Source organism: Oncorhynchus masou, chromosome 22, assembly GCF_036934945.1.
Source record: "Oncorhynchus masou masou isolate Uvic2021 chromosome 22, UVic_Omas_1.1, whole genome shotgun sequence".
NCBI classification, from domain to species: Eukaryota; Metazoa; Chordata; class Actinopteri; order Salmoniformes; family Salmonidae; genus Oncorhynchus; species Oncorhynchus masou.
In genome coordinates this window covers 46649580-46721668 of record NC_088233.1, presented here as the reverse complement: position 1 = coordinate 46721668, position 72089 = coordinate 46649580, and the positions used below count along the sequence as shown (strand labels likewise).

At 42.6% G+C, this 72089-nt stretch overlaps 1 protein-coding gene, 1 long non-coding RNA gene and 1 pseudogene across 4 annotated transcripts; 1 reads left to right on the top strand and 2 right to left on the bottom strand.

Moving 5' to 3' along the window:
- The window catches only part of LOC135508746 (plasma membrane calcium-transporting ATPase 1-like), a 19064-nt pseudogene extending 18093 nt beyond the window's left edge, over window positions 1–971 (bottom strand).
- Window positions 972–25823: 24852 nt separating this feature from the next.
- LOC135509574 (GRAM domain-containing protein 4-like) lies at window positions 25824–69102 on the top strand. Of its 3 annotated transcripts, none has more exons than XM_064930339.1 (19): window positions 25825–25929; window positions 35197–35404; window positions 37982–38105; window positions 45296–45419; window positions 45689–45747; window positions 51972–52104; window positions 54212–54237; window positions 54434–54525; window positions 55088–55179; window positions 55290–55338; window positions 55763–55834; window positions 55975–56018; window positions 57584–57693; window positions 57893–58047; window positions 62397–62544; window positions 62778–62871; window positions 63852–63942; window positions 64470–64538; window positions 65460–69102. In XM_064930339.1, exons 2-19 carry the CDS (start codon window positions 35240–35242, stop codon window positions 65565–65567), a joined length of 1755 nt encoding a protein of 584 aa, XP_064786411.1. In that variant the 5' UTR covers window positions 25825–25929; window positions 35197–35239; the 3' UTR covers window positions 65568–69102. The 3 variants fall into 3 exon arrangements, 2 of the variants coding, with proteins under 2 accessions (XP_064786411.1, XP_064786412.1); XM_064930340.1 differs by lacking the exon at window positions 25825–25929 and adding an exon at window positions 34926–35042; XR_010450949.1 differs by lacking the exon at window positions 62778–62871 and having other exon boundaries at window positions 25824–25929; window positions 65460–65490.
- LOC135509575 (uncharacterized) lies at window positions 31523–36599 on the bottom strand. The gene is made up of 3 exons (XR_010450950.1): window positions 36449–36599; window positions 35763–35847; window positions 31523–31655 (listed from the first exon to the last, which is right to left on the bottom strand). It is a non-coding gene; the product is annotated as an uncharacterized LOC135509575 (long non-coding RNA).
- Window positions 69103–72089: the final 2987 nt, after the last annotated feature.

The window sequence follows — 72089 nt, the reverse complement described above, 5'->3', positions numbered from 1 at the left end:
TGTGCAGAGAAGTGACAGCCGGGCCCTGCAGAGTGCCTTCCACTCAGAGCCCAAACCGTAGCCCACACCAGTTCCCCTCAATAAACTCAACAAGACATTGTGCTAAAAGGCTTGAGATTGGTGTAGGAGGAGCAACTCATGACAACTCCAATGGTATCAATGCAGTATCTAGAATCATTCTGCATGGCAGTTGTAGATTCTATTTTGAATTGTTATTGTATTCAAAATGTAACCACAAACTTGTAATTGGGGGTCGGGTTGACGTCAATTTAATTTCAGCCACCAGATGAATCCGCAATCAACTCATAAATTGAATACGTCCATTACTTCAATTAGGGGTTTTCAATTAGTAAATTATTACAATTCGCTGCAGGGGGGCCCAACCAAATCTCACTTAGGGCCCCCAAAAGGCGTTTGGCCCCCAAAAGGCTGATTGGAGTTAAGCCTATCCCCAATGAGTAATAGGAGAATTGGTGTCTGAAGCACCAGACCTGAAAAAAAGAACAAAAATACAAAGCAAGATGCTCAGCAGCATATTTACCATGAATAGGGGATGTTCTTAGTCTGGTACATAGTCCTTCGACATCTCCGTAACATTCCTGGATTCTAGCTATTCCCTCAGGTCCCCTGAGTTCCATGAGAGACCGCAGCTCCTTGAGAGAGCAGTTGAAGTCTCCAACATCATGATTGGCCTGTGCATGACGACCACGCTTTGACCCACGGAACGAGTTGCTGGCCATGTCTCCTCTACAGCGCACCACTCAAGGGTGGTGGAGAGAGGCCTTCCCAAAAAGGCAAGTAAAATCCTCAGAGGCAAAATACGGTATTTCCCATAAACTGCTGTTATTTCTCAGGGGTGTACGTCGCTTGACTCCTTGGAGCATGACTTGGACATGTAGAAAGCCATTTTAATTTGATTCCTGTAAGCCCACTCTCTCATCTTGGCTGTTGATGTTGGCTTAAGTCCTCACAAGGCTACATCTGAAAAGACAAAAAAAAAAATATTGAGTAAAGGTTTTTCCGTTTATCTCTGAAGTCATTCATGTTGACATGAGGAACCTGATCCCGCATATGGCTGAAATGCTATCTAGTAATGTCACACTAATAAAGAATTACATTGAACCCTAAATCATTTCGGTACACTGATACGCCCATCAGCATACTACTGATCAATACATTTGCAGTAAATATTTTACATTGCATTTTCATGTCAGTCATTTAGCAGATGCTCTTATCCAGAGCAACTTACAGTAGTGAGTGCATACATTTTCATATTTGTTTTATACTGGTCCCCCGTGGGAATCAAACCCACAACCCTGCCGTTGCAAGTGCCATGGTCTAGCAACTGAGCCACACAGGATCTCCCAGCTGCATATGGAATCTACCATTTGAAACACACGTCTGTCAAAGCAATGTTAGCAATGTTTATGCCAAGCTTCTGCACAGCCTCTGTATAGAAAAGCTATTTGAGGAAGAATTCACCCAAAATTCTACGATGACATGACCATCAAATCATTCCCCTTCTCCTGAAATGATGACATTTTGATAGTCTCTGGTATAGCTCTAGACACCCCATCTCAGTCAGTCAATCAATCAATCATTTTTTTGACTCAATCAACTTGAAGTGAGAGTTCTGTTAGGGGTGAGCCTGTCTGACACTCACACCCACTGGCCAGTACACAAAGTGACAGCCGGCTTTAAACACAAGGCCCTGCGAAGTCTATTTAAGACCGGAAAGGTACAAATTAGTTCAGTTGCATAAAAAAACACTGACACGTTGGCCCTGAAATAATCAGCTTTGGGCAAAGTGTACTTGACTTTATGTACTTGAAATTTGAAGCGAAACGCTGGAAAAAGGACCCAAAGATGTTGAGGACCTATCTGCTCATCCTTACTGACACATCTAAGCCTAGTGGGGCTAATAATAACACACAGGGTGCAACTAATTGTCAGCACGACGGGGTGTGCCTTGCAATGAAAACTCGACGCCTGAAAACATCGATCCTTAGAGTCGATTCGGTGGTCGAGAAAGTCTTGTAATTTACAGCTGATCAGACAGTGTCTGTGACGGAGGGAGACCAGATTAGCAGGCCCAGACTCAAACACCAGACATCAGGCCTCTCTTATTAGTATCCACACGGAGGAATAAGAAGTATAACCCCTTCGAGGAATGACACCGTGCAAGCACGGCTAACAAGTGACACTGGACGACACCTTACAACGGTAGCAGATGGAACCAGTTTGAGCATTATTAAAGAGACATGACACAGTTTCCATTCAACAATTAATACTGACACTCACTATTGATTTTAGAGATTGCCACCTGCGTTGACCAAAAGATTGAGTGTACTTACTAGAAATCCACCCTTTTCCTATCGTTCATAGCAACAGGAGGTATATGACGATAACACCACAGGTCCGATTAGGGAAGGCAGTGTCTTTCACGGAACTCCAGAAACATCCCCATAATCCCCTTAGGAGCATCTACCAGCACTTCTCAGAGGGTATCCAGATAGTTACCCTTCTCAGGGTTACGTCCAAATTGCAACTCTTCCTTTGAAAATCAAGGTTTGACCTTCAGTGCACACGCTCGACCGACGCAGGCTTCATTAGAGGGAAAAAGGCTCGCTCAATGATTATCTCAGGAAAGCTTCTTCCTTAATCTAATTAGACAATCTGTGGCATCGGTGCGCTCTACAGTCACTGCTTGCCTTCCCCGAGAGAGCCACTAACACTGTGATGGGGAGACACTGTGGAAAAGTGAAGACACAGCCACCCCATATTTTCACGAGCGTTTTCACTACCACTGTCCATTCAGCTCTACTTTGCCTGTGGTGAATTACATCTGTCAAAATGCAGACTAGAGAACAATTAAAAGGCACTGAATTAGGATGAATATCTTACAATCACAACCAGGGAATGTACCCTTCCTTGGTTGAAACCTTTACAGGTAGACTGAACTTCCTACTCAAGGGAGGTACACTGGATAGATAAATCAGGCCAGCAGATGTTTTTATTCACTTCTGTTTGACACCGAATGGCCATGGAACACAATCTTCTCTTGACAATTTTGATTATATTCTGAGGTCTACTTTATGCCCTCAAGCACAAACAGGTGAGCGCTTTCCATTTAATTAAGGAAATTGCACCACTAAATACTCTTTCACAGCCTCGTCCGGTGAAAGGTTTGTTTTTGGTGAAACGTTTTGATTATGTAGATCTCACTACAAGACAAACTAGAGCCGTGGAGTTATAACCAAATGGTTTGAGCACATTCCAGCCTAAATAGCCTAGATTAATTGGGCCACAATACAACAACAAACATAACGTCACATGGTCACCTGTAACATACAGTGATGGATTAGTTCCTGCCCGTCTAGATGGGCAGGCGTTGCATTGCGGCAACCAATTGTTGTGTGCCACGTCATCAACTGTGCAGTTAGGCATCAGATTGCTATATGATAAGATGTGGTAAACGTATGTGTTAAATACCTATCCAGGCGTTGTAAGATCTGGCATCGGTCTACAATGTAGTCCTGCGGGATGAGACCCCCTTCCACTTGATCTAGTGACGCTGCAAGTGTAATGATGCGGACCGAAGCTGATTAATTTATATTCATCAACTTCGGGACACGCTACAACTTCAGGGAGCAAGTCATTAGAAAATGTGTGTCGAATCTAGGCAATAATGTGAACAATATAAAATATGAATATTTCTATAAAAATGACTCACAGGATACAGAGCATTGACCTAAGATATATTTTGGCTGGAAGCATTCTGCTTTTTAATGTCAGGACCTTTTATATCAGTTTGGACCTTCCCCCAGGATCTCTGTCTATGGCGTTCTCTGCCTTTGAATTCATACACTGCCCGCAGAAAGAATTCAGCCATAAACATGTGCGGATGTTAGTTGCATTTCAACAGAACGAAAGTAGCCTCATGACCCTGCTGATGAGCATGCATGTTTTTCTCTTCCACCCATTACACGTTTGTCTTTGTGAATCTCAGTTACTATGAAAATGATTGAAAGACCTTGTAAAGGCAAGCACAAAAAAAAACCGACTCTCTCGTCAATTATATTTTTCTGTTGTCTTAATGCTGAATGGAGGCTGGAGAAACACAAATGTGTGTGTGTTTGTGTGTGTGCGATGTGCGTGCCTGGATGCAATGTGTGCGATGTGCATTTGTAGTGTGTGCTCTCGGGTTTGCTTGTGTGTGTGTGTGTGTGTGTGTGTGTGTGTGTGTGTGTGTGTGTGTGTGTGTGTGTGTGTGTGTGTGTGTGTGTGTGTGTGTGTGTGTGTGTGTGTGTGTGTGTGTGTGTGTGTGTGGGCATTAAAGTATGATGAATCGATGACACTTCAAAGGGAAAAGGGATGAAGAAGTAAAGCGCTCCATAACAACAAAGACAACAGGAGAAAATGAGTCAATGGATTTCTGCTGTAAAGGTCAAAGTTGGGGAGGTTAAGTCATTCATTTGGACAGCTTTCCTTCTCGACTGAGGCCATCAATACTACAACAACAGGCATAATCCTGAAGTCTATTTGAAATGATAGTCCTGACTAGGGTCTAATGGCACCGCTAATGACTTCGGATCACACATACACCCCCTTTGGGCAGGGGTTAAATTCTCACTAGAGCCCTTTCTGTCTGCATGCCCTTCGATCTGTAGCTCTCTTCTTTATTTGATGACTTCACTACAATACATTTGTAAAAAAAAAACTTAAAAAGACAACAATTCCCACGTCGATACGTCATCAAATGGAAATGTTTTGATTTTAAATTCCGTAAAAAACAGAGTTAAGGTTCACGGAAACACGTCGATTCAAACAGCTGGTGACATGGCAACATTTTAAGTCATGTCATGTTGCTTCCAGCTACATAGATGCCTCATCTTATTGTGGTGGTACCTGCCTATCCCCCCGTAAATGCATTCTCAGAGAGATTATATATTAATAACGTTGTATGTGTTGCTACGACACAGTGTGAGCATGTGCGTGGGTTGTTAGCGTGACAGAGCAAAATAACATACAACAAAAGGATAAATAAACAATTGGTAAAGCTTTCAAATTCTATTCTAACTCTAAAAAGCTCTCACAACTGGTAATGCAAAATGTCTTATTTTGACCAATAAAAAAAGTGAATCATTTCAGAATTCTACGAAATAACAAGTCATTCTAATGAAATGATCTGCAAATCCAATGAGATCCAAGAAATCACCCAAGAGCCCACAAATGATTGTTTATGTTGGTTTGATGTGATAGTTCATGTCAAGGCGGAGTCACTTACAGGTGAGCCACAGAGGGGGCCCGCCGGTGGGGCAGGGCTCGTGTGCCGAGGTGAAGGGAATCCGCCATGTCAGAAACATCCAGAAGAGCCCTGTCTATCTGCCCATCAACGGCCACACACACGAATGGAGACCCGTCTGCTGCCTAGCTGCATCCTTTGCCAGCCCTCTCCTGCACGACGACAGCACGCCAGCGGCGCTTAACTCCGATTGCTCCGTCTCAGGGACAGTAGAGAGCACGACCTCACCGAAACAGGATTAGCTATAAATAGGCATGCATATCCGTCCAGGGGCTGCTGCGTGGCAGTGGCTCAGTCTTTGCCTGTGTGGTACTCTGTAGCACTAGAACGCTAAACATTTGTGGAGTAAACGACTAAACCTGTGTACCCTCACTCAACCCCACCCTACTTCACCCACCAGTCATTGGGTTAGCTATAGCTCCAAGGGATTTGGGGAGTGATGGGCAGGGGATTATGTTAATCAGACTCCTTTCCCGTCCCCTTTGTTCTACAGAGTCCTGCCTCTCACTATGCCCCCAACTCCCCAATTAAGAGATCAAGCCAAGTATCCCATGATCAAGGCCTCATTTCACCTCACTACTGCTGTGTTTTACACATACTGAAATGCAGTGCCCATGTCGCACATGCATGCACACACCCTCCCGTGCACAGATGCCCACATTCAGAGGAGGATTAAACTACACTGCACCTACGCACATGCACACACAGCCAGATTACAGACGCACATATACACACGGCACTGAAGGATTATACACAAATGCACACACCCACACATACACTGCAGCTAGACAGCAGGATTAGAGGCACACACAAGTACACACACAGAAAGAGACAGATAGAGAGAGAGATTACAATGCAGTTCAGACCCGGTTGCCTCTGCAGAATGTGCAGATCTGATATGTAGGGCAGCAGAGGAAGAGGACATTATTTAATACAATCTCTCCAAATAATACCATACCGTCCCTGCCAGTGAGTGACCCTGTTTGAAAGCTACCCTCTCTTGACATTCGCCCAGGGCAACCACAAAGAGTGATGAGCCATTGAAAAGCATAGCGACCAGGCTGCGTTTCTCTACCATGTCAGCTTCTTTCTGAGAGGATTGCTTGTTGCTTGTGGCTCCTAGGTATTCGATCCTTTAGACAAAGGGCAATTCCACAGTTTCACTTGACAATGCATACCAAACAAAAAACATTGATTTCAAAGTTCAACAAACCATGCAAGTCTATACACAAAAACTAATTTAGTGGGAGAACTGTCCAAATGCAAACTTTGGTCATTTTTATGTGACCACGTTTTCCAAAAACATTAAATACCTGCTCCGAATTCTGATTAGATGATGTCTGCATAAAGAATGGGGTATCAGCTATGACATGGCACCTTGAGTTTGAAAAAAAAATCTCTTTCAGTTATTGAACAACAGCAAGTGAAGTAGATTTACACCTGATAACTGAGTTACGGTAACAGATTTACCTCATGGGCCCCTGATCTCTACTACTTGGATACGAATGTCATTCTCCTCGTGTTTCACGTTTGGACATCAAAGCACAGCACAGTAGAGTACAGTGCAGTACAATACAGCACAGCAGAGTACAGTACAATATATTGTACTCCACTGTGCTCTACACACTGTGCTGTACAGTACTCAGTACTGTATTATACTTGTTTTATACTGTACTCTACTGTGCTCTACTCACTGTATTGTACTGTACTGTACTGTACTGTACTGCGCTACCCAAACTTGTGAAACAAATGTCTGTGATAGGTTCAGATTTGCTAATGGAATTATGAGTTTCAATCACTTCATTATTAATAATCAAAATTGCTATAAATTAAATCCCTATAACAAATTGATACCATTACTCTATTAACTTTCATTATCCTTCCTCCTCATGTGTTTTTTGATAACAGAATTACAAGCAACAAGGCAATATTACTTAAACTTACAATTCATTTCTCCAAAACAACATTTTGATATGTTGGCAGGGGTCTTTATGTCAACATTATTGTGTTTTGATGTATATCTGATACCTTTTAAGACTTTTTCTGGTAGATGTTTTCTAAGATCCCGTTCACCTTAATAATGTTTTCTAAGACATCTGTTCACCTTAATAATTAAATAATAATAAATAATGGTTAAAAAATGTAACTTTATTCAGGGAACAGTAGTTATATTCATAACTGTACGTTTCCTTTCAGTCGGTCACTCAGCATAACATACGATGGGGAAATACAATCCCACCCCAGGCGGGCTCAGACAGTACCAATCTAGGAGGCCCATGGCAGCCCAAGCACACACAGGTTCCACTGGCTCCAAAAACGAGTTACAGAAGCCACCTTTTTCCCCTAATACTTACCGAGAAGCCTGAACTGTCAGACCCCCATATAGGGAACCAGAACCTGCTGCAAATTGGCTATGCGCCCTGACCATAGAGTCCAAGTCCATAGACCCCACAGTTCCAAGAACAATACTTACCTTGAGAGTCTGAAATGTCAGAACTCGTACAAGGAACCCCAAGTCTAAAACGACGGAACACCTGTTGTGACTTAGTAAAGCACGCACGAGCACTGCATAGCATCGATCAGAGTCGGGGAACTGTGGTAGCCCGGGTTAAAAGCGGAGGCTGCACAGTGGTCTAAGGCACTGCATAGCATCGATCAGAGTCGGGGAACTGTGGTAACCCGGGTTAAAAGCGGAGGCTGCACAGTGGTCTAAGGCACTGCATAGCATCGATCAGAGTCGGGGAACTGTGGTAACCCGGGTTAAAAGCGGAGGCTGCACAGTGGTCTAAGGCACTGCATAGCATCGATCAGAGTCGGGGAACTGTGGTAACCCGGGTTAAATGCGGAGGCTGCACAGTGGTCTAAGGCACTGCATAGCATCGATCAGAGTCGGGGAACTGTGGTAACCCGGGTTAAAAGCGGAGGCTGCACAGTGGTCTAAGGAACTGCATAGCATCTATCAGAGTCAGAGAACTGTGGTAACCCGGGTTAAATGCGGAGGCTGCACAGTGGTCTAAGGCACTGCATAGCATCGATCAGAGTCGGGGAACTGTGGTAACCCGGGTTAAATGCGGAGGCTGCACAGTGGTCTAAGGCACTGCATAGCATCGATCAGAGTCGGGGAACTGTGGTAACCCGGGTTAAATGCGGAGGCTGCACAGTGGTCTAAGGCACTGCATAGCATCGATCAGAGTCAGAGAACTGTGGTAACCCGGGTTAAAAGCGGAGGCTGCACAGTGGTCTAAGGCACTGCATAGCATCGATCAGAGTCAGAGAACTGTGGTAACCCGGGTTAAAGCGGAGGCTGCACAGTGGTCTAAGGCACTGCATAGCATCGATCAGAGTCAGAGAACTGTGGTAACCCGATCAGAGTCTAAGGCACTGCATAGCATCGATCAGAGTCTGTGGTAACCCGGGTTAAAGCGGAGGCTGCACAGTGGTCTAAGGCACTGCATAGCATCGATCAGAGTCGGGGAACTGTGGTAACCCGTGTGAAATGCGGAGGCTGCACAGTGGTCTAAGGCACTGCATAGCATCGATCAGAGTCGGGGAACTGTGGTAACCCGGGTTAAATGCGGAGGCTGCACAGTGGTCTAAGGCACTGCATAGCATCGATCAGAGTCGGGGAACTGTGGTAACCCGGGTTAAAAGCGGAGGCTGCACAGTGGTCTAAGGCACTGCATAGCATCGATCAGAGTCGGGGAACTGTGGTAACCCGGGTTAAAAGCGGAGGCTGCACAGTGGTCTAAGGCACTGCATAGCATCGATCAGAGTCGGGGAACTGTGGTAACCCGGGTTAAAAGCGGAAGCTGCACAGTGGTCTAAGGCACTGCATAGCATCGATCAGAGTCGGGGAACTGTGGTAACCCGGGTTAAAAGCGGAGGCTGCACAGTGGTCTAAGGCACTGCATAGCATCGATCAGAGTCAGAGAACTGTGGTAACCCGGGTTAAGAGCGGAGGCTGCACAGTGGTCTAAGGCACTGCATAGCATCGATCAGAGTCGGGGAACTGTGGTAACCCGGGTTAAGAGCGGAGGCTGCACAGTGGTCTAAGGCACTGCATAGCATCGATTAGAGTCGGGGAACTGTGGTAACCCGGGTTAAAAGCGGAGGCTGCACAGTGGTCTAAGGCACTGCATAGCATCGATCAGAGTCGGGGAACTGTGGTAACCCGGGTTAAAAGCGGAGGCTGCACAGTGGTCTAAGGCACTGCATAGCATCGATCAGAGTCGGGGAACTGTGGTAACCCGGGTTAAAAGCGGAGGCTGCACAGTGGTCTAAGGCACTGCATAGCATCGATCAGAGTCGGGGAACTGTGGTAACCCGGGTTAAAGCGGAGGCTGCACAGTGGTCTAAGGCACTGCATAGCATCGATCAGAGTCGGGGAACTGTGGTAACCCGGGTTAAAGCGGAGGCTGCACAGTGGTCTAAGGCACTGCATAGCATGGATCAGAGTCGGGGAACTGTGGTAACCCGGGTTAAAAGCGGAGGCTGCACAGTGGTCTAAGGCACTGCATAGCATCGATCAGAGTCGGGGAACTGTGGTAACCCGGGTTAAAAGCGGAGGTTGCACAGTGGTCTAAGGCACTGCATAGCATTGATCAGAGTTGGGGAACTGTGGTAACCCAGGTTAAATGCGGAGGCTGCACAGTGGTCTAAGGCACTGCATCACAGTACTAGCTGTGCCACTAGAGATTCTGGGTTCGAGTCCAGGCTCTGACGCAGCCAGCCGCGACCGGGAGACCCATGGGGTCCTACCTGGTGGCATCGCTTCTTTGGAGAAACATGTTTAAAATACATTTGATTCATAATTGGCCCAGCGCCGTCCGGGTTAGGGAAGGGCTTGGTCGGCAGGGATGTCCTTGTTCCATCGTGCACTAGCGAATCCTGTGGCGGGCCGGGCGCAGTGCACACCGACATGGTCGCCAGGTGTACTGCGTTTCATCCGACACATTGGTGCGGCTGGCTTCTGGGTTAAGTGGGCATCGTGTCAAGAAGCAGTGCGGCTTGGTTGGGTAATGTTTAGGAGGACGCACAGCTCTCGACCTTCGCCTCTCCTGAGTCCGTGCGGGAGTTGCAGTGATGAGACAAGACTGTAACTACCAATTGGATACCACAAAATTGGGGAGAAAAAGGGGTACCATTTTTTTTTAAATAAATGTGCAACCTGCCGGCTGCCTAACACCCACTCCCGAACCCAGCAATAAAAACACTATGAGGCACCGTGGGAGCAGTTACATCCAAGTGATACAACTGCAGCAAAGATATCACCAATTGTCATACTCCTGCAAAATGCCCAAGCAGCTGCCACAGCCCTAGTGGAGTGAGAACCCTTGTCCTTTGCTTTCATACCCCAGGGAGATAACCTCCACAATCCAATGAGAAACATATTGCTTACTGGAACAAATGGAGTAGGTTAGAAAGGGAACAGCTTGAATGCTAGGGACCTGTAAGACATAGGCATAACCTTGGGAGCAAACGCTGCATTAGGACATAGCATCACCTTGGAGTCGCCAGGTGCAAACTCCAAATAGGAAGGGTGTACTGATAACTCGGAGATCCCCAATGCGTTTGGACGACGCCAAGGCCATGAGTAGCCCAGTCTTGTAGGAAAGGATCTTCAAGTCCACAGACTCCAATGGTTCAAATGGAGGCTCACACAGTGTCCAGGACCAAATCCAAGTTCCTAGGTCAGTAGCATAGGCTTAGACACTGGTCTAAGACGACGCAACCTTTCAGGAACCGCCCCACCAGAAGATGAGACCCCAGGGTATTTTATTTTATTTATTTAACCTTATTTAAATAGGGAAGACAGTTAAGAACAATGTTCTTATTCACAATGACGGCCTACCCCGGCCAAACCCGGAAGACGCTTGGCCAAGTGTGTGCCGCACTACAGGACACCCAATCACGGTCGGTTGTGCTATAGCCTGGAATCAAACCAGGGTACGTGGTGATGCCTCCAGCACTGAGATGCAGTGCCTTAGACCACTGTGCCACTCAGGAGCACCCGAGAGAGCCGTCAATCCCTACATGACACGCCGAGATGGCTGCCATATAAACTTTTAATGTGGAAAAGAAAGGCCCTGCTTAAAAAGCTCTTGCAAGAACATCAAAATCCAAAGAGCTCTGAAAAGGTGAAACTCATTTAACCTGAGAATGCGCATTTTGTCTTATAAAAGTGTTGAATAATGTCACGTATACTCCCTCTCCGGCCTCTAGGTCACCAGGCTGCTAATTATTACGCACACCTGTCACCATCGTCACAGCACCAGCACCACTCTTGATCCCCGGGATCGTGCCTTTGGTCGGCGTCCTATGCCTGGAGTCGGGCATCGCAGAGGGGGTACTGTTTCGTCTGCTCCTTCTTCGGCGCTCTAGGTCACCGGGCTCCCACGCCCCAGCCGGCTCAACAGGTTCCCGCGCTTCAGCAGAGGTGACCAGCCTGCTCCTGATCCCCGGGATTGTCCCTTTTGTCAGTGTCCTGCGGCTGGAGTCACGCATCAGGGAGGGAGTACTGTCAGGTATACTCCCTCTCCGGCCTCTAGGTCACCAGGCTGCTGATTATTACGCACACCTGTCACCATCGCCACACACACCAGCGCTTCATGACACTCACCTGGACTCCTTGATTCACCTCCTTGATTACCTTTCCTATATCTGTCACTCTCCTTGGTTTTTTACTCAGGTGTTAGTAACTGTTCTATGTCAGTGTGTTGTTCATGTTTACGGTTTTATGTTCCGTTTATTTATTAAACACTCACTCCCTGTACTTGCTTCCCGACTCTCGGCACATTTGTTACAAATAAAAAGTGTTGACATTGAGTAATTTTAAAAATTTGAACTCACTCATAAAAACAGCAGCTCTTTGTTGTATTCGTTAACTGTCTCTAGTCATGGTTAAATCTCATAGTATCAATTTTGCTGTAGCTTTCTTTTATGCCTGCTATGCTACTGCAGACACGGTAATCTGAGCCAATCTAGGGCCAACCAAGGAGGCAAAGTTTGTTCAGGTACATTAAATGTTTCCAAATCCGAACACTTCACCTACCTGGTGCAAACGTCAGCTGAATCGGTTGCACCTACCAACAATAGTGCGAGATGATAAAAAAAATTGGAACGCAAGGCTTTATTGGTGGATTTTTACAGAAATGTTTGTTGATTGACTAGAAACGCCTCGCGGCTTTAGGTAATTTATATGCAGCACCCCTTTTCCAAGTAGCCTACAAACAGCACTCCCTATCCCAGTAAGGAAGCATCTGTCATGTTCAACCTGCGGGACACTTCTCAGACCATGAGAACCCCCTGCAACAGCAGTCATTGGTCCTTTCAAGGAGACAACACCTGTCGGCACAACAGGGATATTCTTATTTACAATGACGGCCTACCTTGGCCAAACCCAGATGATGTTGGGCCAATTGTGCGCCGCCCTATGGGACTCCCGAATCACGGCCCATTATGATACAGCCAGGGATCAAACCCAGGTCTGTAGTGACACCTCTAGCACTGCAATGCAGTGCCTTAGACCGCTACGCCACTTAGGAGGACCATTGATGTAATCACGCCACAAAAAGCAGGAAGAGGATGCACAGCGAACTGCAGACCATACACCCTCGTCAGCGTCCTCATCTCCCATGGTGTAACTGCACCCTGAGAACACGCCCACTCTCCCGGCCACTTGCTATGTATGCAAAGGTCTGCTATTTCCCCCGCGGTGCAGGAGAATCAGCTTACACCTTGCACACCTTTGACCCAGCACAAGAAGTGCCCCGCTGCCCAGAAGCACCAAGATGGTAAAGAACTCTCCTTGAAGCAGCTCCCTTGGCCCGGGGCAACCCGCCTCTGGCTTGGACCCTTAACTTCGCACAATAGAAACTGCTGGGCAGCCTCTGCAAAGGTTTTTCATGGGAAAGAGGACCCGTAGAGCTGCGTCCTGTTTTTGTTTCTCCTCGAAACAGGCCTGTAAGGACTTCATAGCTGAGCCAAACAACCTTGCTGGCGAAACTGGCTCATGAGCAAAAGCCTCCTTAGCATGTTTTCACCCTAGACAAACAGGACAGCACTCAACGCCATCTTTCATTTTCCTAAAAATAGGGCACGGTCAGAGGTTCAAACTCTGCTTTTTGAAATTACTCTTACCACTGGTACACACACAGAGCAGAAAGTAGTGTGGTTTTAGCAAACACAAATTGTACCCAAGCAAGGAAGCATTAGCTACACAAGCAGAGCAGAAAGTAGTTAGCTTTTAGCAAACACAAAAACCGATACCAAGACCCAAACTTGCAACATCTAGGGGGACGAGTCCTCTCTCCCCATTAACAGACGCCTAAGTCAGAGACGAATCTCTTAGTCTTCATATGTTTAGTAAATTAGTTAGTGATTTCGTAACACCTACTTCCTTCAGGTGAGCTAAAGAGAGAAGCATTTAGGAAATGGATGCGAGCCCCGGTATTATAGCCAGGAAAGTGTTACTTTCAAGGGCATACAAGGTATTCATTGGCCCATTGGGTGTGGTTTCAGTTTTCTTCAGGTGAATATAATTGGTTGTTGGCTCCCCATATTGTGTTATACCAAGTGACTGACTGAAAGGGGACTATAGATGCATGCTTCGTCATTCATTTTTGTTTTTAGGCATGCAGAATTTATGGCCTGCTGGTCAGTGTGGCCTTTTGTTTTGGATGTCTGTGCAAGCATGTCATTAAATCTAAGACGCACCTCCCTTACCTTGCCAGTCAACCAATCTTTGTCTGTATCGGACATGGAGCTTGTAGAAGCCTAAAGCTGTTGTTAGCTTAAAACTAAGGATTTTTAGCAATTACAAATCTATAACGTGTCTTTAAGTTAAAGTAAATATTCTGGTGTAACGGATGTGAAATGGCTAGCTTAAGTTAGCGGTGTGCGCTAAATATCGTTTCAATCGGTGACGTCACTTACTCTAAGACCTTGAAGTAGTAGTTCCCCTTGCTCTGCAAGGGCCGCGGTATTTGTGGAGCGATGGGTAACGATGCTTTGAGGGTGACTGTTGTTGATGTGTGCAAAGGGTCACTGGTTCGCGCCCATGTATGGGTGAAGGGATGGTCTAAAAGCTATACTGTTACATTGATGCTGTTGACCCGGATCACTGGTTGCTGCGGAAAAGGTGGGTGAGTGTAACGGATGTGAAACGGCTTGCTTAAATTAGCGGTGTGAGCTAAATAGCGTTTCAATCGGTGACGTCGCTTGCTCTGAGACCTTGAAGGGCTGTGATTTTTGTGGAGCGATGGTTCGTGGGTGACTGTTGTTGATGTGTGTACACGAAACATGGTCATATGTGGGTAAGCAAGCATGTCATTAAATCTAAGACGCACCTACCCTACCTTGCCAGTCAACCAATCTTTGTCTGTGTATCGGACATGGAGCTTGTGGAAGCCTAAAGCTGTTAGCTTAAAACTAAGGATTTTTAGCAATTACAAATCTATAACGTGTCTTTAAGTTAAAGTAAATATTCTGGTGTAACGGATGTGAAATGGCTAGCTTAAGTTAGATATCGTTTCAATCGGTGACGTCACTTCAATCGGTGACGTCACTGTGTGCAGATGTGCCCGGGTATGGGCGAGGGGAGCTGCAGCACTCGTCTGCCCCCAGAAGCACGACTAACACACACACACACAAACACTAAGCCATTGAAGAAGATTAATAATTTTAGAGGGAAACAGCATCAGTACTTTTAGGGATATATGCACACAGATTAGCCCCCACACAGCATCGGCAACACACATTGTATGATGGCAACCATGGCATCAAATTAATCCACACCTTACCCACTCAACCTGTCTGCTAATCAAAGGAACTAAACAAAGGAACTGGTCATGGACACATGTTTGCCGTCCAGGTAATGACTAGAGGGTGTGAAAGGCATTAGAAACGTCTCATTAACATTCAGTGAAAGCCGATGTTTCATCAGGTAGCAGGAGAACAGGATCGCGTTTCTGACGTTATTGTACATGTTCAAAGTGTTGCTGTTCAAACTGACAAAATGTGGAGCTCAATAACTAATGTACTGAAGGGAGAGCAAAGAGCAACGGTCAAATGGATTAGATGGTTTATCACCAGGTTTGGGGGGTTCAATTCACTCTAATTCTGTCCATAAAGTAAATGTATTGAAAATCACTCCATCAGGATCTAAATGAGAATTTCCCAATACATTTTAGCCAAGGTAAGTGGACAAATCACGTCTGTTTGTATTTTGAGCGGGAACTGCACCACAGTCTTTAAAGGGATGTTTCACCATTAACAAAAAATAATCTGTGTAGGGCATGGTGATTGCAATGCCAGGGTTGTGGGTTCAGTTCTCATGGGGGACCACTCACTACAGTGTTTTAATGTTTACACCACAGTCTTTAAAGGGACTCTGGATGAGAGAGTCTGCTAAATGACTATTGACGAAGGGTACTTACTGCTTCTGTTTACATAGTACACCGTAGGCTACTTGAGAAGAAGTGTCTGCATCCAATTGTTGCACTGTGTTTTAGGGAGAATATATCGATTTCATTTACTTTCAATCATCCTTTCTCAAATCAAATGAAATGCAATCTGCTTGCAGTGTTGGAAGAAATCAAATACATTGACCTCACAAAATACTGGCAAATATTATGTGATACTGCCTACTTGTGGCCATTGTTGAACACCTGGAATGTTTTCTCTAAAACTGTAAAACATTTTCGCGAGAAGTGCCTAGGCCACAATTTATATTGCAATGGAATACATATGAGGCTCTGAGTATTTCCTAAACCTAGAGGAAAACAGTAACATTCATCACAACAAAGAGAGATCCATTAACTTTACTGGAGTGGTAAATTGTTTCCCTACTTTTTAAACCGAGAATTAGCGGGACTTCAGAGTTTTTTGCCCCCTTTGTGTATGGACTTCTTGCATCGTTTGCCATAAGATAATGTTATTTATTGGGGTTCAGTGGAGGTTGGTGGCGATGGGCAATAGGAGGATGGGCTCATTGTAATGGCTTGAATGGAATTGATGGAACGGAGTCAAACATGCGGTTTCCATATGTTTGATAATGTTCCATTCATTCCATTCCAGCCATTAAAATGAGCCTGTCCTCCTATATCACCTCCCACCAGCCGCCACTGCTGGAGTTCAACGTTAAAGGGAAACTTCACCAATTTTACACTTCATATTAATCATCTCCAAAACCACCCCAACATCAACATATGTGAAAATGTGTTTCTATGTTCTGTAGTAAAAAAAGATAAAGATAAGTGTTTCGATCATCAACCAATTAGTAGACAATTTGCAGCCAATTAGTAGCCAATGCCTACTCACAATTGGTTAAAATAACCAAAATAATACTGATGATGTCAATGGAAAAACTTATATTCCTCAATTGTTTTTACTACAAAACATAGAAATGCACCATTTTCACATACTGTATGTTGATATTGGAGTGGTGCTGGAGATGATGAAGTTGAAAAATTGTGAAGTTTCCCTTTAATACTTGGAATGAGGGTTCCTTTGAAACATGTGTCCTGAACAGCATTATGAGCAGCATTAGTGGACACTTCTCTTGACGGGAGGACGGGAAGGGTCATATAGCCTAGTAACTTTTGTTGTGATATCTAGGGATGAAATGGTTACCGGCCGGTAAGTATTACTGTTTCAAATTTTAATTATCACTGAAACTGTGTTTGATTACCACGGTTTGAAAAACTCACGGTAAATACTGTCCAGCATCAACCACAGTTAGCAACAGTCTGACGCAGGTGTGAAAACATGGGAGATTTTTGCCTACTAAAAGGAATACATCTGAAGTGTGGTCGTATTTGGGTTTTTACAAGAGTGCTGAGAGAATCTTATCGAAGATGGTCACCCTGTCTGCAGAACATGCAAAAAATAAATTGCTGCGAAAGGGGGCAACACTTCAAATCTCTTGAGTCGTGACCACCAACCACTACTTTATAGCGAATGCAAGGTAAGTTCCCTTTTAGCTCAATGCATGATGTGTGGACTTTGGAATGGGTGGAAAACATCATGGTTTGTCTGTCTAACTTCCTAATAGCTTGTCAATAATGTAAACCGAAGCGTTCAGCGTTACCTACTCTTGTAAAAACACGAAGCGTTGTTCTGCTGCTGTATGTGTCGTGTGTGTCTGCAGACTGTATTCGCTCATTGCACACGATAACAGGTTATGTAGTTTAGTCACCCAACCAACATATTTTGTTAATTTAAAATCCGGCAGTCCTCGACTTGGTTGTAAAAGTGTTCCAATAGGAGAAACGCTATAGGGGCGGCAGGGTAGCCTAGTGGTTAGAGTGTTGGACTAGGAACCGGAAGGTTGCAAGTTCAAACCCCTGAGCTGACAAGGTACAAATCTGTCGTTCTTCCCCTCACAGTTAACACACTGTTCCTAGGCTGTCATTGAAAATAAGAATTTGGTCTTAACTGACATGCCTAGTTAAATAAAGCTAAAAAGACTCCTGTATTTATGTCAATTGTTGGGCTCATTTAAATTACTGTTACTGTCTTCTTAAGACTTATTTGTATTTATGTAAATTGTGCATGGGGCCATTGCATATACTCAAATGCAACACAGAAGTGAGTTAATTATAATGGAACAACACTAATAATATTACATTTGCTATTCCCTTGTTTACAGAGGCGTGCAGCAGGCAAACCCAGTGATACTACTGGTCCCTCATCTACAGTTGTGACACAGGTATTCAGCAAGTATTTAATAGGCAGGCTGCTTATGCACCCATATCAAAACATGCTCAAGACCTCACTGCAGCCCTTTCATATTACATTGCAAAGGACATGATGCCATTTCAAATTGTTGAGGCCTGGTCTGCCTATTAAAAGAAAGAAAGACCTGGTCTGCGTTACCACAGACAATGCAACAAACATGTACAAGGCTTTTGAAGAGTTCTCAGATCTGTGGCTTGGGTGTTTTGGCCATCATTTGAACCTGGCCATCTCAAAGGCTCTGAAAATTAAGTCAAGGCCTGCCATCATCTGGTCCAAGGCTTCTTACGGAGCTGGAAGAGAAGGAGGGAACTGAGAGAAAAGCAAGCTGCCCTCAACATGCCACAGAAAGCTCTGATCCATGATGTGGGAACCCGATGGGGGATCTACACACAAGATGCTTGCGCGTTTCCTCAGCCAACAGCAGCCAGTCTGTGCGACACTGGCTGGAGAAAGAGGAACATGGCATCTGATGCCCAAGGATGCTGACATAAGTGTCATGGAGCAACTGTGCCAGCTACTTGAACCTCTAAAGTTTACAGATGCACTTGCCTCAGAGACACGAGTGACACTGTGTTGGGGAATAATCAGAATTGGTTGGTAACATAGGTAAGATGCTTTATATTCATCATATGTTTGTAAGTTACTTCTCATCAGAATGTTATTTTTGTATAATACTGTGGCGGGGTTGCAGTATCTGTTCTATGTCAAGACTAAGTTGCTTGGGCGAGGTCAAGGGGGGAGAGGTCAAGTGTGTATCTCTTGGCTCCACAATGTCTGTGTGCCAGTCAGTGTGTCTCTGTGATCTTGTCAAGATAGGATGGATTTGATATATGCCTGTTGATATGGAGGATTGGTTTATGGTTCTGAGTTTGTGAAAGGAGACAAAGCTGAACAATGAATTATGCCAATGCTGTCTTATCCTGTGTGTCTTTGCTATAAAAGTTCCCAGTTGAAATGTGTAAGGGACTCTCAGAGAATTCATTGATAGACACTGAATTGATCTGAGAGTCACAGGGTTGTGATAGAGCTCATATAATTAAAGATGGACTTTGATAACTAACTCTGACTTGTGTGTGGTTTGCTCTCATGATTTGGTAAACAGAGGAAATTTCCACAACAACTGTCAGCCATCAAGCCTGTCCTGGACCACATCACCCGTGATGTTCTGGTGGAAAAGGATATGGAGCCATCCCTGAACAAGGAGATAAGGGTAATGAGAGAAGACCTTAACAGAGAAGGCAAAGAGTCATGCACATGGCTTGTTTCATTGACCCCTGCGTCAAAAGGAGCTTTTTAGATGAGCCTGAGGCTGCAAAAGTTAACACTGACAGCTGCGTCCAGGAGGCCTTGAAGCTGGCAGCTGCACAAGTCAGGGAAGAACCTCAAAGCACCAGCAGCACCTCCACCACCAACACCCCCACAGCGGCATCGGAAAGGCTGGGTTGCTGAGAAAGATTACCTCACTGGCCATGGCAGAACACTGACATTCCTGTCTTGCAGGAAATCACCCACAGAACGAGCAGTATGGCTGGTGGCATTGTCATGCTGGAGGGTCATGTCAGGATGAGCCTGCATGAAGGGTACCACATGAGGGAGGAGGATGTCTCCCCTGTAACGCACAGCGTTGAGATTACCTGCAATGACAACAAGCTCAGTCCGATGATGCTGTGACACCAGACCATGACGGATCCTCCAAATCAATCCCACTCCAGAGTACAGGCCTTGGTGTAATGCTCATTCCTTCAACGATAAATTTGAATCCGACCATCACCCCTGGTGAGACAAAACCGCGACTCGTGAGTGAAGAGCACTTTTGCCAGTCCTGTCTGGTCCAGCGACGGTGGGTTTATGCCCATAGGCGACATTGTTGCCGGTGATGTCTGGTGTGGACCTGCCTTACAACAGGCCTACAAGCCTTCAGTCCAGCCTCTCTCAGCCTATTGTGGACAGTCTGAGCACTGATGGAGGGATTGTGCATTCCTGGTGTAACTCGGGCAGTTGTTGTTGCCATCCTGTACCTGTCCCGCAGGCAGGTGTGATGTTCAGATGTACCGATCCCGTGCAGGTGTTGTTACACGTGGTCTGCCACTGCGAGGACGATCAGCTGTCCGTCTTGTCTCCCTGTAGCCCTGTCACCGCTGGTGTGTGTGTGTGTGTCATGTATGTGTGTGTCCTGTGTATCCAGTGTGTGTATGTCCGATGTGTGTTTTCCACTGTGTCCTGTTTGTGTCCATACACACACACACACACACACACACTGGACACACCTCTACATACTTGAGTTTCTCCAGTCTACAGTGGGGATTCCCCAGTCCAGCAGAAAGCAGTCTGACTCCTGAATCTTTCAGGTCATTGTTACTCACATCCAGCTCTCTCAAGTGTGAGCGATTTTGACTTCAGAGCTGAGACAAGAGAAGCACAGCCTTCCTCTGTGACTAGACAGCCTGCAAAGAGTAAAATCATATTAAAACCACACTGCTATTCTTTTGGTGGTGAAGAATTGCTTGATGATAGAAACATGTATAGTACAAATATCTGAGTAGACTGACCAGACCAGTTTAAAAAGCAGTATCAGTCAAAAGACAGACAGTGAGGTATCAGATTTAGATTGTATTGAGTATACAGTCCACACCATATCTATTTTGATAGTGAAGCTAACATTTTAAATGTGACTCTGTACTCCAGCATTTTGGATTTCAGATCAACTGTTTCATATGCGGTGACAGTAGATAATGTCACCTTTTATTTGAGGGTATTTCCATACATATCTGTTTCACCGTTTAGAAGTGAAAGCACTTCCTGTATCTAGTCCCCCTATTTGAATAAGTCACACGTATTCTGACCAATTCACTTATAGTGTATTAAACCTGCACTCGGGAAACTTTTACCTCATGGCCACATGGTGTCATCTTTGTTGTTAATGTTATTAATTTAATGTTGATGCACACAAAGTGCATAGTGCTAATAATTTAATTTGATGGTTGTCGATTTTCAATATTAAACTTGACTAAATGATTTCAGTGTGTGTAGCTGTACTTTTTGAACATTCCCAGCACATTTTAACAATACTGCGATAATTATACTGATAACCGTGATATAATCGTGATATGAAATGTTCATACCGTTTCATAACTTTTCCACCTTTTTAGTTAGATGAGAGACGAAGAAGAAAAGGACTGAAAAATGGCTGACGATCTGGTGTCGATTTAAAAATGCCCCTGCTCCTATTCGGATACATTGAGGTCATTTACAAGATTTGCCTGAAGGCAATAACGGCAAAGGAAAGAAATGCATCAAATCTGGGCTCTCACCTCAGGGTACACCACCTTTTTGACCTATGCACTCGCTATGCCTGGGTCCTCATCACTGCCGTCACCAACCCCATCACCAGTGGTGTGTATTCATGGATACCAAGAGAAGTCAGGCTTCCCCCCCCAAAAAATTGACCAATGTTTTTTAGACATCAAATATTTTATCTTTTGCCTCTCTGTTTCATAATTTTCCTTCAATTCGCAAGAGGCTGAATGCATCTCACCGGATAAGGCATCCTAGCGAGCAATACAGCGCCCTCTCTCTACGTGTAGGCCATCTATTTCATACCGTCTGGCCCAAACGGGTATGACATTTTTGCCGCCCATAGCATTGAATGCAATGCAAGGGAAGCACAAGCATTTGGCCTCCCTTGACGAAAAAAGTATCCAAAACAAATAGCCAAAACTGAGCGAACTCAACTGTGAATGGTCCTGGTGCACCCCAAAAAAGGGTCAAGGGAAGCCAGTTTGGATGTCAAATCAAATGTTATTTGTCACATGAGCCGAATACAACAGATGTAGACCATACTTACAAGCCCTTAACCAACATTGCAGTTCATGAAATAGAGTTAAGTTGACCATTTTTGGTGTCACTCCTATTCAACCACATTGAGAGCATACTGTACGTCATTGATAGAAACTTGAATTGTTGCATCTCGTTGTGTTGTTGTCCTCTGGTGGCCTGCCAGCTAGCTAAAATTGGTCCTTTCCTAAATTAGCCATGGAGGAAGATAGAGGTTTGGACTTCTGGTTTTACTTAATTCTCTGTACTAGCCAATGATTATAACAGTGATTCTGATCCAACCATACATTCATACATTGTGCCCCTGGCCTGAGAGGATGGAAGTTCAATATGTACTTTGATGTAAAAGACTAACGTTAACTAGCTAACATTGCTCATGAATGAAAGTTAGGCTAGTGAGCAAGCATTTTAGCCATTTTAACCTATGACAAGAAAAAATACAAGTGTGTACTGTATGACAGAGTGATAGACCGTTTCGTCAACATGAAAGTGAGGAGGATGGCATTGGAATAACTCTACAAGTAGGGTGAGTCAACATATTTTCTACTTGCGCACACACACACACACACATACACGCACACAGAAATCAGAACCATGGACAGGCACATCATATTTAGCTTACGTTGATTGCAGGCCAGGCAGCAGGCCAGGGTGCAGGCCAGGGTGCCAGGGTACAGGCCAGGCAGCCACGGTGCAGGCCAGGCAACAGGCTGTTAGCCAGCCTGACAGCTTAGTGGAGTCTTAGTGGGATCTGCCACTAGCAGTCAGTGTAGTCAGCTCAGCTATCCCCATTGAAACCTTGTCTGTGCCTCGATCTAGGTTGGGCAAAACTAAACATGGCGGTGTTCGCTTTAGCAATCTCACTGGAATGAAGACCTCCATTCCTGTCATTATTGAAAGAGATTGTGATATTTCACATCTCAAAATAATGCTACTTAATGTTAGATCCCTCACTTCCAAGGCAGTTATAGTCAATTAACTAATCACTGATCATAATCTTGATGTGATTGGCCTGACTGAAACATGGCTTAAGCCTAATGAATTTACTGTGTTAAATGAGGCCTCTCCTTGCCCAACATGTCTCCGGACCTACTCACTGCCGCAGTCATACTATGGACCTAGTTTTGTTCCGTGGAATAAATATTGTGAATCTTAATGTTTTTCCTCATAATCCTGGACTATCGGACCACCATTTTATTACGTTTCGAATCACAACAAATAATCTGCTCCGACCCAATCCCAAAGAATCATCAAAAGCCATAATTAAATTCTCGGACAACCCAAAGATTCCTCAATGCCCTCCTAGACTCCCTCCGCCTACCCAAGGACGTCAGAGTACAAAAATCGGTTAACCACCTAACTGAGACACTAAATGTAACCTTGCGTAATACCCTAGATGCAGTCGCACCCCTAAAAACAAAAAACATTTGTCATGAGAAACTAGCTCCCTAGTATACAGAAAATATGCGAGCCCTGAAGCAAGCTTCCAGAAAATTGGAACATAAATAGTGCTACACCAAACTGGAAGTCTTCCGATTGGCTTGGAAAGACAGTACCGTGCAGTATCGAAGAGCCCACACTGCTGCTCAATCATCCTATTTTTCCAACTTAATTGAGGAGAATAAAAACAATCTAACATGTATTTTGATACTGTCGCAAAGCTAACTAAAAAGCAGCATTCCCCAAGAGAGGTTGGTTTTCACTTCAGCAGTGATAAATCCATGAACTTCTTTGAAGAAAAGATCATGATCATTAGAAAGCAAATTACGGACTCCTCTTTAAATCTGCGTATTTCTCCAAAGCTCAGTTGTCCTGGGTCTGCACAACACTACCAGGACCTAGCATCAAGGGAGACACTCAAGGTTTTTAATTAAATATCTTTTTACACAATTCAATATCTTTTGAAAATAGTAATGGCCTCCAAACCTTCAACCTGCATACTGAACCCTATTCCAACGAAACTACTGAAAGAGCTGCTTCCTTTGCTTGGCGCTCCTATGTTGAACATAATAAATGTCTCCCTATCCACCAGATGTGTACCAAATTCACTAAAAGTGGCAGTAATAAAGCCTCTCCTGAAAAAGACAAACCTTGACCAAGAAAAAAAAACTATCGGCCTATATCGAATCTCCCATTCCACTCAATTTTTTTGTTGAAAAATCTGTTGCACAACAACTCACTGCCTTCCTGAAGAAAAACAGTGTATACGAAACGCTTAGACCCCATCATAGCACTGAGACTGCACTCGTGAAGGTGGTAAATTATACCTTTTAATGGTGTCAGACCAAGGCTCTGCATCTGTCCTCGTGCTCCGAGACCTTAGTGCTGCTTTGACTCCATTGATCACCACATTCTTTTGGAGAGATTGGAAACCGAAATTGGTCTACAAGGACAAGTTCTGGCCTGGTTTAGATCTTATCTGTCGGAAAGATATCAGTATGTCTCTGTGGATGGTTTGTCCTCTGACAAATCAACTGTAAGTTTCAGTGTTCCTCAAGGTTCCGTTTTAGGACCACTATTGTTTTCACTCTATATTTTATCTCTTGGTGATGTCATTCGGAAACATAATGTTAACTTTCACTGCTATGCGGACAAAACACAGCTGTACATTTTAATGAAACATGGTGAAGTCCCAAAACTGCCCTACCTGGAAGACTTTTTCAGACATAAGGAAGTGGATTGCGGTAAATGTTTTACTTTTAAGCTCGGACAAAACAGAGATGTTAGACCCAAGAAACAAAAATATTTTCTGTTGGATCTGAACAATTCATCTTGTTGGTTGTACAGTCGTCTCAAATAAAACTGTGAAGGACCTCTGCGTTACTCTGGACCCTGACCATATCAAGACTGTTACAGGGACAGCCTTTTTTTACATTGCAAAAATCTGAAAATTTCGGTCCAAAATTGATGCAGAAAAGTTAATTCATGCTTTTGTCACTTCAAGATTAGACTACTGCAATGCTCTACTTTCCGGCTACCGGATAAAGCACTAAATAGACTTCAGTTAGTGGTAAACACAGCTGCTAGAATCTTGACTAGAACCCCAAAATTTGATCATATTACTCCAGTGCTAGCCTCTCTACACTGGCTTCCTTTAAAGGCAAGGGCTGATTTCAAGGTTTTACTGCTAACCTACACATTACATGGGCTTGCTCCTACCTATCTTTCCGATTTGGTCCTGCCATACATACCTACACGTTCACTACGGTCACAAGACGCAGGCCTCCTTATTGTTCCTAGAATTTCTAAGCAAACAGCTGGAGGCAGGGCTTTCTTCTGTAGATCTCAATTTTTATGGAATGGTCTGCCTACCCATGTGTGAAGGTGAATGCAAAGGCACTGAAGCGATGAACCACGCTTGCTGTCTCTGCCTGGCCGGTTCCCCTCTCTCCACTGGGATTCTCTGCCTCTAAACCTATTATGGAGGCTGAGTCACTGGCTTACTCGTGCTCTTCCATTCGGTCCCTAGGAGGGGTGCGTCACTTGAGTGGGTTGAGTCACTTGAGTGGGTTGAGTCACTGACGTGATCTTTCTGTCCAGGTTTGGCGCCCCCCTCGGGTTCATGCCGTGTGGGAGATCTTCACGGGCTACACTCGAGAATCCGGATTGGGACACCTCCCATAGGCCTACGTTTTCGGAGAGGTGAAAATGCCCCTTTCCACTCCCCTCTACAATATTAATCTAAAGTATACATTTTTTACATAAACGGCCATGTAGTTGACTCTCAGACAAGCATGGCTTCACTCAAACGAGTTTGGCTAGAGTCCTGGTGCTAGCTGGGATTACAATTGATGTTTACTTTGTGTCAAATTAACTAATTGTTTTCTTTTGCTGAATTTATATAACAACAGTCCAACCTTGTTTGGCATCATCTAGTCAAATTGCATCGGTTTGCATCAGTTTCAATGGGTGACTTTTAATTTGAAGGCGAACCGCCGATTCCGCTATTGTTGTCCACAGCACACTGGTCTATGAAACACTGACAGGTGAGAAAGGGCGACCGACGGACTAACAACAGCGTTAATGGAACTTTGTTGCTGATTTCGTAATGGGTAAGAAACTTTCTGACCGGTTCTTATTTATTTAACCTCAGTTCGAAGTTCAACAGGCGCAGTCCTGTGCAATTTCTCGTGGCACCAAAATATATTGGTTTAATTCGATATCAGGCTCTCATAGAGAACATGATATTTTCACAACGTGTCTTCCCCTGATTACATTTAAAGTTTGATATAATTATATAATTTAGCCTAGCATAACCTACTGTTAATGTATTATATGTACCATTGCCTCCGTTTACTTTTGTGTTAGCCACTACTACGACTAAAACTGGCTACTTTTGTCTGCTTTACAATATTTCAACAATCAAACGTTACACTGTAACAATGTTCTTCAATCAAGATTAGCTGGTGACGGCGCAACATCGTATAACGAAATGATGTTTATACATGTGTTTCTACAAACCCTCATCCAAACGTCTTGCACTTGAACGTTCGGATTTTTACATTTAATTTTGCAGTGATATGTGGCGATGAAATCTGCCCAGCAGCTACATAATTCAGTCTGTTGGCCCATTTAAAAACACATAATGACCATTAACAAAGACAGTACAACCTAAAGGACCAAACAACATGTACCATACTGCCTCTCTGTCATTAATATTTATAAGTTTATTGATCTCCTGTTCAGGGAGTGGTTCTTAGTGTGTTGCACCCAATGGTATACATTTACACTAGATCACTTAAAGGGGTGCAGTTTTGAACCCTACGCGCCTCCATCTTGGCACAACCCACTATAAGAAAAAAAAATACCATCAATTCACTAACTTTGTACATTGTAACGCAAAATATGCTGATTTCAAATCTGATTGCCGCCTAAACTTTATTCGTTCACTTAATCGGTCTCTCTCACGTCTCTCCCAAAGATGATCTATTGCCTCAGCGAACTGACTGTGTCTGTGAATAGGGCTTCCACAGGCCACCTCGTGAATGACCACATTACTGGTTAGAGATAGTGGGCACTTTTGAAAAATAAGCTATTTTTTATTTATTTAGATGTTGTTGATCAGTACAATAAAACAAGCTCAATAACTCAATGCATGCACACACACACACACACACCTATTGGCAGGGGAGCCTAGTGGTTAGAGTGTTGGACTAGTAACCGGAAGGTTGCAAGTTCAAATCCCCGAGCTGACAAGGTCGTTCTGCCCCTGAACAGGCAGTTAACTGACTGTTACTAGGCCGTCATTGAAAATAAGAATTTGTTCTTAACTGACTTGCCTAGTTTAATAAAGGTAAAATAAAATTTTGAATATGCATTTAACTGTATTATGAATAGGCCTGGGCTTGATTTACCCAATAGAAATGTACCATTAAAATAAATGATCACTGTTACCAAAGTCAAATTGATTATATGCTTTATTCATTAATGCATACATGGCTGTCACTGAAACATGTTGATGTGTAAAATTGAATGATATTGAACTCAAAATATTCCCAATGATTCAACAGAGCAGAGTTTCTCTCTGGCTCAAGTGCCATTCTGTGATTTTGGTTAATATGCCTTTTTTCCCGTGGTATCGTGATAGTATTGAAAATCGTGATACCAAACACCGGGTTTGTAAACATTTTGGTAATGTGACAACACTATGTCACATAAGACCTTTACCCTTTACATCTTCCATGATAAAGTCATTGGATTTGTGAGAGACTAAAAAAAAGTTGCACTATGCTCCCTTTCCTCCTGATCAGCAACTTGTTGCCAGGACTGAAAATAGGGTAAATCCATTTGAATTCAACCACTTTTTGTCACATTCATTTTGATTTAAGCAACTTTCCATACACATTTGCTCATGGAAGAAGCAGTCGGAAATGTACTTTTTGCACCAGAATGCCAAATCATTCAGTGTGTAAAGGGGCTCAAAGTTGACCCATTTTTCATACCCCACCATACCATGCAACATTCATGTCTTCATCACTGTAAAAGATAAATGGTTGATTGCTTATTATTTAAAAGCTTAGTGTTCTCAAACAATTGTATTATTTCTCTAAAAAAATATTTTAATACATTTTTTTTAAACCTTTAACATCAAATTATCTAAACACACGTATTTTCATATTCACATACAGTTAATTCGGAAAGATACTATGGCCACCGTGCTTCACCGTAGGGATGGTGCCAGGTTTCCTCCAGAAGTGACACTTGGCATTCAGGTGAAAGAGTTCCTTCTGGCCATGATACCATAAAGGCCTGATTGGTGGAGTGCTGCAGAGATGGTTGTCCTTCTGGAAGGTTCATCCATCTCCACAGAGGAACTCTGGACCTCTTTCAGTGACCATCGGGTCAATGATTTCTCAGTTTGGCCAGACTGCCAACTCTAGGAAGAGTTTTGTTGGTTCCAAACTTCTTCCATTTTTAAGACTGATGGTGGCCACTATGTTCTTGGAGACCTTCAATGCTGCAGGCATCTTTGGTACCCTTCCCCAGATCAGTGCCTCAACACAATCCTGTCTCAGAGCTCTACAGACAATTCCTTCGACCTCGTGGCTCGGTTTTTGCTCTGACATGCACTTTCAACTATGGGACCTTATATAGACAAGGTGTATGCCTTTCCAAATCATGTTCAATTTAATTGAATATACCACAGGTGAACTCCAATCAAGTTTTAGAAACAACTCAAGGATGATCAATGGAAACAGGATGCACTTGAGCCCAATTTTGAGTCTAAGCAAAGGGTCTGAATACTTATGTAAATAAGATATTTCGTTTTTTGTTATACATGTAAAAGATTTCTAAAATCATGTTTTCGCTTTGTCGTTATGGGGTACTGCGTAAAGATTGAGGAGTTTTAAAAATGTAATCCATTTTAGAATAAGGTGGTAACAAAATGTGGAAAATGTCAAGTGGTCTGAATACTTTCCGAAAGCACTGTATGTTGTAGCGTAGACCCTATTTCACATCATCTGAGGTTTTTGTGTTGTGCCCGTCATTATTTGAGACACAACATGCTCTTGAGTACAGGGTGGGTTTCATTTCAATCGTATAAATATAATTCATAGAATGGACCTATCCCTTCAGACCACTGCAATTTAGCTGGTATACCATTGACATTTGTATTGACATTTTTACCACACCCACCATTGAGCGTCAACTTAAATGGTCATGTCTATTCTATTATCCATATTTCTATGATTTCAGTTGGTTTCCTATTGAGTTTGACAGTAATTTAAAATGGATATTTCCATTCAAGTCAACATTTTCTGATGTGTGGACACCTAACCCCGTTGGTGGTAGCATTTGAAAGTGGAAATGTCAATTTCTTTCTCTTCTTCCAATTTTAGTACATTTATCAGTCAAAACATGACACCCACCATGCATTCAAGAGTGGACACAACACAAAACCTTAGATTATGTAAAATGGGGTCTAAGCTACAACATATGGAAAAAATTGGAGTAGAAGCATTTTTTGATAATTGCTGTTAAAAGTTTAGAAAATTACAATTTGTCTTATTAAACTTTTTTTTCCAGCTTTTAAATGATATCAAACTCAACCCTTTATCTTTTTCCAGTGATGGTATGGTGGGGTATGGCATTCAGGTCCAAAAAGTTACTTTCTGAGTACTTCTACAATGGGCAAATATCATTCAAATCAAAAGGGCTGCTGTCAAAAATTGACTGAATTCAAATGGATTTACCCTATAGGCTTAGAGGATTTTAGTCTTCTCATTGCTCTGTTTACTTTGCCTTTGTGCACAGACACAGCCATCACACCTTTCTGCTCATGATTTTCTCTCAATCGGTAGGGCTTAGCTGCATATGTCAAACCCCTTAACTCAGAAAATATTAATGGTTAACCTTAGTCCATTCTTAACTTCATGAATAGATGCTAAAGTTATCTTCTGGCTGGGGGAGTTTTGTTAAAGGACGATTGCACTTCCTGATTTGGCCTAGTTTTTCATCAATGCTCATTTAGAAATCCTTGCAGCTATGACAAAAGTCAAACGAGACTTGTCTTGAGGGTGTGGTTTGATGTGGTTGTTTCTTGGGTGTGTCTTTGGCATTCAATCACAACAAACAAGACCAGTAGTGAGTATAGTGAGGTAAGCTAGCTTAGCTATGGAGAGAATTAAGTTTTGAAGTTGAGGACTTCTCCTCTCCCCAGACTGATTCGCCATCTCAAAATGGAAAGCTAATTCAGTTCTTGGTGAAATACTGCACCAAATATCTTAGTTCGATGTAAAATTGCGAGACTAAGATCTGATCCGCAAAAATGTCAAAATGAATGACCGATTTCTTGAGTTAGATTAATTCGGACTTTTGAGGAAGTGTATACTAGCTACGGCGTCTCAAAATGGACAAACAGTACTATGGTTGCTTTTTTCTAATTTTTCAAGCGAAGGTCTTGTAAGCACACTCCTTCCTTTCGGCTCGCCGAGTTCGGCTAGGCACAAGCCAAACTGAAGCATGCTGAGGCCTTAACCACACACTGATATGCACAGCTCTCTGAGTGAGATTCTGTCTTCAAGTCTCCAGTGGTTGATGAAGTCCCTTCCATCTATATAATGTATTACAGGTTAGGGACCGTTGCGGTCAGGTGGCAAGCGGGCTGGAATGCATGACACTCTATCCTGGATATGACTGAATTTGCCTCAAACCATGGGTCCAGCAGGCAGAGTTCAATAAATACAGGCAGATGTGAGATGCAAGAGGATGACCCTCTTCTAATACCACTCCGTAGGCTCTCTAATTCAAAGCTTCCGCCAGAAGGAAGCTTTGAATAGGTCCGTAGCCGACAGACTAATATGAGAAGAGTGTAATTGCTGAACTTATGCAGATATTCTAAACAGTGTTTTGATAACTTTCAAGTTGTAACAGTTTCATGTAGAATAAACCATATTCTGCTAATATAACAATGTGCAAATATTATACCTTCCGGTACAGTGTCATGTGTAAGAAATAAGTACCCTGACATGTTTGATAGTACCATTCGACTCAATAATAACAAAAGACAATAAAAAGTAATAGATGTCTTGTATAATTTTAATGCTGAGTGTAAGGTCTCTCCCAATTCAGACATCAGTATCAACCTGTTTCAGGACTCCATTTCAAAAGCATCTCTTCTGCCCATCTGTTGAAAAACAAGGAAGGGTTGATGAGTAACACATATCAAAAAGGTGATATTATTAAACACTTGTGATGTGTACTGTCTTATTAGCAATCACCTTTTGTCCCTTCTGAGGTGTTTCCCAATGCCTGATGGGCATGGTAGCATAGATCAGCTCCAGGCCCCTTGTCACAGATACTGGTCATGAAGGAACCTGACTTTGGCTCCTGTATCCAACCCAGCTCCTATAGCACAGAGGGAGAGAGTGAGAGACTGCCACCATACCGTTATGGAAGCCACAAGTAAATACACGGTTGAACATAGTCAATCAGAGATGCTAATTCACAAGGGACACATGCCAGTGTGTTACTGATTGGTTGGCATTACTCACTCGGACCCAGGAGTAGTCCATTGGCACAGACAGTGGAAGGGGACACCTTACAACATACAAGACATATAGCACTGATTACATTATCAATGGTGTTTAGGTGAATTCCAGGATAGATAGTATATTGACTAGATCAAATGTGCCCAACCTGATTCAAGTGTCCTCCATTACTCTGAAGCAGGACTGGTTTCTGGCCACTTCCTCAGCCTTCTGTAACAGCTCTTGATATGTTATCAGGGTTCCCACGATGCTGCCGAACAATAAATCCACCAGGTTCTATACTTGGCCTGTGAATGGAATAAAGTATCACCCAATAAACATATAGCGAGGAAAAATAACTTTCTCTAGTTTGGAAACAATTTATATGCTAATAGAGAGACTGTAACTACGGAATTGTTTCAGGCCGGTGACGCTGATGCCGTGACTATGCAAACAGCTGTGTACATTGCTTGCTGACACATGTTGATATTTGCTGCCATAGCTGTATTTTTAGTTGATAGTTGACAAGGACCATCCTTAATTCGTTTTTGCCTTAGAAAATACACAAACATTTATGAGAACAGGCATGTTGTTTTGGGTTAGAAGAAGAATCCGAAATGCTAGCTATCTACTTAACTTGCAAATCCGGGTTATATTTTTTTGTCAGAGTTGAAACAAGTTGGCTAGCTAGCTAACGTTGGCTAGCCAGTTTGAGTTGAAACATCATTGAAAGCAAGCTGGCTACATCCTATGATAAGCTTGGAAGCTACTATCCAAGATCCTGTCCTGTATTGACCCTAATGCTAATGTACTACAGTTAGCTGTTGTTAGCAAGGGAGCTAGCTAACGTGAGCTACACACATCTTCCTCTGACATGCTACATCACATTACACATTATCTTGATGTGGTGCCTTTTGGACCCCATAACTTTTAAGGGAAAAAGTGTTTATATACTGATATATACATATAATACCAGTCAAAAGTTTGGACACCTACTCAATCCAGGGTGTTTCTTTATTTTTTACTATTTTCTGATTTGTATAATAGTGAAGACAACAAAACTATGAACTAACACATGGAATCATGTAGTAACCAAAAAAGTGTTTAACAAATCAAAATATGTTATATTTGAGGTTCTTCAAAGTAGCCACTCTTTGTCAGTTTCTTTTGTATGTGGTTTTGTTATAAACATTTTTTTTACACATTTTCCTCTCCAATTTTGTGGTATCCAATTTGTAGTTAGTCCTGTCCCATTGCTGCAACTCCCGTATGGACTCGGGAGAGGCAAAGGTCGAGAGCTGTGCGTCCTCTGAAAACACGACTCCGCCAAGCCACACTGCTTCTTGACACAATGCTTGCTTAACCCAGAAGCCAGCCACACCAATGTGTCGGAGAAAACACCGTACACCTGGTGACCATGTCAGCGTGCATGTGCCCGGCCTACCACAGGAGTCGCAATTTTTTTTATGTTGGATAAAAGTAGAGACAGAGCTACAAAATGGTATGTCATGGGAAAATAATTCTGCTTTGAAAGTTGATAAACTTGAATGTTTTGGTACACCTACTGGAGTGCTACTTTGTCTAGACCTATTCAACATTGATCACACCCTCTTAAGCTTTAGCCCCGCCTGTCTCTTTTTAATGATTCGCTTGAGAGGCCATGTGCTAAACAGAGGGAGTAAGATAGTATAGTAAACAACCAAATAGTTCAAGACTAAAAGTAGTTTAAGTAGTAGCCTAGAATAAGGGAAGAACTCCAGGTAAAAATACACTCTCTAGTCCTTGGCCGCTTGTTTACAGAAGACGTGCTACACCTGTGTGTAAGTGTACTAGGGAAAAAAGTGTAGTGGAAGTGTATTTTGTCGGCTGGAGTCACACAGCCGTATGGATCTGTGCAAACCTGCTACAGCAAGTGTATCTTTTTGTTTTGAAAGATTCTTGCTGATATGAAAGATAAGATCCATATGTTTGGAAACCCTTTTCGCAAGCAATGATTATTAAACGATAAAACAGAGCGTCGGGATTGTATTTCACATGGTCCCACCAGTAAGCTGTGCTTATAGTTGAGAACCTTTGGGATTTGGATTAGATTTATTAGGATCCCCGTTAGCCGACGCCAATGGCAACAGCTAGTCTTACTGCGGTCAGACACACAACGAAAAAGACATTACAGGCAGGAGACTCCAATTTACATACATTTAAAAACATGAACATGTGTTACACATACAGTGCATTTGAAAACTGCCATGCACTGTCAACTGTGGGACATTATATACTGTAGATGGGGGGTGTGCCTTTCCAAATCATTTCCAATCAATTTAATTTACCACAGGTGGAATCCAATCAAGTTGAAAAAAAGTAAAATTGTTTTGTTGACATTATCAAATAGTTTGTCAACCTTTTTTGTAAGCTTATATCAAACTCAATTATATCAAACTCAACCATTTATCTTTTCCAGTGACGCAGACATGGATGTCTCATTGTATTGTGGGATATGCAAAATGGGTGAACTTTCGGCACCTCTATCTCCTGAATGTTTTTGCATTCAGGTCCAAAAAGTATATTTAACCAGGGGCAAATATGTATGGAAAGTTTTGTTCAAATCAAAAAGAGTGCGGTCAAAATGTGACTCAAATGAATAAGAATGACCCTCCTAAATTAAACCTCTCGTCTTATAAAGGGTGCCTAGTCTCCTAATTAATGATGCAAGTTGGCCATGTACCACATCTCTCTTTCTCCTTCAACCTTTTTCTCTTTTCTACTCTCTTTCAATCTCGCTCTCTGGGCAGAGGCTAAAGGGTCCAGCGCTCTGTCTGACCTACATAGAGTAAAGAGATAATGCTGGAACGACCCAGCCCTAAAATCATTGCCCAACTCACCCACACCGCCTCAGTCACATTGTTCTCACACCGCTCTGGCCCTACTTTGCTGGTGCAACATGTATAGCAAGTTAAGTTTTGGGAAAAGAATAATACTTTGAAAAATAGATTCTAGATGAAAAAGGGATCAAAGTTAAGGTAGAAGAAATAGACATTCTTCCGGACCACCATTTGGCTATTTTGTCATCGTTTTAGAATTGTCTAATCATGTGGAGAAGTGATGGGAGTCAGGTTTATTTCTACGGTAAGTGTCTCATTACTGATTTTGAGTAGAGGGTTTTATTTCCTGTAGGAAATTGTTGGGGATGAAATCATGCTGTGTGCCCATTACTCTTGCAGAATTGAATGACTGTATGTGGATGACTATGCAGTTCATACCTCCCTCCTCATGCCTGTGCTAGAATGCAATGTTATGTGGATTGCACATGTAAGTATTATATTGCTGCACAGGAATCTTTACATTGGCATTTAGAATTGGTCATATTCATATAGATTTATCATTTCCTGAAATTTTTATTAATGATGATGATGTTAGGATTTCTGAGCTTTTAACTATTTATTAATCATTAGTTATAAAAGCGACATGAGGGGTGCCATAATGAAGCTGGGGGGGGGGGGCTGAGTGCAGGGAAACGGTCACATGTGGCTGTACTGATAAGGGGAGGAACCGCTTACTTAGCTCCCTGCCTAGCAATAATGATGCAATGTTTAGCGATAAGGAGGAGACTGCACCCAAAGTGGGTTATGTATACTACCACGGGTGGAACCATGTCTTTGTCTGTTCAGCTGTTCGATCCTCTGGGAAGAATAAACTTGGTTTGAGCTTTCATAGTGTCTGAGTATTTACTCTGATAATTAGAACCTAACAATGACAATACAATGCCTTATGGAGACACATCCTGGTCAGTGAGTTGACGGTACAATATTTTATTCTAACCACCTGTGTCTTTCTTCCTTTTTGTCCCTACAGGGATGCCATACGCCATGTTAAGATAAAGACGACTGTGTTTAACATGCTTAAGCGGTTGGACAAAATCCGGTTCCGGGGCCAGCGGACAGATGTGTTTCTGGATCTGGGCGACTCGCCCAACACATCTGACACTGAATGTAGCGAAGAGATTCTGATGAAGCCTCGGCCCTCACTTGAAATGAAAGACACTGAAGAACTGCAAGACCCTGTAAGTGAATATCAGTATTAATAGAACCACAGAAATGGCATCTCTTCAGACACTTTCACTTCACAAATTCTCACTGAAACAAAACAGATATTTGCCTCCTAACTTAGTTTGGAATCTTCCAGATCACTTTGTTAAGGGGTTTAGCCAAAATGTCCCCCCTTTGATACATGGCTTTCATGTTTATTCAACCCCCATCCTGTTGATGTAGTTCACTCAAGCGAGGATGGAGAGAAAGACTTAACAACCACTGTCTGCATCACTGCAGGCAGAGCTTAGTCAAACTATACATGTGCCAAGGCCTACCGCCAACTCAACATCCCTGAACACATTAGAAGAACAACTATATTTTTCATCTTACCATTTCATTTGACTGCATATTCTGGTGCGTTGATGTTCATATTTTTGTGGAGAGAGGTTGATCAAACTGCTTGATCTTTGAAGATCTACTCAGAGGAAAGAGTTGAATGCATGTTTTCCCCATTTAACACCGATCAAAGTTATGAGTTATTTGATATCATTCCACACTGGGTCAAATTGATTGCGTTCTTTATGAAGTGTCCAAAAAAAGCTCAAAGTTGTTGACAGATGCACACAAAAGACGTGAACTTGGCACTGGTGCGAATGCTCAGCTAGCCTATCTGGTTCCTAAATATCAAGACCCAACTTGCACGTCGAGTCTAAATAAGAGAAGACAGTTGGAGATGTTGATCTTTTTAGGGTGGCTGTGTCTCAAACAAACTTTGACCTGGAACGCCTATGTGCAGTGGAATTAGGGCTTCAACACAGCCCCTGTAATGTCTAATCACACACGTCTTGGTTCTGGGAAACTGGGCTTCAGCCAGTTCAGTACTGTACAGTGACACATTTTGTTTGCCTCTTGGGCTTGTTCTCATGGAAACAGGAACAGTGTGGTTCTTCTCACTCTGGTTATTTATCATAATCTTGACACCTTTGTCATTATGTTTTAATCGATTTATGAACTCGTGTCAAATAGCCGTTCCAGATGTATTTACCCGCCTAGCAGGCCTGGCTGTCATTACTTACCACTTTTGATGCACTTCAGCTCTTTTATATCTAATTAACGTTGAGGTCTAAATTGCACGGATGGAATACATTGAGGTACATTACATTTGTCAGCTAGTAGACCTAGTGAAACGCGTCACTGCTTCTCCGGTGAAATGGCGCAAAGAGGGACAGAGTTTGAGTTTGAGTTTGAGTTTGAGTTTGAGTTTGAGTTTGAGTTTGAGTTTGAGTTTGAGTTTGAGTTTGAGTTTGAGTTTATTTTTACAGGGACAGTGCACATTAATCAACGTTTCAGTAAAAGTGCCGGTTTTAGCCAGCCGGCTAATTTTCAACCGCAGTCCCTGGGCAAGTTATTAAAGTTATTACAATATAGACAATAGCAACATAGAACAAGCAAGACATAGCAACATAGGACAAGCAAGACGTAGCATACAGACAGAGCAACATAGCATACAGTAGCATACAGCAAGACAAAATTCATAAAAGCAACAAAGTGTTTCCACACCTCACAAGCTACAGACAACAGACAACATGGAAAGCGGCAACACACAGCTAGGGACCATGTTCACAAATCTGATTGACCTTTAGCCATGTCTTCAAGCATTTTGTGAAAGTGTGATATGTGGTGCAGTTATGTGTGTCTGATGGCAGTGTATTCCAGACATGGGAAGCTCTCACAGAGAATGCAGATTTACTAAAGGTGCTTTTCCTTAGGGGAACTATACAGTCACCTCTCATGGCAGACCTTGTGGATCTGCTGCCATATGTCTGGGTTTTCTGTTTAACAAAAATATTGAGTGGAGGGGGAGCCAGGCCATTAAGGATCTTGAATACAAGACATGCGTCGGTGTATTGCACAAGATTTTCCCAACTCAAGAGCTTATGCTTTCTAAGGATGTGACAATGATGATGGCTATTGGGCTTCCTATCAAGCACTTTGAGAGCCTGTTTGTAGACAGACTGAATAATGTCAATGTCCTTCTATTATTCTCATCATTTTACAAGCGGCACTATTGCAATCTGCTATTGCACTGACTTCTCCCCTTCTGACACGAGCGGTCTCTCCGCCTGCTGAGAGGATGTGAAATGAAATTGGCTTTGCCTCTCCCAGCTCTGTTGTCTGAGTAGTGTCGTACAAGTTGGCACTAGTGGCTATCTCACTGTGGCAGTCCTCTCTCTCTCTCTCTCTCACACTCACTTTCTCAATCTTTCCTCTTGTGCACTCTCACCATCTCAATCTCCTTTGTTTCTCTCTCTTTGTCAAAATCTTTGTTCCTCTATCAGTGTTTTGGGTCATGATACTAGGCATACAGGATTATACTGCTGTTTTTGAGCCAGGCTGGAGGGTGCAGGGAGAAACTCTAGGGTGAAATTAAGTCTTCTGCAGTCAGCTTGCCTCCATTTGTTTGTTTGGGTGTTTTGTGTGCCGAATTTTGAGGTTCTGTGTGCAGGTGTTTTGAACCAGAGACTATGGTAGCTCACATCGGCAAGGAGGTTGTTCTTCTTTACTCACCCCTGCATCGCCCCTGCATTTTTGTGTTTGCCCACATCCAGGCTGGTCCAGGGACACTTACGATGCCTGCCGCAGCCATCCAGGACTACCAGAGGGCTGAGACAGATCGACTCAACGACTTGAAAGGCCACCTGGAAATTGCCTTACTGGAAAAGCACTTCCTACGTGAGTACTGCACTTTATTTTTCAACCTAGGTGATAGTTTGTCAGACCTCTAGCCGGAAGTCTTTGATTTGCAAAAAGGGATATCATCACGTTTTGTTGTTTGATTGCCAATCTTCACAGCAGCTTTGGATATCTGTCTTTCCTGTCCAGGTGTCTGTTGGTGCATTTTCACACATACAGTCAAAAGTTTGGACACACTTTCTTTATTTCATCAAAACTATGAAATAACACATACGGGAATCATGTAGCAACAAAAGAAGTGTGTAACAAATAAAAATATATTTTAGATTATTTAAAGTAGCCACCCTTTGCCTTGATGACAGCTTTGCACACTCTTGGCATTCTCTCAGCCAGCTTCATGAGGTAGTCACCTGGAATGCATTTGAATTAACAGGTGTGCCTTGTTAATTTGTGGAATTTCTTTCCTTAATGCCTTTAAGCCAATCAGTTGTGTTGTGACAAGGTAGGGGTAGTATACAGATGATAGCCCTATTTGGTAAAAGACCCAGTCCGTATTATGGCATGAACAGCTCAAATAAGCAAAGAGACATGAAGGTCAGTCAATCCGGAAAATCTCAAGAACTTTGAACGTTTCTTCAAGTGCAGTCGCAAAAACCATCAAGTGCTACGATGAAACTGGCTCTCATGAGGACTGCCACAGGAAAGGAAGACCCAGAGTTACCTCTGCTGCAGAGGATAAGTTCATTAGAGTTACCAGCCTCAGATTGCAGCCCAAATAAATACTTCACAGAGTTCAAATAAAAGACATCTCAACATCAACTGTTCAGAGGACACTGCGTGAATCAGGCCTTCATGGTCGAATTGTTGCAAAGAAACCACTACTAAAGGATAAGAAGGCTTTCTTGGGCCAAGAAACATAAGCAATGGACATGAGACTGGTGGAAATCTGTCCTTTTGATCTGGAGTCCAAATTAGAAATGTTCGGTTCTAACCGTCATGTCTTTGTGAGACGCAGAGTAGGTGAACGGATGATCTCCGCATGTGTGGTTCCCACCGTGAAACCTGGAGGTGTGATGGTGTGGGGATGCTTTTCTGGTGACACTGTCGTGATTTATTTATAATTCAAGGCACACTTAACCAGCATGGCTACCACAGCATTCTGCAGTGATACGCCATCCCTTCTATTTTGCGTTTAGTGGGACTATCATCTGTTATTCAACAGGACAATGACCCACAAAACACCTCCAGGCTGTGTAAGGGCTATTTGATAAGGAATGAGAGTGATGGAGTGCTACATCAGATGACCTGGCCTCCACAATCACCCGACCTCAACCCAATTGAAATGGTTTAGGATGAGTTGAACCGGCAAGTAAAGGAAAAGCAGCCAACAAGTGCTCAGTATATGTGGGAATTCCTTCAAGACTGTTGGAAAAGCATTCCTCATGAAGCTGGTTGAGAGAATGCCAAAAGTGTGTAAAGCTGTCAAGGCAAAGGGTGGCTACTTTGAATAATCTAAAATATATTTTGATTGTTAAACACTTTTCTTTTTTTGGTTGCTACATGATTCCATATTGTGTTATTTCATAGTTTTGATGTCTTCAATGTAGAAAATAGTCAAAATAAAGAAAAACCCTTGAATGAGTGGTGTGTCCAAACATTTGACTGGTGCTGTATTTCTGAGCTCGAGTTCGAATCAGTTTGTTTTATTTGTTACATTGTATTTTTGTCGTTTGGTAAGGTTGGTTTCAAATTGTCAAATGAACTAAAAATGCCTAAACGAAACAACATGTTCATGTAAGTCATTTTGTTTATTGGGCAACAATGCGCACTTTAAATCCATCTATAATATCATGGAGCATCACTTTGTGTCCCAATCGTATTACTTCAGCTTTCTCTTCCGACCACATGCGGGAGGGAAACGGCTCAATACCTGCTCTAACTGCGACATGCCATGAATATGTGCTTCGTTTGGTGCGTTCCCGAGTGCGGATAGAGTGTTCCCACCAGTTCAAATGGACAAACTAAAGGGGGTAAACGCACTAGAGTGGGAAGAAATGTTTTTGAGTGTGAAAGCCCCCTTAGTTGGTAAAGTCATTGGAATTTGTGTAAATTGTGTTTTTCTCCCTTTCGGGGTTCTCCTGGCTGCAGAATTACTGGCTCCTTTAACCCTCTGGCAACGTTAAGTGTTAGCCTCCTATTACCCCATCTAGGTCAGTGATCGTACATAGTATCTGTGAGTGACTATATCACTACTAAATGATGCTTACGTTTGTGCCGTTATTGTCATCCTACTCGGGCATGTGTCAATACATTTCACATCAGTCCTTCATCTTGGATGCAGGATGTGTGTGGCAGCAGTGTGTGTCTCATTGCACAGCCTATTGACCTCTGTCTAGCACCAAAGGGTACTATGGGAATGATCACAATCTCCAAATGTACTTTTGCTGCTCTGCTAAAGCACACGTGTAGTGACTCTAGTGAGAAGAAGAAAAAAGAGAGATTCCAGATTTCCGTGTTGTCACAGTTGGTATTGAAGTTGATAATCCAATGACAATGACGGGGAGAGCATTGTGCATTTGCAATGCAAATGTTGTTTGTCTGCCTTGATTTGAATCCTGGTCTATAACTTGTAAGGGCTGGGAGAATGTTTTATCATGAGCCTTCAGGGAGGTGGTAAGTCCTTTTTTTAAAATTCTGCTTTGAGTCAGTAAGACCTGCAGCTCCGGGACGTGTTCAGGAAGTGTTGCATTGCACTGTGTTGGCAAACCTTGTTTATCAAAGTGACCCAGCCTTTAATTTCAATTAGTGTGTCAGCAGGCCCAAGAGATTACCCCTATGCTGATCAGAGAATGGTTAAAAACACACACACACACACGGGGACATGCCCTACAGTAAACGCAATCGCTACCAGGAATTACCAGTTACATTTAAAAACACCGACCACAGCCATTGTGTTTAACACACACATGCAAAGCACACACTGCAATGCTCATTAATTGAGGCCAATCTGCCCCGCGATCAATACATTAGTCTAGCAGACAGTCCATGTTGTGATATCATCAGCCTCTACAATGGCACAGACCAAGGCATTTACCACCCTTTTGAGTTGGATACAATTGACAGATTTAATAGTGCTGTAAGGGTTGACCATTTCCCCTAAATAGCTTGGATTTCACTCTCACGGTCGGTCCTTTCACACAACCTGCGACAGGAAGAGGAATGTGTATTTTTATGTGTTTTCCCCCCCTTGCTTGCTCTCTTGATGTTTAAATCCTAGAGGCCTCCACACTTACCACCTGCACTGACTCTCTGCACCTTAGCACACATGCACCCACTTACACACGCGTGCATGCGCAAACGATTTAAACATTTGCCCCCCAATCCCCTCTTCCCTGATACATGTGAACATTTTGTACTCTAAATTATACCTTCCTGTATTAAACTTATGCAACGAACAAAAAAAGATTATACTGATCCAAGGACTTTGTTTGTATTATCTTTTATAAAATCTAATTGCTTTTGCATTGTCGAAGGAACCTGCAAGTAAGCATTTTGGAAGGTGTATACCATGTGTACCCTGTACATATGACTAATGCAACTTGAAACACTTCACGATTGTAAATAACGTGAAGCGAGGTAATCGTCCACTATGAGTGCGGAGGACATGCAAAAGTCAGACGAGGACCTTCTTATTGTGCCAGCAAATAAAATCCATTTCTACAGATAGTCGATGTCACAGATGCTTCCCCACACTCCGAAGAGAAAGGCAGCCAGGTATTGAAGGACCATTGGGTGTCTCTGGTCTGATCCGCTGGTACAGAGAACAAAGGATAAGAGGTCTCAAACAGTTAATTTCACAGCAGTAGTTACTTCAGAAACATTCAGCGTGGCCTCTCCCTTGCTCTTGGCAACTATTAATCTATGCTGGCTAGAAACCACAACGTATTTTTTTTATAGTCTCCAATTCCAACCTCGTCTGTTCACATGCCTGGGCACGTGTAATCAGGGCTACACTTTTAACGACAATGGCGGCGTAGAATGAGAGATTGGTAGCAGTAGTATGATGTATTTTACTAGGCATTAATTATGCCTATGTTTGTTTGTGTAAACACTGTTAAAGTAGTCCAGGTTCTGTTGTACATTTTATGTAACAGCTTTACCCCAGAGAAATGGGTATGTTTATACAACAGCGAGTGTTTTCATTGTCCAATAAGGCTATATCTAAAATGCGTTTAATCTTCACTTGAGCTAACAGTTGGTAGGTACTAAAGCAGTTGTACCTCCCAGGTGCCCTGTATTTGAGTGCCAGCATCTGTCTTTAGAGATCAGAGGATGGGGTGGTTGTGCCAAAACGAGGCAGAAGCAGTTTTGGACTGTTTCCAGTTTACTCTGCTAGTCTCTGGCTCCAGGCCAAAACAAGGTCAAGTCACATGGGTCACACCACCTCCTGTTTTACATTGTGAAATGCCTGGATGAGGTTACATAGCGATACCTCAGGAATGTCCAGGCCAGCCTGTAGACGTCATTCCACTCGCTGTTTCCTTGTTGTGAGTCATTGCACAGGGCGTTCGGTTTTCTTAGGGAAAGTATTAGTGTGAGGAGATGCTGCATGTCCTGGATGGCATTAGTCCTTTGGCTCACTTTTTATTTTATTTTATACCCACTCTTAGACACTGACTCTGGGACAGTTGGTCATGGTTATATGATCTCCCCCGCCCCCCTTCCCCATCTACCTAGGATGTGTGAGGATATAGCTAGCTTTGAGTATGACGTGAACCTCACACAGAACACTATTGAAAGTTTACAGGTATTCAACCTATTAAGCATTGCATCATGGAATTGGATATCTAATTCAAACAGCTTGTGTAACAGGAGTAAAATACCTCTGTTTACCCCGGCATTCCTTTCCCTAGCCTAGCAACATATCCATTAGCTAAGTGTTAGCCAGTGATAAAGATACACAGCACCTCCCTTACCATAGGTGTCCCATGATACTGGCGCTGAAAGATTTACTTGAATACGATAAAAGACGAGAGCGACCTCAACAGCGCATTGGAGATGCTAACATAAATTGTTGTCTTGTGTTTGGCAGCTAGCCAAAACGAGGCACTGTGGGAAAGAAGAAGCGAGGAAGTCGGAGAGAGCGAGAAGCTGGCCTTCAAATACGGAGAACCTGGGAGGTACAACCGCTCTCTGTGACCGCCGGTAACTTCAGGACAAAGTTGACGACAAAGTTATCAATGTCTTTGCAATTGATACAACCCAGCGGAAAAAAATATGCTTTCAATTAAAACCTGAGATGACTACATTAAAATACAGTAGGCCTTTTTCCAGCAAAATGAAGGCAGAATGTATTGTAATGTTTTTAAAATGTATAACAGATTTTACAATGTAGTAAGTGTGTGCCCTCAGGCCTCTACTTTACTACCACCTATCTATGACACAAAATCCATATGTACATGTGTGTATAGTGCGTGTGTTTGTATGTATGTGTCTATGTATGTGTCGCTTCACAGTCCCGGCTGTTACATAAGGTGTATTTGTATCTGTTTTAAAAACAACAACATTTTTTTTACTGCTGGCATGAGTTACTTGATGTGGAATAGAGTTCCGTGTAAGTCATGGCTCTATGTGGTACTGTGCGCCTCCCATAGTCTGTTCTGGACTTGGGGACTGTGAAGAGACCTCTGGTGGCACGTCTTGTGGGGTATGCATGGGTGTCTGAGCTGTGTGCCAGTAGCTCGGCGCATTCAACATGTCAATACCTCTCACAAATGGTGATGAAGTCCATCTCTCCTCCACTTTTGAGCCAGGAGAGATTGACTGCATACTATTAATGTCCCTTGACTGCACGGCCAAACAGTAGTGCTGGTGCGTCAAAACTAGAGCCTGTAGGACCTGCCTTGTTGATAGTGCTGTTAAGAATGCAGAGCAGTGCTTTATTATAGACAAGAGTTCTCTCTATCCTAGCTACTGTTGTATCAATATGTTTTGACCATGACAGTTTACCATCCAGGGTTACTCCAAGCAGTTTAGTCTCCTAAACTTGCTCAGTTTCAGTCAATTGCGTTCTATTTTTCTACTTGTAGGCTACCGTCTGTAATTTGTCTCAATATATTTCATGATGTGTAGCCTAACGTGCGCAATGATTTACCAAATCTTGATTTATTGCATTGTTATAGGGTAAGCAATAGAATAAGCTGCATCAGTATTTGCGAACATAGGTGATAATATCTATCTAGGAGTTGATCCGTCGTCAGTATTTGTGGAATAATTCTAATGTTAAGGTAAGATTTGAATGGATAAATCTGATCCGAGAGGAGCTTTGCCTTTTCTGCGATCCTCAGTATCGACATGCCTCAATGCGTTTAGCGAACATTCTCCATGGGGGGTGTTTTGGGAAACGTGGGTTACATCTTTGGCCGTTGTAGGAAAGATGCATTGTTAAAACACTCGGGAGATGCATTGTTAAAACACTCGGAAGAAGCATTGTTAAAACACTAGTTTGTCCAGGTTTTCCATCGCTATCCAGAAACCGACCCTGGACAGTTGAAATGAACGTAGTTGATACCGTGTTGCCTGTCTACCTCCCTGTCTACCTCCCTCTTATTGTGTTTGACTTGATATTATTTGAATGGGATAGGCTTTCTTTCTCTTGTGGATTAAGGAAGGACATTGAGGAAGAGTCTTCTTGAGATCTTTTCTGTATCTGTTATTCTGTGTCATGGGGGAACATCCCTTGTGAAAAATGAAATGTCTATCTTTTATAAGGTCTTAGTTCAATTACAGTGATGAAGTAGGTTGAGGTGTTCTCTGCCAGAACTCTGTGCTACATTCATTTTTAATTACCTAAAACAGTTGCATTAACGAGAGAAACTTTTACGGGTCTTAGTTAGTCTTCTTTTCACCCCTTCTCTCTGCTCAGTCAATTAAAAGCTCAATGATTTGGGGGCAAAAGGTAGTTGTGGGCAAAAATATCTGTTCCCATAGAACAGGCGTAGGCAACCCTGGTCCTGGAGCGCAGCAGATTCTTATTTTAGTTCCAACCAGGCACAGCATCTGATTCTACCAGTCATCAGATGTGCTACTTGGACAATGTCAGTGACTGGTTAAAGACTTAACCAGTTTGTCCAGGTGCCTTTGACAGTGACTCTCCAGGAGCAGGGTAACTGTTAGGAATATGTATATTGGCTGAGACATTGATGGGCTTTTATTGCTTTATTTATCAGAGGAAGAGTTGAGAAAACTTCGGGAAGAAACAAACATAGACACTCTGAAACAGGATTTGGAGAAGGAGAGATCGAAGAGGTTGGACTTGGAACAGAAACTGAACTTGGATGTTCTCAAAATGGGGTAAGGGGCATGTGCGCACATGCGCCACTGCTGGCGTCCTTGTGTTAGCGTGTCTGTTGTATTTGTCAGTCCTTGTTAAAAATGGAGCCTCTCCCTAGAGTTGGCAGTGGGAATTTCTCAAGAAGCAGAGCCAGGCTACCAATAAGCAATAATTATTTTGCCCCTGTCATTTTGTCTGACAAAATTATGTCTCAATAAGTGAATGTGTTTTTCTGAAGCCATGACTAATGCTCTACCTACCAGCAATGCCTTTTCTCTCCTGTTCCTAGACCGGAAGATTCCCCATCACAGAGACCCAGAGAAACGCCTCCAACTGCCAACGGTACAGGTAAGCCAGAAACGGGTATTCCACAATAGACAACTGAAGATGCGTACAGACACGCTAATTCACACATTTTTGAATACCTTTCATTGCAGACTTGACGCTCCCCAGACCGCGCATCCCAGGATTTCAGCTCCATAACATGCCATCTCTCACCATTCAAATGACGTGTCTCGTAATGGTTCAGAATGGAAATTTGCCATTGGAGATGGTCTCAACATCTCTGTGTGGGAGTTAAAGGCAAAACTATGTGCTTTTCTAAGCCCCTCTGGTTTTTGATGGGTAGAGAGCTATCTATCTTTCCCGTGTTTGTGTGTGTGTGTGTGTGTGTGTGTGCGTGCATGCACACGCTTGTATGTATGCAACGCCTAGCATGAGTATCAGGGTGTGTGTGTGTGACGACAGGAATAGTATCCCTCTCCCTCTCTGTAGGGACTGTTACACATTCATAGGTGGATGAATGCAGCTGTGGGACATTGCCTCTTATGGTGAAACATTGCCTTTCTACTCCCCTGTGACCGTGCTCAAGTCTTGATTTTGTCTCGCACCGGGTTTCTTCATTCAATTCTTTCAGCCTTGTTTTCAGATGAGGGTTTCTTTGTACTGCGAGATACAATATGTGACCGACCGGCTCGATTCGGTCCTATGTAGCAAAATTTGAAATGGTGTTTTTTTTTAATATTAGATAAAAGTACACTCGGAGCTAGAATATTGTATATCATACACTACAGTTGAGGAACAATGGGAAAGTAGATAGACTTGAATGTTTTGGTGCACCTAATGGAGAGCTCTTCTTTGTTTGCACCCATTCAGCATTGTTCACACCCTCTTAATTAAGCCTTAGCACCACCGATCTCTTTAAGGATTCACATGTGAGGCCATGTGCTAAACAGAGTAAGAGTGTAGTAAATAACCAAAAATTTAAAGACAAAGTGTTGATAGTAGTAGCCAAAATACACTATCTAGTTCAAAATATGATTGTAATCACCACTGGCTAACTTGATGGGTCATGTAAGTCGCTCTGGATAAGAGCGTCTGCCAAATGACTTAAATGTAAATGTAAATGTAATTATCTGACTAATTGGAGTCTTGTTTAGACATGTAGTTAGCTAGCAACCAATTAACCTAATGGTGCTTTCAAGACGACTGGGAACTTGGAAAAATACGAGGTCAAATCATGACCTCAGTGATCTTCAGGTCGGAAAGTTAGGGCTCTAGAAAGAGGCCAAAGTTCCCGAGTTGGAAATACGAGTTAGATGATGGTAAAAAAAAGTTCTCAGTTGTCTTTAACACACTGAAGGCAGAAGTCAAAGAGTTCTGAGTTCCCAGTTGTTTTGAATGTGGCAATAATCCCAACCCATATACTACTAACAATACAAACTGATTGTCATAGCTAGCCACCATGCATGAATCTGCAGGTAGCTAAAGCTAATCAACTAGGTTCAATGTTAACTAGCTAGCTAACATTAGGCTATAACTAGCTATGCAAATGGCTTCCTGAGATACACAGATCATACAGCTAACATTAGCTAGCTAGCTAACAGTACACTTTAACTTGCAATGAAAGCAACTTTAGAAATGTGTAATAACTGAAAATGTAGCTAGCTAGACCCTCTTACATGGATAAACGCTTCTCGCTGTCTGTCACAGATGCCATGGTTGCCCTTAATTTTAAGATGTAATCCGCAGACAGGTGTTTTATACAACTTCTCTTTTCTAATCCCGCCACATATTTGCAATCAAACGGCAGAATTTGCCTCATCTCCTTAGCTATCATACTCTTCTTCCACTGGGCATTCCACCGATTTCAAAAGTGGAAAAACGTATTTCGTGATAACACTAAATCAGGGATTTCCTCATCATCTGACTCATTTTCAGAGTCGGAGTCAGCATGGCACTATTGTCCTCAAGAAAGTGGAGAGCATTAACAACACTTTTGCAGTTCTTGATGATATTTCTTTTTTAAAAACTTGGTAGAAAGGTTTACCTACACATACTGAGCAGGTCATGTTATAGACAGAAGCATGCTACACATGTCAGACCAATCCAAACTAATTTCTCGGCATGTCCAGCCCATCCATTGTCTCAACCAATCATGACTAGTGGGAAGGTTCCTGTGTTCTGTAATTTAACAAATGTATTCCTATTTACAGATGGTATTATGGCACATGAAAGTTCACATGTCCCAGAGGCATTTCTGCCAAAAAACACATTTTAATAACAAATTAAATATATACATTCAAATGCCTCCTGTGAAATAGTGACGTGCAACATACGCCTAGTTTCTTGAAACGAGTCACATATTTGACTAAAACATAATACAGTATTTTCAAACCTTGCTTATGGGTGGGAATACTTTGGAACAGATTTCCAAAAGTAAAATCACTTGGATGTTACTTGGAGCTGATTTTCTGGTGTTTGTACAGTCTTATGTCAAACAACAAATACAAATAAATCAATACTAATGGGCCAAATAAAATCACCCTCGGACCAAATTCGGCCTGCGGGCTGCCAGTTGGGGAACCTTGCCTTTAAAAGGTTTTTAAACAAATCTCTCTTTTAAATGTAAATTGCATGTTATGTAAAGGTCCAGAGGCTTTTTTTGTGTGAATTCACGTGTTTCTGAAAAATTTACACAACCTGCAATATTCTTCCTCATTGCTCGTTCTGCAGTATGGGGGCTCTGAAAAACATGAACAAAGGCTCCAAAAACACCCAAATACTTTATTTTGAAACGACAAAGCTCTCAGTATAGATGTTTAGAAATTAAATTGTATACCTTATCTGCTACGTCATATTTCATTATCCCCTACCAGTTGTGCTGCGCGGGCTACACGGAGAAGCAGCACAGCTTATAGGGGAAACCGCTCGAGTTCATCACACGACTCTCCCTTCAGTTTTGCTAGCACACACTGGAATATGCTAGGGATTCATCCGATAACATTGAGGAGCATACCACCTCAGTCACCGGCTTCGTTAAATAAGTGCATCAACGATGACAACGTCCCCACTGTGTCCGTACGTACATATCCCAACCAGAAGGCATGGATTAAGGCAACATCCTCACTGAGCAAAAGGCTCGAGCTGCCGCTTTCAAGGAGCGGGACACTAATCCAGACCCTTACTAGAAATCCTGCTACAACCTCCGAGCCATCAAATCGTCAATACAGGATCAAATCCTACTATGCTGGCTTTGACACCCGTTGGATTTGGTAGGGCTTGCAAACTATCACGGATTACAAAAGGAAACCCAGCCACGAGCTGCACAGTGGAGTGAGCCTACCAGACAAGCTAAATGCCAACTATGCTCGCATTGAGGCAAGCAACACTGAACCATGCATGAGAGCACCAGCTGTTTCGGACAACTGTGTGATCTCGCTCGCCATAACCTGTTTCAAGTTCTTACTCAAATCAGCTAACTTTCACAACGTCGCGGGCCCAGACGTATTACTAGGATGCGTGCTCAGAGCATGCGCTGACCAGCAAGCAAGTCTGACCTATTCAACCTCTCCCTGACCCACTCCAATTCGCATACCGGCCCAACAGATCCACAAATGACGCGATCTGAATTGCACTCCACACTGCCCTCTCCCATCTGGGCAAGAGGCACAGCATTCAAAAACATAGTGCCCTCCAAGCTCATCACTAAGCTCAGGACCCTGGGACTGAACACCTCGCTTTTTAACTGGATCCTGGATTTCCTGACCGGCTCCTCCCAGGTGGTGAGGGTAGGCAACAACACACCCGCCACACTGACCCTCAACACGAGGTCCCTCAGGGGTGCATGCATAGTCCCTCCCTGTACTCCCTGTTCACTCTTGAATGTGTGGTCACACATGGATCCAACACCATCATGTTTGCTGATGACACAACGGTGGTTGGCCTGATCACCAACGATGATGAGACAGCCTAAAGGAAGGAGGTCAGTGACCTGGCAGTGTGGCGCAAGGACAACAACCTCTCCCTCAACGTCAGCAAGACAAAGGAGCTGATCGTGGACTACAGCAAACAGAGAGCCGAGCACACCCCCATCCATATTGTCAGGGCTGTAGTAAAGTGGGTCAAGATTTTCACGTTCCTCTGTGTCCAGATCGCTAAGTAATTATCATGGTCCACACTCACCAACACAGTCGTGAAGAAGGCACGACAATGCCTCTTCCTGCTCAGGAGGCTGAAAAGATTTGGCATGGGCCCTCAGATCCTCAAAGTTCTACAGATGCACCATTTGAGAGCATCTTGACTGGCTGCATCACTGCTTGGTATAGTAACTGCTTGGCATCCGACTGCAAAAGCGCTATAGAGAGAAGTGTGGCTGGCTGAGTACATCACTGGGGCCGAGCTCCCTGCTATCCAGGACCTCTAAACAATTGTCAAAGACTCCAGCCACCTGAGTCATAGACTGTTTTCTCTGCTACTGCACGTTAAGCGGTACCGATGCACCGAGTCTGGAACCAACAGGACCCTGAACAGCTTTTACCCCTAGCCATAAGACTGCTAAATAGTTAGTTTGAGTAGCTATTGGTTAGCCATTGGTTAACTATTTAACTAACTGCATTTACATTTTTTGACTGATCACATACAGTGGGGCAAAAAAGTATTTAGTCAGCCACCAATTGTGCAAGTTCTCCACTTCTCCACTTAAAAAGATGAGAGAGGCCTGTAATTTATCATAGGTACACTTCCACTATGACCGACCAAATGAGGAAAGTGGCTTTGTAAGAAACATTTCAAGGTCCTGGAGTGGCCTAGCCAGTCTCCAGATCTCAACCCCATAGAAAATCTTTGGCGGGAGTTGAAAGTCCGTGTTGCCCAGCAACAGCCCCAAAACATCACTGCTCTAGAGGAGATCTGCATGGAGGAATGGGCCAAAATACCAGCAACAGTTTGTGAAAACCTTGTGAAGGCTTACAGAAAACGTTTGACCTCTGTCATTGCCAACAAAGGGTATATAACAAAGTATTGAGAAACTTTTGTTATTGACCAAATACTTATTTTCCACCATAATTTGCAAATAAATTAATAAAAAATCCTACAATGTGATTTTCTGGATTTTTTTTCTCTCTCATTGTGTCTGTCATAGTTGAAATGTACCTATGATGAAAATTACAGGCCTCATCTTTTTAAGTGGGAGAACTTGCACAATTGGTGGCTGACTAAATACTTTTTTGCCCCACTGTATGCTGCTGCTACTGTTTTATCATCTACCCTGTTTCCTAAACACTTTATCCTTACCTATATGTACATATTTAACTCAATTACCTTGTACCCCTGCACATTGACTCGGTCCTGGTACCCTCTGTATCACAGGAGGTTGGTGGCACCCAAATTGGGGAGAACGAGCTCATGGTAATGGCTGGAGCGAAATGAGGGGAATGGTATCAAATACATCAAACACATAGTGTCCATATGTTTGATGCCATTCCATTTGCGCCATGCTGGCCATTATTATGAGCTGTTCTCCCCTCAGCAGCCTCCTGTGCCATTGTCGTTACTCATCGTGTATCTATTCCTCGTGTTATTTTTCAATCATATCCCGTTTTTTTTTTCTCTGCATTTTTGGGAAGGGCCCATAAGTGAGCATTTCACTGTTAGTCTCCACCTGTTGTTTACGAAGCAGGTGACAAATACAATTTGATTTGAACCACCCACCACATAGTCTCGGAAATCCCAGACCTATGCTGGAACATTGTTAACATTGTGGGAAGCAACCAGCACGCCGTCCGCTCAGCCACATTCCAAACAAAGCGAGGATGGGAGTACAGATTTGAATGGTACTTGTGAGTTGTCTTGGGGAATAACCCGAGGTGACTATTTTAATTGGGTGTGATGTCAGGCTGCAATTTATTTTAGTGAGGTGTCTCGGAGCGAGCTGTTAGGTAATTAGTTCCAGAGACGTGCTGTGGAGACGATACAGTATGAGGGGAAAGGAGATTAGAGAAACTGCTAAATAAAGACGAGGTGTTTGGATACACTGTAATGAAGAGATACAGGTGCTAACGTAGGTCTGACAAAAAGCATACATAGTGTTGTATTCACATACATTCATACTGCAACAACCATGCAACATTGAGTCGAATACTGGTCAAATGTATACAGTATAAGTCGTGGTCACCAACACTAGTCCTGGAAAGCAACAAGGTGTGCAGGCTTTTGTTCCAACCCAGATACAACCTACCTGATTCAACAAAACAAGGTCTAACAACATCCCATATGTTCCTCTGCCCCTGCAGACAAGCAGAAGGAGACCATGTACTCATGGCTGCAGGCGTGGCTGTACAACCGGTTCGGAGCGTACATCGGGGACTTCCGTTTCCAGCCGAAGGAGAACACGGTGGAGCCAGAGGAGCCGCTAAGCGCTAAGAGGTGAGAACTGCCACACTTGACTTCTGCCACAGCCAGGAGCTAGCATAATAGGCATCGTCCAAATTCATGACTGTAAATCAGGGGACTGATGTTAGCAAAGCGTCACTATGGGCCTTCAGCTAGGGTTGCAAAGCTGCCGGTAATTTACCAAAGTTGCCAGAATCTTCAGTATTTTTGGTAATTAACAGATTGCTGTAAATGTTCTATCATAACTTTGGTAAATTATGCTTGAATAAAATAAATGTATTCATATAATATTCTTTTTTTAAATATCTGTTGTCCATGAGTGATCTAATTTATTGAAAAGTATCTAATCAACGATGCCATTATTTCTATTAACTCTGCAACTCTTCCAACTATTGACTTTTCGTCACAACTGCCACCAGTTTGACACCAAAATACTGGCAACATAGTAAAATAAATTAAGTGTGTAAAAAAAATGACATGATGGATATTTCATGCTGAAAAGCCTCATATTTGATGCACACACACACACACACTACATGTTAATGTTTTTAAATGGATGTAAATTGTAAAGTCTTTTGTCTGTGATGTCTTTTTCGTTATGTGTCGGACCCCAGTAAGACTAGCTGTCGCCATTTGGCGTCGGCTAACGGGGATCCTAATAATTGAAATCAAATGTTCACTAAGTTGATGGTTTATATTTAGGATCATGTTTTACAGCTTTGTCATTGTATTTTTTTATTTATTTTAAAATCATATTTAAATCTGCAATATTTAACTTTTTGGGTGACCTGACCAAATTCACATAGTTCGCTCCTATTTCTATTTGAATTTTAGCGAACAGGAAGTGGCTAAGCGATTTCTGCATATTACACCTTTGAATTATTTCATACTTTAAAGGTTTTAAATGTGATAAAGCCACACAGAGGGTCGGAGATAATTAGACACCTGTGATAATCTGAAATACCCAAAAGGGCCACTACATGTCTTGTGATAGATTACATAAATTCCTTGAAAGATTCTAGTAGTGTACTGGTAATAAACGTCAAGTTTCCAGTAATATACCTTCCATTTGTAACCCTAGACACAACTCAAGGTAAGGTTAATTCCACTCATATTTGGATTTTGCCTGAACTATCCCTTTTTAAGATTCTGATTTTAACATTTGCTCTGACGTTGCTCCCCTCGGCTTCTCCCCTATCATTTCAAAGTGGGGGGATCAGCCAGCCACTGTAGTCATCAGGTTAACCAGCTCAGAAGACCCTGAGTACATACTGCTTAGAGAAGGGTCATAAAACTGATGGCTTTGTAATGGGCCTAGAGTCTGTCAGCATGCTATTCATCAGCACCCACCGTAAAGTAGCAGTCCCCATGACTTCACCCTGATGTCAAATTGGCCTGTTGTTATAACCCACAGCCAATCCCAGGCCTTTCAGCTCAGGAGAGGTTGGAACCATGTTGTTGTGGAAGTGGGAGGATTGTCTGACCCCTGGTGGTAGATTGAGTGCACTGCAGCAGGCTGTTGTCATTCTATGCTAGTTAAAACTGATTTAGGATCCGTTCTTCCTGCTCCAATCCAAACGGTGACCTTTTACAGTTGCCCTGGATCAGTCTTCTCCTGAATAACGCAGAGTGGAGTCATGGGTACTCTGACTCAAACTGTGTTATGAAATTTAATCTAAGTACAATAGACGGAGGGGAGAGAAAGAGGAGAGGAAGAGAAGAAGAGAACGCTCAGTGTTAACAATTTCAGTATTGTCATGAGTAGTCTGACTTAAACTGTGTCCTGTAACATTATCCAAGTACATAAGAGGATGGAGAGTGAGAGCAGAAGAGGCTGGGGGTGAGAAGGAAGGAGTGTTCACTGCACCCTGCCAGTTGAAATGAACTTGATGTTAGTTTTTGAGGCTGAAAGAGAAAGGGAGATGAGATGGGAGGCAGACAAGAAGGCTTTGGCAGACAAGTGATTCTTCCAGGCAACACATATGCCAAATAAAATAAAGGTTAAAATAAAATGCTTTCCCATGAAGGACAGCTAAATGTGGCGAAATCAGTTGTCTCTTCCTCCACCAAAACCTATATAGCACTGTTTTTGCTTGTTCTAATTGAATAAAACTCCCCTTCTCTTGTCCCCTGTCCTCAGATTGACTGAAAACATGAGAAGACTCAGTAAGTGTTGTAAATCTAGTGAACAAGATGTACCGATCACACTCTGTCAGCCGTATCTTGATGAATATCATATTCTGAGTCGAATACTATTCCAATGACATATCTTTATTGTAATAAATGATGTATACATGATTGATGCATTTGTGTCTTGATAGTGTTTTTTAAAAATGTTTTAATACTTTCTACTTGTCTGTAGAGCGAGGTGCCAAACCTGTCATAAACTTTAAGAGGAACCTTTTTGCCTTATCCAGCTGGCAGTCAGTGTATACGTCAGCCTTCGCATTCATTGTGAGTGCACACACACACACACACACACACACGAGGCAGTGAGGCCAGAGGTGTCCACCTCTCATGACTATCATTTGGCCGCCTAGTGTTTTGAGTCTACTCACGTGACGTAGCCTGCTTTGTGAGTCCTCTGAAACAGAATGGCACACACACACACACACAGACACTGTTGAGCCTGACAAACCGGTGTGCCTGGCACCTACTACCATACCCCGTTCAAAGGCACCTAAATATTTTCTCTTGCCCATTCACCCTCTGAATGACACGTGTGTGTGTGTGTGTGTGTGCGTACATAAGTCATCTCAATTGTCTTGAGGCTTGAAAATCAAGATTCCAGCGAGAAAGATCAATAGATCTATCGCTCCACCTGTATAGCAACATCTATTTATATTTTAGAGAGATATTTGCATGTAAATCTATATCTGCCCCAAAACGGTATACAATATGTGTTGCATAGTACCGAGATGTTTCACACCTCAGTATGAGTATAGACTAGAGGTGGATAGATGGAAATAATAGATTGTGTGTGTGACCTGTTCTCCCCCTTTTATATTTTACACAGATCTATATGAATGCAGCGTGGCACGGTTGGGCCATCCCCATGTTTATCTTCCTAGCCATTCTAAGGTTGTCCTTGAATTACCTCATTTCCAGGTAGCTAAGCTCATTACAAGGTGCATTTCCTGTTATAAGTTGTTCCATTTGAACATGTGCAATCTGCTTGTGAGTTGAGTCAAACTTGTCTCTCTCCACTTTCTTCTCAGAGGTTGGAGGATCCAGTGGAGTATTGTGCCTGGTGTCTCTGAACCTGTGGTAAGACTTTAATGATGTCACCTCTTTTGGGGTCTAGCTTTACCTAGGAAAGGTAAAAAAAAATCATCCCCTTGCACCTTTCACACGCCCCTACCCCTTCAGTGTTTGCAGATTTTAGGGCACTGGGCGTGTATGAGGTATTCTGGGTGGGGTTATCCCTGTGCTGGGATGTGGGTTTTATATGGTGTGTATTCTCTTTTCTCTCCACTGGCTATCTGGTAAACAGGCTACACTCTAGGCAGTCTCTTCTGCTGATGTGTGTGGGTCTGGTAGTGGTACTCTCTCGATTCTACTCTTTTCCTTTCGGGCATTGGTTAATACCTGCCTGGCGCCCGATCTTTACCACTCTCAAATAAATACCGCTACAACCTTAATGCTGTTTGCTTTCGGGGGAAGAGTTTGGATGTAACTCTTCTTTTCCTAGGAACCATCAAAAGAGGATCTGACTGTTTCAGAGAAGTTCCAGTTAGTTCTTGATGTAGCTCAAAAAGCACAGGTGAGCTGTAACAATTGTTTCACCTTTTTGAGTTAGATATAGTTAGAGATGCTTGATGACATCTATTCATAGTTATGGAGCTGCGATGTGAGGTGTTTAAATTGCCATTTTCACAACAAAAATGTTTGTTTTCTTAACAGAATCTTTTTGGAAAGATGGCAGATGTCTTGGAGAAAATAAAGAAGTGAGTGTGTGTTTGTTACCGGTATGTTTAAGTTTGTTAACCAACGTGAATTTTACACTTCGTGTGTATATATACAGTTGAAGTCAGAATTGCATTTAAACTCAGTTTTCCACCATTCCTGACATTTAATCCTCGTAAATGTTCCCTATCTTAGGTCAGTTAGGATGAAGTTTATATACACTCAATTAGATTTGGTAGCATTGCCTTTAAATTGTTTAACTTGGGTCAAACTTTTCGGGTAGCCTTCCACAAGCTTCCCAAAATAAGTTGGGTGAATTTTGGCCCATTCCTCCTGACAGAGCTGGTGTAACTGAGTCAGGTTTTTAGGATTGAGGTCAGGGCTTTGTTATGGCCACTCCATCCATTTTGCCACAACTTTGGAAGTATGCTTGGGGTCATTGTCCATTTGGAAGACCCATTTAAGACCAAGCTTTAACTTCCTGACTGATGTCTTGAGATGTTGCTTCAATATATCCACATAATTTTCTTACCTCATGGTGCCATCTATTTTGTGAAGTGCACCAGTCCCTCCTGCAGCATAGCACCCCATAACATGATGCTGCCATTCCCATGCTTCACGGTTGGGATGGTGTCCTTCGGCATGCGAGCCTCCCCCTATTTCCTCCAAACATAACAATTGTCATCATGGACAAACAGTTCTATTTTTGTTTCAACAGACTAGAGGACATTTATCCAAAAAGTACAATCTTTGTCCCCATGTGCAGTTGCAAACCGTAGTCTGGCTTTTTTATGGCAGTTTTGGAGTAGTGGCTTCTTCCTTGCTGAGCGGCCTTTCAGGTTATGTCGATATAGGACTCGTTTTACTGTGGATATAGATACTTTTGTACCTGTTTCCTCCAGCATCTTCACAAGGCCCTTTGCTCTGGGATTGATTTGCACTTTTCGCACCAAAGTACGTTAATCTCTAGGAGACAGAACACGTCTCTTTCCTCAGCGGTATGACGGCTGCGTGATCCCATGGTGTTTATACTTGCATAGTGTTGTTTGTACAGATGAACATGGTACCTTCAGGCGTTTGAAAATTGCTCCCAAGGATGAACCAGACTTGTAGACCTCCACAATTTATTTTTCCTGAGGTCTTGGCTGATTTATTTAGCTTTTCCCATGATGTCAAGCAAAGAGGTGCTGTGTTTGAAGGTAGGCCTTGAAATACATCCAATGGTACACCTCCAATTGACACAAATTATGTCAATTAGCCTATCAGAAGCTTCTAAAGCCATGACATCATTTTCTGGAATTATTCAAGCTGTTTAAAGGCACAGTCAACTTAGTGTATGTAAACTTCTGACCCACTGGAAATGTGATACAGTGAAATAATCTGTCTGTAAACAATTAATGGAAAAATGACTTGTGTCATGCACAAAGTAGATGTCCTAACCGACTTGCCAAAACTATAGTTTGTTTACAAGAAATTTGTGGAGTCGTTGAAAAACGAGTTTTAATGACCTCAACCTAAGTGCATGTAAACTTCGAGTTCAGTGTATATATAAATATAATAAATATATAATTAAATAAATCTGTGTGCGCGCGCATATGTATTTCAGCCTGTTCATGTGGGTGCATCCTGAGATTACTCGGAAGCTTTACGTTGGTCTATGGGTGGCCTTGATCTGCTCCTGTCTCATCCCCTACAAACTCATGGGCTTTATGATCGGTAAGTACAATATGTAAATTGTACCCTGGACTGACCTAAGATCAGCATAGGGGGTCACTCCCTGCTACACCTACACGGTGAGAGCCCCAAGCATTGAGATGAGAAATGAGAAAAAGACTGAGATATATCAGATGAAGAAAGAGACATGGAGAGATCCTCTTGTTCTTCTCTCATGCCTTTCTGCATGTCTCCTCTTCAGGGTTGTATGCAGGGATCAAGTTCTTCCTAATCGACTTCATGTTTAGGAGCTGTCCCAAGCTAAGGGACAAGTATGACACACCACACATAATCTGGACCAGCCTGCCCACTGACCCCCAGCTGAAGGAGCGCGGGGGTGCGACATTGTCCAGACGGGTACGTCTCAAACTCTACATATACTATTGTATATAATGCGTTTGTGTGTCTGTATATGTGCAGCTCTTTGGTGTCTACAGTGCATTCGGGGAAAGTATTCGCTTCAAGTTTTCTTTATGTTAAAGCCTTATTCTAAAATGTACCAAATAGTTTTTTCCCTCATCAATCTATACACAATACCCCATAATGACAAAATAAAAACAGGTTTTTAGAAAATGGAAATATGACATTTACATAAGTATTCAGACCCTTTACTTAGTACTTTGTTGAAGCACCTTTGGCAGTGATTACAGCCTCGAGTCTTCCTGGGTATGACGCTACAAGCTTGGCACAGCTATATTTGGGGAGCTTCTCCTATTCTTCTCTGCAGATCCTCTCAATCTCTGCCAGGTTGGATGGTGAGCTTCGCTGCACAGCTATTTTCAGGTCTCTCCAGAGATGTTCAAGTCCGGCCTCTGGCTGTTCCACTCAAGGACATTCAGAGACTTGTCCCAAAGCCACTCCTGCTTTGTCTTGGCTGTGTCCTGAGCGCTCTGGAGCAGGTTTTCATCATGGATCTCTGTACTTTTCTCCGTTCATCTTTCCCTCGATGCTTACTAGTCTCTCAGCCCTTGCTGCTGAAAAACATCCCCACAGCATGATGCTTCACCATAGGGATGGTGTCAGGTTTCCTCCAGACGTGATGATATATATTCAGGCCAAAGAGTTCATTCTTGCTTTCATCAGACCAGATAATCTTGTTTCTCATGATCTGAGAGTCTTTAGCTGCCTTTTGGCAAACTCCAAGCAGGCTGTCATGTGCCATTTACTGAGGGGTGGCTTCCGTCTGGCCACTCTACCACAAAGGCCTGATTTGGTGGAGTGCTGCAGAGATGGTTGTCCTTCTGGAATGTTCTTCCATCTCCACAGACAAACGTTGGAGCTCTATCAGAGTCACCATCGGGTTCTTGGCCACCTCCCTGACCAAGGCCCTTCTCCCCCTATTGCTCAGTTTGGCCGGGCGGCCAGCTCTAGGAAGAGTCTTGGTGGTCCATTTAAGAATGATGGAGGCCACTGTGTTCTTGGTAACCTTCAATGCTGCAGAAATGTTGTTGTACCCTTCCCCAGATCAGTGTCTCGACACAATCCTGTCTCGGAGCTCTACAGACAATTCCTTGGACCTCATGACTTGGTTTTTGCTCTGACATACACTGTCAACTGTGGGATCTTATGTGTGTGTGCTTTTCCAAATCATGTCCAATCAATTAAATTTACCACAGTTGGACTTCTACAACCAAGTTGTATAAACATCTCAAGAATGATCAATGGAAACAGGATGCACCGGTTCTCATTTCCGAGTCTCTTAGCAAAGGATGTGAATATATATTTTACATAAGGTATTTCAGTTTATTTTTAATAAATTAGAAAACATTTCTAAAAAGTGTTTTAAAACTTTGTCATTATGGGTATTGTGTGAAGATTGAACATGAATTGAATCAATTTGAGAATAAAGCTGTAACGTAAACAAATGTGGAAAAAGTGAAGGGGTCTGAATACTTTCCGAATGCACTGAAGGTACGTGTACACACACACACATGAAATATTGATGTGTGTCACAGTTCATCCCTAATTAATGTTGGTGGTCACAGCAGCTGGGAACTGTGGCAATCCTTAAGTTTGTCTGATCACCTGAGTTCTCTGTTTTTCCTCTCTCAGCTCTCTGGGTGTGAAAAGGTAGGGCTCCCTAGCGTGCACTTTGGTCGAGTGTCTGTGTTTGCGCCACCATCGTGTGTATGTGTCATTAGAGATGAGCTGCATTCCAAATCGACCCCTTGCCCCTTTGGATATCAGCAGTAGAGCAATGCTTACCGTGTCTATGTGAAGGATCAAAATGTGGCTTTCTCTTTTAAACATGTGCATCTACCACAGTGCTGTTGAAAGTGTTATTTTCCATATGGCACCAAAGTAGAGATTACCATAATGGTGTATTGAATGTTAATTTTGTCTCCATTCTCATAGACACGATCAGAAGGAACCATATATTCAAAGTAGTGCTGTGTGTGTTGAGCAAGTAACTAGAAGCTAGAAACTGCTCATTGGTTCTTTTTGAAAGATAGTGGTTTGTTAATAGTATTTGTAATATCATACCGGTAACTACTCTTCCACAAAATCCCATACAATTATTCAAGGTTATTTTATAATGTCCTAATAGTTAGCAATACTTATCAGTGTGTTCGGGCCAGTTTGTGTTTTCTAGAAAGAATTCCTGCCAATGGTCAGCAAAAACAAATTAAAGTCAAATCAAATTGTATTTGTCACATGCACTGAACACAACTGGTATAGACTTTACTGTGAAATGCTTGATTATGAGCCCTTCCCAACGATGCAGAGTTGAAACATAAAATGGTAACTAGGAATAAAATGAATAAGAATGGAGCCATATTCAGGGATTACCAGATCAATGTGCAGAGGTATGAGGTATCATGAAGGCATGGTAAAGTGACAAGGCATCAAGATAGATAATAATAATAAGAGTAAAATAAAGAACAGAGTAGCAGTAGCAAATTACGAGTTTCAAAGTGTGTGTGTGTGTTGTGAATATGTGAGGGTTTTGTATGGGACTGTTAATGTTGTCTAGTGAGTGTGCATAGGGTCCGTGCAAGATGGAGTCAGTGCAGATAGTTTGGGTACCATTAATTTACTATTTAGTGGTCTGGCTATTTCGCGGTCTTATAGCTTGGGGGTAGAAGCTGTCTCGGCGCCTGTTTGTCCTGGAGCCGATGCTCTGGTACTGTTTGCCAGGAAGTAGCACAGTGAACAGTCTATGGCTTCGGTGGCTGGAGTCTTTGGCAATTTTTCGGGCCTTCCTGTGACACAGCCTGATACTGTTTAGAGGTCCTGGATTGCAGGGAGCTCGGTCCCACCACCCTCTGTAGCGCTATGCTAAAGAGGGTGGTGTTTCTGCGGTCAAGGACGGTGCATTTGGTATACCAAGCAGGGAAGCAGCCAGTCAAGATGGTCTCGATGGTGCAGCTGTATAACTTTTTGAGGAGTCTAGGGCCCATGCCAAATCTTTCCAGCCTCCTGAGGGGGGAAAAGGCCCTGCTGTGCACTCTTCATGACTGTGCAGGTGTGTGGACCATGTTTAGTCCTTAGTGATGTGGACGCCAAGGAACTTGAAGCTCTCGACCCGCTCCACAACAGCCCAATCGATGTGGATGGGGGCCTGCTCTCCCCTCTTTCTCCTATAGTCCATGATCAGCTCCTTGGTTTTACTGATGTTGAGGGAGAAGTTGTTCTGCTGGCACCACAGGTCTTTGACCTCCTCCCTGTAGGTTGGCTCATCACCTACCACAATCGTGTCGTTAGCAAACTTGATGATGGTGTTGTAGTCATGCGTGGCCACGCAGTCATAGGTGAACATGGAGTACAGGAGGGGACTAAGTACACACCCCTGAGGGGTCCCCATGTTGAGAGCCTGCGTGGCGGAGGTGTTGTTGCCTACCTTACCACCTGTGGCTGGTCCGTCAGGATGTCCAGGATCCAGTTTCAGTCCCAGGGTCCCTGGCTTGGTGATGAGCTTGGAGGGGACTATGGTGTTGAACGCTGAGCTGTAGTCTATGAACAGCATTGTCGCGTAGTTATTTCCCCTCTTGTCCAGGTGGGAGATGGCAGTGTGAGGTGCAATTGAGATTGCATCTTCTGTGGATCTGTTGGGGAAGTAGGCAAATTGGAGTAGGTCTGGGATGATGGTGTTGATGTGTGTCTTGACCAGCCTTTCAAAGCACTTTATAATTACAGATGTGAGTGCGACAGGGCGGTAGTCATTTACGCAGGGTACTTTGGAGCTCTTGGGAAACATGGACAATGGTGGTCAGCTTGAAACATGTTGGGGTAACAGACTGGGACAAGGAGAGATTGAAAATGTCTGTGAAGACACTTGCCAGTTGGTCTGTGCATGCTTTGAGAACCTGTCCAGTCATTTTTCATGTTTCATTCCTTAGAATGAAAGGTTGTTATATACAGTACAGGGCATGAGTCCATTGCGTCATGCTTTGCATGAGACACACCATAAACCTATCGTTCACATCCCCATAAGCATTGTATCCAATGCTCTCCACTAGTACCCCGGCCAATATGCACTGCTAACCATACAACTGTGTATGCTTTGAGTCACCTGCAGTGAAGTTGACTGAGTGATGCTGATGACCAAGTCAAGCCACTGGTTTGAGAGAGCCTGCTATAATGCACACACACTGCTTAGGTCTAGCCAATTCCCTTCCCACACTCTGTTCCTAGTCTAAAATGCTGACCTCTCCATCCTTCCTTCTATCCTACCATTCTTGTCCCCGCTCTCTCTTTCTCTTTAGATCCATCCGACGGTAGCTCACGGCAGTCTAGGAACAGCCTTACCATGTGGTATCAGTCTAGAGGAACAGACTGGCAGAGCCTACAATACTAAGAAGGGGGCTTTCCACGAGGTCTTCAATCTTTCCGGGGATGAGCGCCCCCTAGCAGGTTGGTAGAGCACTACATGATAATTCTCAGGAGCGACGGCTGACTTTGTGCCTGGATCACCACCTCACCCTTTTCCATGTTGACCTATTTCCATAGTTGTTGTTGATGAATTTAGTGTTTATCGATTGTGTTATGTTGGTGCAGTGCAAGCAGTGAAACCATGAGTATTGACTGTGTTTGTTGACAGTGTGTCAGACCTGATATGTGTGTGTGTCGACTGGTTTTGTTGGCAGTGTGTGAGAATGGCTGGCGATGCTGCTTGATCAACAGGGACAGGAAGAGTCCCACAGACTACATCCGTAATGGTGTGCTTTTTGTCACTGAAAAGTAAGCCAAAAACTGCTAATACCTAGCTGTCACATGTAGATATGTACACTGAGTATACCAAACATTAGGAACACCATACCCCGTTCAAAGGCACTTCAAATCTTATCTTGCCCATTCACCCTCTGAATGACGCACATACACAATCAATGTCTCAATTGTCTCAAAGCATAAAAATACGTATTTATTTTTATTTAACTGGGCAAGTCAGTTAAGAACATATTTACAGTTAAGAACAAATTTATTTACAAGAATGGCCTAACAATGAAATAAAAAATATATAGGACAAGAGACACCACATCACCACATAAAGAGAGACCTGAGACAACAGCATAGCATTGCAGAATAGCTTCTTTAAAAAACCCTGGAGTCGATGTCCGGGCCCCCGTGGAAATCGAATTAGCATAATACAAAAATCCCCATCAAAATCCTTCAGTTTAAGCTGGAGATATGTTTCTACACATCGGAATGCTCTCAATCCACCGCGTCCGCCGATGTCGCACGTTCGCATCGGAGGCGAAAGGTGACAGAGAGCTAGAGAGGTGTTTGTCAAATCATTAGACATCCCGAAAATCGGTCTCCTCACACAATCATCTGTAGCGTCTGAACGGGCTTGGCCTACAAACTACTATGACCCCTCGGATGGTAACCCGAGACTCACACAAACATGATGGTGTTCGACAACCCCCACAAGCGTCTTGGGACTCGTCTGAAGGGCTTAGACTGTTATGGGTTAGCCTGTCTCTTGCCTTTCATCTACACTGATTTGAAGTGGACTTAACAAGGGACATCAATAAAGGGATAATAGCTTTCACCTGGATTCACCTGATCAGTCGGTCATGGGAAGAACAGGTGTCCTTTAATGTTTTTGTATGCTCCGTCTCTGCATGTGCTCTTGCAGCACCCTTTTGTGTGTTTTGTATTGGCCTGTGTTCAGGTGTAATGTGTCCTTCTCTGTGCTTACAAAGTGTTTCCCTCCCCAGTTACCTTTGCTTTGAAAGCTCAAGCTGCAGGTCAAATTCCTCTAAAAAGAATAAAGTCATCAAACTGATTGACATCACTGATATTCAGAAGGTGAGTTTCTCTATTTTCACTTCACCTTCTGTCCAATGTCTAAATTCATTGGTTGAACAAAAATTAGAGTTTGGCTGTATCCATATTTTCTGTACCGTGCTGAGGTATACAGTGGAACTTTGCAGTAGTTTAGGAATCACAAAGACAGACGTGACTGGACATGGATCTTAGTCAACTTTGTTTACTAGTGTTTAAATAAAATGTAAAAAATGATTTATTTTTTAATTTTTGAGGCACAAATCATTTAGGCAAGAAGGATCTTGATCCAGGAGGATGCATAGCTGGAGCCCTATTGCTGGATATAATTTATTTGACACATCTTAGATTTCTTATAGTTATAAGCAGTGGCATAACACGCACACCCAAACCTCCAAAAATAAACATTATTTTTTTTACAGTATTGAAAATCATACAATCAGTATTTCGGTATAACCGGTATATCGCCCAAGTCTACAAAAATCGACTTCTGCAGTAGAATGTTAAGGTTGTCTGAGCTTATCTGGTGTTTTGTTTTGTTTGTTCCACAGTACAAAGTCTTGTCTGTATTACCTGGATCTGGAATGGGAATCTCCATAGCAACACCGTCCACCCAGAAGGTAGGAACACTTATGGACAGTCCATTTTAGACCATGTTTCTTTTATCTCTATTTAGGTCTGATTTTGTTTTGTCAAATATGCTGTTAAATATATAAAACTACAAGATGGAATAACAAGTGCATTACATTAGAACATCACAGCCATCATGAACTACTGTAGCTGTTAAAGTAAATCAATCAACAAAATTCCACACCTGGGTGAGGTCGTTTATCATCAGGGTTCTAAATTGCCCTATTTGCACCAGGGAATCCAAATGTAATTCATTTTGTAAGTGGTTCCAAAAATGTGGAGTGTTAAAACTAAAAGGGGACTTACCTAGTCCAGTGGAGACCCAAGGAACCTTGAGTGAACGGATTTGGTATCTCATGTTTTTACACTTTAGTTTTTATATACACTTTAACAACAAAGTGAGGTAATTTGGAAGCTTGTATAGTAGAGCTTTGTAAACAAAAAGGAAGTCATTAAGTGATCTATGGGACTGTAATGAGGACCAGCCTACCTTTTGGGACAGGATGCAGTGGTGAGTATTAAATTGGTCACCTGTGATCGAGCAAAAGGCACTATGGTAGAGTGGTGACTGTTGTTATCTGGTAAATGGTATCACCATAGACAAGATCTGGTAGGAAAGTTGACTGTACAATCTGCTTCCTGCTATTTAGGGAGTGGCAAGATGTAAATATAAAAAAGCCCACTTTAAATCTTAGCTTTTTCACGAGCTCATCGGTATGGTTTTTAAACATAAAATCTTTGTCAATTCAAAAGAACAGATATTTATAGGCAGGAACCCAATCATTGAGCTCCATAACAGCTTTTTGACAGGTTTATCAACGCCTAAAATAATCTTCCAAATAATATCCCAACCTATTATCACTGTCTTTGTATCCCCTCATGCTCCCCTTTATTTACCCGTTCTCTCTCAGCCGTTGGTGTTTGGTGCCATGATCCACAGGGACGAGGCCTTTGAAGCCATCTTCACACAGTACACGAAGAAAGTGACCATGACCACAGCCACCAACCCTGAGACCTAACATACAAAAATGGCTGCCTTTACCAGGGATGTCCTATACTGACACAGCAAGTTCTCTATGTAGTACACTGCTTCTGGCCAATTAGTATATCTGCAAGTATGTTAAGCTAGTGTCCATGCCAAGGTGGTGGATTCCTCCACCAAGCCACATTAGGTTAGTATGTGAGGATGGTATCCACTTGATCTGAGGCCTGGTCCATCACTATAAAGCCCAAGATCTTTGTATCCTCTCGCTGATAACCACAACTTCTCATTAGGTCTAAGGGACTACAACTGGACCCGCACACCATCGCAGCCTCCTACTGGTTCGGTCGAGGCTATTGCATCTGGGGAAGTACCCTTTTGAGCCAAGAGAGCACACTTGTCTTGATTTGCTGTTGTTCTGTACTCGGGTAATAGCTTTTCAAGTCTCTCTCTTTTGTTGTCAGTTTTTCTTTTGTACACGCGTGCGTAGTGTGCACATGCGCGAGAATGTGTGCTGCTAAAAAGCCTATGTGTGTGTGTGTGTGTGTGGTGGGGGGGGTGATCATTTTATGGTCAACACTGTTGTGCTGTTTCAGGAGGGGGCTGGATCTCTTTGCCTATCTGACAGGACTGCCTGGCACTCCCATTTTGTGTATCACACACATTGATGCTCTTTGCTCCACTTAATGCTCTCCTTCAATAGGATGCATTTGGTTTGATATAGATATCATTGGTGGCCTTGGACAGGTCTTAACTCACATTTTGTAAAGTGCACCAGAAACCACGTTTATGAATACCTCGAGCCTTCATGTTTCTCAGTTAATGAAAGTGCTTTAGATATCATTTCTGCAATAGCCTTTAGGTGTAAGTGTTTTATTTAGCCTTTTTTTCTGAGAGAGGAGGAACGGAACGGGAGTCATTTAATGATGAGCAGCCAAAAGCCTGAAGTTATTGTAGTCGATATCTTTCTCGCACACATTTTTGTCTCGGCAAAGAAAAGGTATGGATTTACATGTCCAGGTTAAGGAGTTATGATGCATTCATAAGCACCGCATAAACATGACCTAATGTCAACGTAGTCTTTCTGAAGCCTCAGGGTATATTTATTATGTAGAACAATATGTGTCTTGTTATGTGTGACATTCTACATTACTAATTGGTTCAGTAAAAACGATAACTTATGTAGGTTTTGTGGAATGTTTATGAATGTACTGTAAGTACTTTATTGGACAGATTACATGTAAAGCAATTCCCAAAAAATCAATCTCCAAAAAAGCAGGAGCCTTTTCTACACTTCCTTGTTCCACCACTCTCAATGCCTGACCTAATTCTCTCACAGATTTTAGGCCAGGATTCAAACCAATGCAGCACTGCACTTTCTACCGATTCTGACGTGTAAATTGCCATTGGATCACGCATCACGAAACCACATGTTCTTAAAAGTCGAGTGCAGTGCAATGCTGGTTATTTGTGTTAGTTTGAATCCCGGACAAAAAATGTTGGCAATAAAGTTTTCTTTTTGGTTTTGACAGCAAACGGGAATGGGGTTTATATTAAAATGCTAGTAACCTTGTCAAGAGGTTCGGACCTCTTGGTGTAATGGTTAAGGTGTTGGCTTGAAGGTCGCTGGACCCGGCTTTGAGTGCCGGTCGGGGCTACCCCCTGAATTTGCTATATTGGTGTCAGAAGTGGGATGGTGTCTGTGAGGCCATCGGAGAGGCATGTCCACCTGAGGGACTTGGTATAGAGAAAGTATGGGGGGGCACTCTCCCGAAGGAAGGGGGTAATGTAGCGTCCTTAACCCAACACCTTGCGACCTCGTCAAGATGTTCGGAGCTCTTGGCGTAACGGTTAAGGTGTTGGCTACAATATGTTCTAGTTGAGCACATGCTAGGGAGGCTAACTGGACATTTGCTTGATGCCTTTTAGTCTACACCAAGTAATTTAGGTATCTCACTTGCCAAGCCCCTCAAAAAAGTTTGATCTACTTAAGAAGCACAGAATGTACTGTATGTGTACCAAATTTTTACTTTATTTCACTGCTTGTCATTTAGTTATTTCACCCTATATCTGTAATGTTTACAGATGTTAGGTTCTGAACTCCACTGCTTTAAGTCAGTTTGATTCCTTGTAAGACTATGAGGTCATGAAGACTGACCGGGTATGTCTTGTGATGGAGAACTTCTGAATGCTGATAAACCTGAGTGGTCACATCTCAGCCAATCAAAGACTTCCCCTGAGTTTAGCCACACTCTTTGCCAGTGGATGATGAATTGAAAGGTGTCAATTCGTGAAGTCAGTTGCTTCCAAATCTGTTTGAATCACCACTCGCTAAACAATGTCAATTTATGGCATGGCCGTCAACTTGAAGATGGTACTATAATGAGGACTTTCCGTGTGTGTGTCCCAAACCATCGAAGGTGTTGTAAAAATGTTTTTTTTCTTTAAAGCCTCGCTAATCAATCATGCCCTTCTTGATCGATCATCCTTTTCGCCGCTTGCTAATTCCCAGTATGATGGTAATGGCTTCACCAAGTCCTATGGTAGGTTTTTGTGCAGTTTCTGCCACACTGTAATGCTCACCTACCATGTCATTTCACAATAGTTAAGGAGGATCAACACGGGACTGGATACATTTTCAGAGGAGGATGGATATTGTCTCTATGGTTCTGTGTCAGAGGGGCAGAGATTGTTTCAACCACTGAGGCTTGCCAACTGAAAACTGCAGAAGTAATCATGTGGCCTCTGTGTTAAACAAGTACAGGGCCTTCAGAAAGTATTCATACCCCTTGATTTATTCCACATTTTGTTGTGTTGCAGCCTGAATTCAAAATGGAATTTATTTTATTTTTTTCTCTCACCCATCTGCACACAATACCCCATAAATGACAAAGTGAAAACATGTTTTTAGAAAATGTTGCAAATGTATTGAAATGAAATGCTGCTTTCCACACCTTGTTTGTGCAACAGTTGGCAATTTTTAAAAGTTGTTTGTTTACCTATCTACCAATAAGTGCCCTTTGCGAGGCATTTGAAAACCTCCCAGGTCTGATGTCGAATCTTTATTTGAAATTCACTGCTCGAATGAGGGACCTGAGGCTTGCCCTAAACAAAGGGTTTGAATACTTATTGACCCAAGACATTTCAGCTTTTCATTTTTTATTAATATGTAAAAATGTCTAAAACGTTGACATTATGGAGTGTTGTGTGTAGGCCAGTGACAAATCTAAATTTGATCCTTTTTAAATTCAGGCTGTAACACAACAAAATGTGGAAAAAGTCTAGGGGTGTGAATACTTTATTTATTTGAAATCAAAGTACTTGTTTGCTAATTCATTTTTCATAATACCTTCCCAATCAATATGTAACTGTTTAGGAACGATAACCAGTTACATTAGGTGTGAATACTTCTTTGTAATCTGCTGTGTCCACTGCCTTTTACAAAAAATTGTACATATGAAATTATGTAATGAACACATTTTAAATCCCTATAAAGTTTTTAAAGAAAATTGTTTATTGTAAAATGTTATGTACATTTTCACTTAATTAAGTAAACACATTTTAAAGTATGATTGTTGCCAGTTTTCTTTCAAGTATCTCAATCACTTTTTTCTTTATCCCTGTAATCTGGGATTATCCCTTGTTGAAGGTGGGCATACACTAGAAAGGTTTGGAACGCACTGGGTTAGAAGACCACGGCAAATATGATTTTGTTTCTTGTGTGAAAGGATCCTTTGGAGAGACATTCGCTTGAATGCTCAGAGTGCAAGAGCTTTGCACTAATTTGTGATTGCTCAGTCTGTACACAAGCATGGTCTAGGTTGAAGTTGCCCCTAGATGCTGATCTTGGGTCAGTTTTGCATATCTCCCACTAATGGTTAAGGTTAGGTTTGGGGAGGGGGAGCTGATGACATAGTGGGTCATATTGTTGCTGTTAATGCTAGTTTGACCACCGGAGGGTGTCAGTGTCTTTATGAAACTTCTTCGTGCTTGCTTACGTTTCCAAATAATCTTACAGTCCATGTAAAAGCAGGTGTGTTGATTGCAATACCCTATCCGAAAGAGCATATTCCAAGGTTTTTAATTTATCTAGTTTTGCCAGACAACACAAAATGTTTTACAAATGGTCTCTCTTTCAAAATGGAACTTTTCCTAGAATAACTGCAGTTCCATGCCTAATGGTGAAAATCAGCAAATACCCATTTGGGGAAACTATCCTTTCTGTTATATTCCATCATGTTGTAAAGGGCTGGGGAATATAAGCATGTGATTGTCTGCTAAATTAACACTTTCATTGACATTCCATAGCCTATAGCACAGACAAATAAATCTTACAACATGCTATTCTGTTCTTTTTAAATAGTCTTCTTCCCTGTTTTTTTTATTACCTCTCTAAACAAAATATTTATGAATTTCTTTGTGATTGCGTATATTAACCTCTCTAGGGTACGCTAGCGTCCCACCTCGTCAACAGCCAGTGAAACTGCAGGGCGCCAAATTCAAAACAACAGAAATCCCATAATTAAAATTCCTCAAACATACAAGTATTTTAAAGCATTAGGAAGCCTTAGGAAGTGCAATAGAACCCCATAGACACTGTGTATTTGATAGGCCAAGAGTTGAAAAACTACAAACCTCAGATTTCCTACTTCCTGGTTGGATTTATTCTCAGGTTTTTGCCTGCCATATGAATTCTGTTATACAGACATCATTCAAACAGTTATAGAAACGTCAAAGTGCTTTCTATCCAAATCTACTAATTATATGCATATTCTAGCTTTTATGGCTGAGTAGCAGGCAGTTTAATTTGGGCACGCTTTTCATCCAAAATTCCCAATGCTGCCCCCTACCCTAGTTGTTAATCATATTTAGGAAAAGTCGGGGACAGGTGGGTTCAAGGTTTTTATTGAAAAGACATGAAGCTGTAGGCCTAAGAGTGCTGTTTACTGTAACTGTCTTAACTTCTTATGGCTGCCATCCCGTTAACGGGATAATTGTCATCAACAACCACTGAATTGCATAGCGCTACATTCAAACAATATTACTAAAAATATTTATATTCATGAAATCACAAGTGCAACATAGGAAAACACAGTTTAGCCTTTTGTTAATCCACCTGTCGTGTCAGATTTTGAAAATATGCTTTACAGCGAAAGCAATCCAAGCGTTTAAGTTTATCGATCGCTCGACAAAACATTATGTACATCTAGCATCAAGTAGCTTGGTCTCAAATCAGAAAAGCAATCAAATTAATCGTTTACCTTTGATCTACGGATGTTTTCACTCACGAGACTCCCAGTTACACAATAAATGTTCCTTTTGTTCCATAAAGATTATTTTTATATCTAAAATACCTCTTTGTTTGGCGCGTTATGTTCAGAAATCCACAGGAAAGAGTGGTCACGACAACACAGACAAATTCCAAATAGTTTCCGTAATGTCCACAGAAACATGTCAAATGTTTTTTATAATCAACCCTCAGGTTGTTTTTTAAAATATATAATCGGAAATATATCAACCGCAACTGTCTATCAGTAGGAGAGGGAGAGACAATAGCTGCCCAAACTCTGTTACGCATACAAAACGCTGCTGGCACCCGGCCATACAATGACGCGATGTTATCGTTCTAGCTCAGTTTTCAAAATAAAAGCCTGAAACTATGTCTAAAGACTTGACACCTTGAGTAAGCGATAGGAAAAGGAATCTGGTTGATATCCCTTTAAATAGAGCAAAGGCAGGCTATGGACCATGGAGTTTTCAAAATAGAAGCCACTTCCTGGTTTGATTTTCCTCAGGGTTTTGCCTGCAATATCAGTTCTGTTATACTCAGACAATATTTTGACAGTTTTGGAAACTTTAGTGTTTTCTATCCAATACTACTAATAATATACATATATTAGCAACTGATACTGAAAAGCAGGCCGTTTAGTTTGGGCAACTTATTGATCCAAGCTACTCAATACTTCCCCCCAGCCATAAGAAGTTAACTTACTTACTGGCATAAAGGCCAACTTCAATATACAGTATATCAATCATTCAGTCGTATGTCATCAACACAATCAAGCATTTTAGTTAAAGTAAATAAAAGGGAGCCTTGAATAATTAAACAATTAATAAAGCGCAACATTATTGTTGCTAAAGCAAATGAATTCATGAATGCGTTTGACTGGCTGTACTAAAGACTTTACAACCTTTTTTTGTTAGAACAGACTACATGGGATTGATTATAATTTGTAAGATATTATTGTATTTGTTGTGCTGTTTATACTGTTAGAAAAATGCATTTTACAGCTGCCTATGTAGACACCTCAGGGTTTCCGTTAGAAAGATATGGCGCTGTACAACGTGACCAGTCGGGAGTAGGCCTAGGCTACTAGGCGACTGTGAGTGAAGAGCAAAATAATCCTAACATTTCCACAACCTAATTGTAGGCTAACCAATAGCCAAATGGAGATTCAGTGGGGAAAAATCTGATCAAGACCAGTCCCCATGTTTGTGGTAGCAGCACGAAACGGTGCTGAAATGGTTGACCACACGTGGGTAGGCAATTGCTTCAAAT

Excerpts from the sequence above, each read along its gene's own strand:
- LOC135509574 (XM_064930339.1), top strand. The coding sequence starts at position 35,240 with ATGCTTAAGCGGTTGGACAAAATCCGGTTCCGGGGCCAGCGGACAGAT. Across the intron at positions 45,748-51,971 it reads TCCAACTGCCAACGGTACAG|ACAAGCAGAAGGAGACCATG; the intron begins GTAAGCCAGAAA and ends CTGCCCCTGCAG. Across the intron at positions 63,943-64,469 it reads ACATCACTGATATTCAGAAG|TACAAAGTCTTGTCTGTATT; the intron begins GTGAGTTTCTCT and ends TTTGTTCCACAG.